General features: G+C 41.7%; 1 protein-coding gene across 2 annotated transcripts; it reads right to left on the reverse strand.

Annotated features, from left to right (window-relative positions):
- Nucleotides 1-25470: 25470 nt before the first annotated feature.
- LOC112219711 (protein ERGIC-53) lies at nucleotides 25471-51473 on the reverse strand. Of its 2 annotated transcripts, none has more exons than XM_024381222.2 (13): nucleotides 51245-51473; nucleotides 49403-49557; nucleotides 47994-48101; nucleotides 47643-47704; nucleotides 47015-47114; nucleotides 46659-46785; nucleotides 45942-46000; nucleotides 45592-45724; nucleotides 43320-43504; nucleotides 36643-36713; nucleotides 26282-26441; nucleotides 26045-26172; nucleotides 25471-25932 (listed from the first exon to the last, which is right to left on the reverse strand). In XM_024381222.2, exons 1-13 carry the CDS (start codon nucleotides 51450-51452, stop codon nucleotides 25896-25898), a joined length of 1533 nt encoding a protein of 510 aa, XP_024236990.1. In that variant the 5' UTR covers nucleotides 51453-51473; the 3' UTR covers nucleotides 25471-25895. The 2 variants fall into 2 exon arrangements, with proteins under 2 accessions (XP_024236990.1, XP_024236991.1); XM_024381223.2 differs by having other exon boundaries at nucleotides 46662-46785; nucleotides 51245-51472.
- Between the last annotated feature and the right edge of the window lie 20616 nt (nucleotides 51474-72089).

Genomic DNA, 72089 nt, shown 5'->3' on the forward strand with positions numbered 1-72089 from the left:
AGCAAGCCAGCAAAGCATGGCATCAAGATATGGGTGGCATGTGACGCACAATCCAGCTACGCTTGGAAGATGCAAGTCTACACAGGTGTCATGATGCTAGCCCTTTCAGTGAATTGGCTAGAAGAGATGTGAACAACTTTCCCCCTTCCTGTTAGGAGGTGAGAGGGGGGTTAGTTTTACAACTTTACAACCACGTCGTAAATTCCTTGCGGAGACTCTTGTCTCCCTGACTATGCAGTATGGGAGAGAGAGGGTCACAGTAGAACAAAGGAACTCTTCCGTCAAATTCTACTATATCCCAGAATTAGAGAATTGAACAATATTCCTATTCTGGAGAATGTGGAAACAGTCGGTGGAGAAGCCAGCTAAGACCTGGTCCGTTTTATTTCATGTTTGTGACATGACAGGGAAATTGCAAGATTATGTTATAATGCTTGTATTCATTATAATGGTTGTTTTATTCAACAACATAGAGCATTCTGTTAACTATTGTGTGTGTGTTCTACTGAGGATGGGCCTCTATGAGATAACACTGACAGAGGATGTATTTGGGTGATAAAACCTAAAGAGACATTCCAGAGAACATGAGTTAAAGATGTAGTTTAAGTATAACTCTGACTTGTGTGATAAGTTTGTCTCTCCTAATATGATAATAAGAAATAAACCACCACAGACCTCATGAAAGACAATACAGCCACATTACCATAACTCTGTTTATACAGGTTCCTCAGTTATGAGGCTTGCATCTAATTCTTGTATAAAATGAATGATTAAAGATGAAACTACAAGAAAAATGATGTAATGTGATATTTAGTCTTCTAAATGAGAGAATTGTTTTCATAAGTAAATTGATCATGCCCAAGTGAATAGACATTGGTTGGAAATGATGAACCAACCCCTTTTCTACATTTCTATGAAAGCCCCGATGACGAAAAGTCACCTCAGTCCCAAATAAAGGGATGGAATGGTCCTCCATGTTGAAAAGGGCTTTAGGTCAAGAAATGAGAGAGCTTGCTCCACACATGAAATGATATGAACTCTGATCTATTGATCAACCAAAGAAGAAGTGCATACTAAAAGAGCATATATCAGACTGCAGCTGAACAAATGTGTAGATCTAGTACGAGAACACTGACTGACGTGGACGGATCTCCAGAGTGAGATGAACCTTTCAGACCACGTGAACCTCTCACATCACAACCCGGAAGATTCCACAACGGACGATGGGGACATTGACTGGGCAAACCAGAGCCTCACATCACCAGCTCAACTATTGAAGCCAGCTTCATGTAAATACAATAGTAAAGGCTGGGTTCGTGCAGATAGCCAAGAATTTTATGACGTTTAGAAAAAGAGCTGATGAGGTAATAGTTCATTAATAGAAGACTGTATTCGATAAGACAGGAACATTTCCTTCAAGTCGATTCGGGAAAAAGACTCTATAAACATTTTCCCGTGTTGCCCCGACTTCCTAGTTAATTAAAGTTGACATGATTAGTTTAATCACGCAATAATAATTACATATTGTTGTAACCTGGTATATTTATGTTTACCAATAGATGGCAGTATTGACTCAAGATAGGGGTTTGCTTTCCGCTATCTGTAGCCATTTCCTATGTCTGCCTATATAACCATGATTTAAGAAAGCTTCAGGTAGCTTAACTTCTTGATGACAGGGGTATTGAGTAGCTTGGATGAATAATTATTATTAGCAGTATTGGGTAGAAAACACTCTGAAGTTTCTAAAACTGTTTGAATGATGTATGTGAGTATAACATAACTCATATGGCTGGTGAAAACCTGAGACAAATCCAACCAGGAAGTGGGAAATCTGAGGTTTGTAGTTTCATGTAAGTGATTGCCTATTCAATATGCTGTGTCTATGGGGCCAGATTGCACTTCCCAAGGCTTCCAGCAGATGTCAACAGTCTTTAGAAACTTGTTTGAGGTTTCTATTGTGGAAGAGGGTCGAATAAGAGCTATTTCAACAAGTGGACCAGGCTGTGGCCAATCAGTTGTTTACTGCGCGGTCACGCGGGCGCGCCGTGCCTTCTTTTTCCTCTGTAATGAATACGCTATTGTCCGGTTGGAATATTATTGAAGATTTATTATAAAAAGACCCTAAGGATTTATTGTAAACATCGTTTGACATGTTTCTACAAACTGTAATAGAACTCTTGACTTTGTCTGGATTTTGCGCTCGCGTATTGTGTCTTTAGAATTGTGAACTAAACACGCAAACAAAACAAAAAAGAGGTATTTGGACATAAATATGGACGTAATCGAACAAAACAAACATTTCTTGTGTAAGGGAACACCCCCCTGAAATGTACAAAAAGGAATGGGAAGTCATTGGCACTGGACAAACCATATACATGGTGTCCAATACCACTCAATTCGGCGTCGTTTCATTCAAAGTTGATTGCAAATGCCAAGTGTAACACTTTAAAATTCCAACAGATGGCGAGTGCGCTCCACCGTGGTTTTTCATATTGCAACTGTAACAGTCAAGTCAACATCCAAAAGTAAAATTTTGAAAAACTGAACATTTAAAAAAAAACTTATCACCCCCTTAAAAAAGCTCCTGTTGTCTCTAGAGAGTTGAAAACAGCAGGTCTGGGACAGATAGCACATCCGGTGAACAGGTCAGGGTTCCATAGCCACAGGCAGAACAGTTGAAACTGGATCAGCAGTACGGCCAGGTGGGCTGGGGACAGCAAGGAGTCATCAGGCCAGGTAGTCCTGAGGCATGGTCCTAGGGCTCAGGTCCTGGGCGAGAGCAAGCGAGAGAGAGAGAAGAGAGAGGAGAGAGAGAGCATACTTCACACAGGACACAGGATAACACAGGAGAAATACCCCAGATTTATCTTCTTGGTGACAGGGGCGCAGTATTGTATTTGGACATAAATATGGGCGTAATCGAACAAAACAAACATTTCTTGTGGAAGTGGAATACCTGGGAGTGCATTCTGATGAAGATCAGCAAAGGTAAGTGAAGATTTATAATGCTATTTATGACTTTTGTTGACTCCACAATTTGGCAGGTAACTATATGGCTTGCTTTTGTGGCTGAACGCTGTTCTCAGATGATTGAATATTGTGCTTTTGCCGTAAAGCTTTTTTGAAATCTGCGAAAATCTGGTGAAACTGCAGAGCGCTAACATTCTAAATACACCATTTGTTATAGTAAACATTCTTGTAAATACATGTATCTTACATCATTTAAAAGATGTCTTATTTATCCAGCCGCTATGTCAGATTTCAAAAAGGCTTTACTGCGAAAGCAAACCATGTGATTTTCTGAGGACAGCTCCCCGCAATAAATAAAATAAAAATATAAAAAATAAATCGCTTACCTTTGAAGATCTTCCTCTGGTGGCAATGCCAAGTGTCCTGACTACACAGTGAATGTTCGTTATGTTTGATAACATCCATTTTTATAGCCTAACACGAAACATTTGTAAACCGCTTGCGTCGGGATTTCCGTCTCATTCGACTTTGGATGAAGCGTTCGTGGTAATTACACACACTAAACAAATGTTTATCCAGTCATGGTTGGTTTCATTGCAATCCTCTGGTTGTTACTAACACAACCATACATCATGGTTCTTTTCCCGGGACCGATTGACCGAAACAAACCGATTTGAAGACACCAATCAATGACCTCATTGTGCACCAATGGTAGTACCGGTCTATTGTTGATTGACTGTATTTTGGCCCAATGACCACTGATTATCTTGACGTCTAGCTTGGAAGATAGCGAATGAGCTGAAGTAAACGGCAATATGTAATGGCTATACATTTGAAGACCAGTCTTTGTCATAAACTCTGGTGTAAAAGAGGTTCATTCGCCATTGCAAATCCTACTTGACAGAGGCACAAGTGTTACGCATAGCAGTACATAGTCAATAGCATTTTCAGCAAGTTTATATATTTAAATTATGGCGAATAAATCAGGAAAAGGTAAAACAAAGTCTAGGTATACAGATTTAACCCAAATTATAGAGGAAATAGATGGAGAAAGCGAGACCGAGTAAATAGTTACCCTTGTTATTTAAAAAAAAAAATTATATATATTTTTTTGGTGTGTGTTACAATAGCATTTATGTATTTTGTATGTAGTTCTTTCCTTCAAAATGTATCACTGTACCAATTCGGCCACTTGGGTATATTTGGTTACATTGGTGTGGGACACGTGGGTGACTTCATGCTCGCTCATTTTTGAAGTTATCTGTCTAAAACTTTGCTCACCTATTGTTGCCATCTTATGTTCTTCATTAAAATCATCCCCAGCATCCTATCTGTATGTTTGTCTGTTCTTGGTCATTTGAAAGATGATGCAGCAACAATAAGAAAACAGAAAACATATGTTTATTTCCTTGTATTTTCTTCTACCAGATCTATTATGTTATATTCTCCTACATTCAATTCACATTTCCACAAAATACCGATGATACCAAGAATATGCATACCCTTGCTTCTGGGCCTGAGCAACAGGCAGTTAGATTAGGGTATGTCTTTAGCCGGAAATTGAGAAGAAGGGGGGGTACCCCAAAGAAGTTAAGAACAAGTTTATCTTTAATACTATGTAAAACATGTTTATTTCCTCAAAGTTTATGATGAGTATTTCTGTTATTTGATGTGGCTCTCTGCAATTTCTCTGGATGTTTTGGAGGCATTTCTAAACATGACGCCAATGTAAACTGAGGTTTTTGGATATAAATATGAACTTGATCGAACAAAACATACATGTATTGTGTAAAATTGAGTCCTGGGAGTGTCATCTGATGAAGTTCGTCAAAGGTAAGTGATTAATTTTATCTATATTTCTGCTTTTTGTGGCACCTCTCTTTGGTTGGAAAATGCCTGAATACTTTCTGTGACTAGTTGTTGACCTAAAATAATGATATGTTCTGCTTTTGCCGAAAAGCCTTTTTAAAATCGGACACTTCGGTTGGATTAACGAGAAGTGTATCTTTAAAATGTTGTAAAATGCTTGTATGGTTGATGAATTTTAATTATGAGATTTCTGTTGTTTTGATTTTGGCGCCCTGCACTGTCACTGGTTGTTTTCGAGGTGGGATGCTAGCGTCCCGAACGATCCCCGAGAGGTTAAGCCAAGTGCATTAGAGAATGTTGTTCTAAGTTACAATTAAATACAAAACCGTACTTACATGTCATGAGTCATCAATCTAAGAAGCCTCTAAAGATACCACACATATAGAGCATTAAATTGATAAAATAACAGTCTTCACAAATAATGAAAAGTCAGAGACATGACACAGGGAAGACGACCAGTGGAGGCCCGGAGAAGAACCTTGTGCTTGATGTGACAGATGGACTGAGGGGGCACAGTGTCATGTGTAACAATTTCTTCACCTCTTATGAACTCAGCCAGCAGCTCCTGAAGAGGAAGATCACCATGGTTGACACAGTTAGAAAGAACAAGCCTGAGCTCCCCCTGCACTCCTCGCAACAAGGGGGGAGAGGCCTTCTCATCAAAGTTTGCCTTCACCCCCACCACCACTCTAGTTTCTTACCTCCCAAAGAGGAACAAGAATGTGGTCCACCTGAGTACACTGCACAAAACGGCTGAGATCAGTGATCGTGAGGACAGGAAGCCAGCCATCATCCTGGACTACAACCACAACAAAGGAGGCGTGGACAGCCTGGACAAGGTGATTGGAACTTACAATTGCCGAAGAATGACTGCCCGCTGACTCCTGGTCATCTTTCATAACATTATTGATGTGTCCTCATACAATACCTTCATGATATGGAACAAGATCAATTCTACCTGGATGCCTGATAAGTGGAACCAGAGGAGGGTGTTCCTGGAGCAGCTGGGAAAGGCACTTGTAACCCCACACATTCAAGGAAGGGAGCACCTCCCCCACACAGCAGCCTCTGCAGCGCTTGTGAAAGCTGTACAGGGAACTGAATCTTGTCCTGATCCACCTGAGGCTGCAACTGTGGCAGGCAAGAGGAGGTGATGCCAGTTCTGCAAAGAAGGACTGTAAAACAAATACTAGAAATACATCTGCAAAGTCCATGCATACACACTTGCATACTGTCCTACATATGCTAATTAGAGTTGATTGATTTATGTTCTTCGCAATTTTGTTTTGTATCTATTATCTTATTTTATTCTTATTTATTGTTGTTGTTTATACACCTTGTGTAGTACACCTTGTGTAGTATTTTGTAGTTGAATTCCTCAATGTACAGAACATATGAATATATCACTATGTTGCCAAAAAAGACGGTTATTGTTTCGCTTCAATAAAATGCATTCATAACTACTTTCTGCACATTTCTGCTAATTTCTTAGGCTATACAACTGCTATCTCTTGCTAAAAAGACATGTTTACACCTATGCAGTACCTTTAGCAATAATAATAAACCTCTACTTTAGTAAAGAAAACAATGACAAGTGTGTTGTAATAAAAATGAGTGGTGTCCACTGATTAAATGCACTCTTTCTGCATTGTGAAGAGGGAAAACCAAGATTGTCACAAAGTTTGTGATGAATGACAGGTTGTTTCTTCGTATGAAATAAACTTGGGGTTTAACATTAAATTAAGCTGCTTTATTTTAGGGGTTTAGTGAAGGCGGGTCATGTTTTACCCTTAGGACAAGGGGAGTATACAGAATGTTAAAATTAAATTACACTAACACACCATAAGAGGCTAATATTTGAATTACATTGTAATGATGGGCGGTGAGTTGGAAGCAGGTGCAAGTGAAACGTTTTAATAAAACAACAAAACCAAGAACACAACACTAACATAAGGCAGTAAGCCAATACACAAGAACAATACCAACTGGTGAGTGAACTTGGAAGAGTGACATATAAAGGGGAGGAAATGATGAAGGTAATGGAGTCCAGGTGTGAATCATAATGATTCACAGGTGCGCGTAATGATTAGTGCCAGGTGTGCTTAATGATAAATCCCAGGACCGGTGGTTAGTAATTTTGTGACGTCGTAAGAGGGCAGTAGCAGACGTGACATACATTAACACACCATAACAGGCTGAATGAAGAAATGGGTCTACAGTTATACTGAACAGAAATACTGAACAAAAATAAAAATGTGACATGTAAAGTGTTGGTGCAAAGTTTTATGATCTGAAATAAAAGATCCCCGAAATGTTCCATATGCACAGAAAGTTTATTTCTCAAAAATGTGTTATGCACAAATGTGTTTACATCCCTGTTAGTGAGCATTTATCCTTTGCCAAGATAATCCATCCCCCTGACAGGTGTGGTATATGAAGAAGCTGATTAACTTCTCTGGAATATGTGGGATGGTAGCGTCCCACCTTGCCAACAGCCAGTGAAATTGCAGGGGGCCAAATTCAAAACAACAGAAATCCCATAATTAAAATTCCTCAAACATACAAGTATTTTACACCATTTTAAAGATGAACTTGTTGTAAATCCAGCCACAGTGTCCGAAAGCACAACAAAGGATTATGTTAGGTCAGAACCTAGTCACAGAAAAACACAGCCATTTTTCCAGCCAAAGAGAGGAGTAAAAAAAAGCAGAAATAGAGATCAAATTAATCACTAACCTTTGATGATCTTCATCAGATGACACTCATAGGATTTCATGTTACGCAACACATGTATGTTTTGTTCAATAAAGTTCATATTTATATCCAAAAATCTCAGTTTACATTGGCAAGTTATGTTCAGTAGTTCCAAAACATCCGGTGATTTTGCAGAGAGCCACATAAATTTACAAAAATACTCATAATAAACATTTCTAAAATATACAAGTATTATGCATAGAATTTTAGATCCACTTCTCCTTAAAACCTCTTGAGGATAGGGAGACGCTAGCGTCTCAACTGGCCAATTGCCAGGGGAAATGCAGAGCGCCAGATTCAAATAAAATGCTATAAAATTCAAACTTTCATTAAATCACACATGTAAGATACTCAATTAAAGCTACACTCGTTGTGAATCCAGCCAACATGTCAGATTTTAAAAATGCTTTTCGGCGAAAGCATAAGAAGCTATTATCTGATTGCATGCACCCATCTGAACCAGTAGTAAACAAAATAGCTAGCATAGCAGGCTCTACACAAAACGCTGAAATAAAATATAAAATATGCATTACCTTTGACGAGCTTCTTTTTTTGGCACTCCAATATGTCCCATAAACATCACAATTGGTCCTTTTGTACTATTAATTCCGTCCATATATATCGAAAATGTCCATTTATAAAGCCCGTTTGATCCATAAAAAACAGCTTAAAAAAACGCAAATTCACTACAAAATATTTCAAAAGTTGCCTATAAACTTTGCCAAAATATTTCAAACTACTTTTGTAATACAACGTTAGGTATTTTTAAACGTTAATAATCGATCAAATTGTAGACGGGGCAATCTGTATTCAATACATGAATGAAAAGAAAAAAACTCTGCTCTACACGTCTTGTGCAACTCACAAAAGGGTCCCCCGTTCCGAGTTGGCCTACTTCCTGCTAAGACAAAGAAATAACCTCAGCCATATTCCAAATACTGGCGACATTGTGTGGAAGATGTAGGAACTGAAAGTATATTTCTATTAAATTTCCAATGGCAAAGACAATTTAGGGAAGAGAGATGGGAAAAAAATAATAATTCTGAACAGTTAGTCCTCTGGGTTTTGCCTGCTACATACGTTCTGTCATACTCACAGATGTGATTCAAACAGTTTTAGAAACTTCAGAGTGCTTTCTATCCAAATCTATGAATAATAGCATATCTTATATTTCTTGGCATGAGTAGCAGGAAGTTATTTATCCAAAAGTAAAAATGTTGCCCCCTAGCTTGAAGAGGTTAAACCTGCAGGTTCAGATTAAAAATTATAAAGTCTTCAGACTAAGTTGTTTTTGGTTCTGGGAGTGGATTGCCCACAGGTGAACCTGTCATGGAAAATGCAAGTATAGAAAGGCTCCCTACTGGAGGAAGGTGAACTTTAAAGCAACACCCAAACAGTGACTTGAACCCTGGACCCCCTGATTTAAAGTCTGAGGCTCTACTGACTGAGCTATCCTAGCTCTGCATTTGCTTGTTTTCATACACCTAACCTGCCGGGCAGAGGCACGTGCTGACGAGTGGGCATTGTCAGATGGAATGTTTCCCCAGAGAACCAGGCCTCCATTCCAAATGATAGAGTCATCGAAATCTGAGCTAAGCATCCCCTCCAAAGATGCAAATTAAACAAGACCTCATGGCGCAATGGTAGCGCATCCTACTCCAGATCAGAAGGTTGTGTGTTCAAATCATGTCATGGTCAGTGTTTTTATGTGCGCAATGTCTGCCTTCTTTACACAGCGAAGTCAATGAATCAGCACAAGTACCAATGTGCCTTTAGAGTACCAAGCATGCACAAAAACGACCAAAACAATGCTGCTAAAGATGACAATTGTCTCTCACAAACGCCTGGCACACTGCAAATTTCTAAATCAGATGATTCTCTGTGATTGACAGACTTAAATCAGTCTTCGAACAGGGAGTTTAAACCTGGAGGTTCAGATCAAAAATCTTCAGACTAAGCTGTTTTGGCTCTGGGAGTGTATTGCCCACAGGTGAACATGTCATACAAAGTCATAGAAAATGCAAGTATAGAAAGGCTGCCTACTGAATCAAATCAAATCAAATCAAATGTATTTATATAGCCCTTCGTACATCAGCTGATATCTCAAAGTGCTGTACAGAAACTCAGCCTAAAACCCCAAACAGCAAGCAATGCAGGTTTAGAAGCACGGTGGCTAGGAAAAACTCCCTAGAAAGGCCAAAACCTAGGAAGAAACCTAGAGAGGAACCAGGCTATGTGGGGTGGCCAGTCCTCTTCTGGCTGTGCAGGGTGGAGATTATAACAGAACATGGCCAAGATGTTGAAATGTTCATAAATGACCAGCATGGTCAATAATAATAAGGCAGAACAGTTGAAACTGGAGCAGCAGCACGGCCAGGTGGACTGGGGACAGCAAGGAGTCATCATGTCAGGTAGTCCTGGGGCATGGTCCTAGGGCTCAGGTCCTCCGAGAGAGAGAAAGAAAGAGAGAATTAGAGAGAGCATATGTGGGGTGGCCAGTCCTCTTCTGGCTGTGCCAGGTGGAGATTTTAACAGAACATGGCCAAGATGTTCAAATGTTCATAAATGACCAGCATGGTCGAATAATAATAAGGCAGAACAGTTGAAACTGGAGCAGCAGCACGGCCAGGTGGACTGGGGACAGCAAGGAGTCATCATGTCAGGTAGTCCTGGGGCATGGTCCTAGGGCTCAGGTCCTCCGAGAGAGAGAAAGAAAGAGAGAAGGAGAGAATTAGAGAACGCACACTTAGATTCACACAGGACACCGAATAGGACAGGAGAAGTACTCCAGATATAACAAACTGACCCTAGCCCCCCGACGCATAAACTACTGCAGCATAAATACTGGAGGCTGAGACAGGAGGGGTCAGGAGACACTGTGGCCCCATCCGAGGACACCCCCGGACAGGGCCAAACAGGAAGGATATAAGGTGAACAGTAACGCAACACCCAAAAAGTGACTTGAACCCTGGAACCTCAGATTAAATGTCTGATGCTCTACTGACTGAGCTATCCTGGCTCTGTATTTGCTTATTTTCATACACCTAACCTGCCGGGCAGAGGCACGTGCTGACGAGGGGGCATTTTCAGATGGAACATTTTCCAGAGAACCAGGCCTCCATTCCAAATGATAGAGTCATCGAAATCTGAGCTAGGCATCCCCTCCAAAGTTGCAAATTTAACTAGACCTCATGGCGCAATGGTAGAGCGTCTGATGCCAGATCATAAGGTTGTGTGTTCAAATCACATCGTGGTAATGATATTTATGTGTGCAATCTCTGCCTTCTTCACACTGTCAATGAATCTGCACAAGTACTAATGCGGCTTTACACTACCAAAAAGGATCAAACCAATGCTGCTAAAGATGACAATTGTCTTTCACAAAAGCATGGCACACTGTAAGTTCCTAAATCAGATAATGCTGTGTGATTGACAGGACTTAAATCAATCTTAGAACAGGGAGTTTAACTTCTTATGACTTGGAGGCAGTATTTCGACGTCTGGATGAGAAGAGTCCCCTGTTACTCAGGCCCACAAGCTAGGATATGCATATAATTGGTAGATGTGGATATAGAACACTCTAAAGTTTCCAAAACTGTTGAAATCATGTCTGTGAGTATAACAGAACTGATACGGCAGGCGAAAACCTGAGGAAAATCAATCCAGGAAGTGTGATTTTTTATTTTTATGTGGGTAGTTTTCAATTGAATGCCTATTGAGTTTCTAATGGGTTAGGACCCATATTGCAATTCCCATGGATTCCACTAGATGTCAACAGTCTTTAGACAGTTACTTTAGACAGTCTTTAGACATTATTTCAGGCTTGTTTTCTGAAAAAATGAAGAAGAACGAGACCTTTCTGTCAGTGGACTGAGGAAGCATGCAGTGCTGGTTTCAAAGCGTGACCGAGTGTGCAACCTTCGTTGTTTTTCCTTTCAATTGAATACGCTATCGCCCGGTTGAAATAGTATCAATTATTAAGACAACTGACAACCTGAGGATTAACTATGAGGATTAACTATAAACATCATTTGACATTCTTCAACAAACTTTACCGGTACTATTAGGATGTATTCATCTGCATGTTTTGACTGCCTTTGAGCCAGTGGATTACTGAACACGTGCCAACAAAACTGATTTTTGGGATCTAAAAAGGGACTTTATCGAACAAGACAAACATTTATTGTGGAGCTGGGAATCTTGTGACTGCAACCAGATGAAGATCTTCAAAGGTAAGTGACTAATTTATCGCTATTTCTGACTTTCGTGACTCAACAGCTACTGGAGGTCATGTTTAACCATTGAGGTGTTCACCATGGAATAGGGTTGGTGTCAATTCCATTTAAATTCAGTCAAAATTTCAATTTACATACAATTTACATACAATTTAAGACAACATCATCTCAATCCCAATGCCTCTGCACCTGAGCATTTAACTGTCACTTGTTTGCTTTTTCACTTATTTCCTTTTCCTTGTTTTCAATGAGAATGACAGATCAATAACTCCCATTTTTTGGTGAATTTGATCAGGTTGTCCAAAAACAATTACATATTGCAGCTTTATGTCCAAGAGAATCCAACATCCTCCCCAGACCTTGCAATTTCCTAGCTTATGCTGCTCCAAGGTCTTGGATTTCTGAGACTCTACAGACTGACCAAGGAGGTATTTACATAAGGTTGTATGGCGGCAGGGAATAGGTTCTCACCTTTGGGAGCCTGTACTTGTCTCTTAGGCACACCCTCAGAGTTGCCCGCTCAGCCTTTTTGTGTAAGAAGTCTGCGTCTCTCTCCATCCTGAAAAACAGAGAAAATTAATGAATGACTGATTGATTGATTGATTGATTGATTAATTAATTGATATCTAGCATGATCAGGTCATGGATAACTGTATGTATGTACAGTATGCATGTATATACCACAGTTGAAGTCGGAAGTTAACATACACTTAGGTTGGAGGCATTAAAACTAGTTTTTCAACCACTCCGCAAAATAATTGTTAACAAACTATAGTTTTGGCAAGTCAGTTAGGAAATATACTTTGCGCATGACACAAGTAATTTTTCCAACAATTGTTTATGGACACATTTTTTCACTTATAATTCACGGTATGACAGTTCCAGTGGGTCAGAAGTTTACATACACTAAGTTGACTGTGTCTTTAAAGTGTTTGGAAAATTCCAGAAAATTATGTCATAGCCTTAGAAGCTTCTGATAGGTTAATTGACATCATTTGAGTCAATTGGAGGTGTACCTGTGGATGTATTTCAAGGCCTACCTTCAAACTCCGTGCCACTTTGCTTGACATCATGGGAAAATCAAAAGACATCAGCCAAGACATCAGAAAAAAAATTGTAGACCTCCACAAGTCTGGTTCATCCTTGGGAGCAATTTCGAAACACATGAAGGTACCACGTTCATCTGTACAAACAATAGTACGCAAGTATAAACACCATGGGACCATGCAGCCTTCATACCACTCAGGAAGGAGACGGGTTCTCTCTTAAAGATGAACGTACTTCAGTGTGAAAAGTGCAAATCAATCCCAGAACAACAGCAAAGGACCTTGTGAAGACGCTGGAGGAAACAGGTACAAAAGTATCTATATCCACAGTAAAACGAGTCATATATCATCACACTCTGAAAGGCCGCTCAGCAAGGAAGCAGCCACTGCTCCAAAACCTCCATAAAAATCCAGACTACGGTTTGCAACTGCACATGGGGACAAAGATCGTCCTCTGGTCTGATGAAACAAAAATAGAACTGTTTGGCCATAATAACCATAGTTATGTTTGGAGGAAAAAGGGGCGGGAATGCAAGCCGAAGGCCACCATCCCAACTGTGAAGCATGGGGGTGGCAGCATCACGTTGTGGGGGTGCTTTGCTGTAGGAGGGACTGGTGCACTTCACAAAATAGATGGCATCATGAGGTAGTTAAATTATGTGGATATATTGAAGCAACATCTCAAAACATCAGTCAGGAAGTTAAAGCTTGTTCACAAATGGCTCTTCCAAATGGACAATGATCCCAAGCATACTTCCAAAGTTGTGTAAAATGGCTTAAGGACAACAAAGTCAAGGTATTGGAGTGGCCATCACAAAGCCCTGACCTCAATCATATAGAAAATGTGTGGGCAGAACTGAAAAAGCGTGTGCGAACAAGGAAGCCTACAAACCTGACTCAGTTACACCAGCTCTGTTGGGGCGGTAAGCAAATTGGAGTGGGTCTAGGGTGTCAGGTAGGGTGGAGGTGATATGGTCCTTGAATTGTCTCTCAAAGCACTTCATGATGACGGAAGTGAGTGCTACGGGGCGGTAGTCATTTAGCTCAGTTACCTTAGCTTTCTTGGGAACAGGAACAATGGTGGCCCTCTTGAAGCATGTGGGAACAGCAGACTGGGATAAGGGTGATTGAATATGTCTGTAAACACACCAGCCAGCTGGTCTGCACATGCTCTGAGGACGCGGCTGGGGATGTCGTCTGGGCCTGCCGCCTTGTGAGGGTTGACACGTTTAAATGTTTTGCTCACGTTGGCTGCAGTGAAGGAGAGCCCGCAGGTTTTGGTAGCGGGCCGTGTCAGTGGCACTGTAGTGTCCTCAAAGCGAGCAAATAAGTTGTCTGTGATTGACTGTAGACCCTGCCACATACCTCTCATGTCTGAGCTGTCTCTATACTGATGCTTAGGTGTATGTAAACGTCTGACTTCAACTGTATGTTTGTTTACTGTGCATTCAAACACAATAATGGTTTGGATATTATATAGCACTCGATCAGGATGGTGGAACATGGCTAACATTCTATAGCTACCATGCAAATACATTGTAATCCCATACTGTAGAACAACACCTAAAGTTCTGAGGATGCAGGGCTTATGGATGTTGACCCTTACAACAGTGTAAATGGCTAAATTGTAATTACTTTGCCACTATTGGCCTATTTATCGCCTTACCTCCTTACTTCATTTTGCACACACTGTATACAGATTTCTCTATTGTGTTATTGACTGTACATTTGTTTATCCCATGTGTGTTGTTGTTTTTGTCTCACTGCTTTATTTGATTTTGGCCAGGTCGCCGTTTTAAATGAAAACTTGTTCTCAACTGTCCTGGTTAAATAAAGGTGAAATAAAAATAAAATAAAATGTTTCCTGACCTTTTGTGCCATGGGTTAACCATGAGATGGGTTTAGGTAAGAAGCTAATGAGGTGTCAGGCAACATAATCTCACCGTCAATCATATGCTGATTTCATCATTTGAAATGAGAACATGGAGGATGACTGGCTGCTATCATAGATTTGTGTATGATTACTGTGTTATAGTACGGTTACTGCTGCTATCATAGATTTGTGTAGGGTTACTGTGTTATAGTACGGTTACTGCTGCTATCATAGATTTGTGTAGGGTTACTGTGTTATAGTACGGTTACTGCTGCTATCATAGATTTGTGTAGGGTTACTGTGTTATAGTACGGTTACTGCTGCTATCATAGATTTGTGTAGGGTTACTGTGTTATAGTACGGTTACTGCTGCTATCATAGATTTGTGTAGGGTTACTGTGTTATAGTACGGTTACTGCTGCTATCATAGATTTGTGTAGGGTTACTTACTGTGTTTTTTGTGTAGGGTTACTGTGTTATAGTACGGTTACTGCTGCTATCATAGATTTGTGTAGGGTTACTGTGTTATAGTACGGTTACTGCTGCTATCATAGATTTGTGTAGGGTTACTGTGTTATAGTACGGTTACTGCTGCTATCATAGATTTGTGTAGGGTTACTGTGTTATAGTACGGTTACTGCTGCTATCATAGATTTGTGTAGGGTTACTGTGTTATAGTGTAACGCTCAATGAGTGAATAGGTGTGGAGTCAGGCGCAGAGAGCAAAAGGATGCGGGAAAACCGAACCCAAAATAGAACAAGAAGGGGAGTCACCTTATGATTTAGGGAACAATTCTGTTGCCATCTGGCAGAAAATGCCCACACACTGATCTCTCTTTTGAAGAACATATCAAGACTGTTTCAAGGACAGCTTTTTTCCATCTACGTAACATTGCAAAAATCAGAAACTTTCTGTCCAAAAATGATGCAGAAAAATTAATCCATGCTTTTGTCACTTCTAGATTAGACTACTGCAATGCTCTACTTTCCGTCTACCTGGATATAGCACTAAATAAACTTCAGTTAGTGCTAAATACGGCTGCTAGAATCCTGACTAGAACCCAAAAACTTGATCATATTACTCCAGTGCTAGCCTCCCTACACTGGCTTCCTGTCAAGGCAAGGGCTGATTTCAAGGTTTTACTGCTAACCTACAAAGCATTACATGGGCTTGCTCCTACCTATCTCTCTGATTTGGTCCTGCCGTACATACCTACACGTACGCTACGGTCACAAGACGCAGGCCTCCTAATTGTCCCTAGAATTTCTAAGCAAACAGCTGGAGGAAGGGCTTTCTCCTATAGAGCTCCATTTTTATGTAATGGTCTGCCTACCCATGTGAGAGACGCTAACTCGGTCTCTACCTTTAAGTCTTTACTGAAGACTCATCTCTTCAGTGGGTCATATGATTGAGTGTAGTCTGGCCCAGGAGTGTGAAGGTGAACGAAAAGGCTCTGGAGCAACGAACCGCCCTTGCTGTCTCTGCCTGGGATTCTTTGCCTCTAACCCTATTACAGGGGCTGAGTCACTGGCTCACTAGGGCTCTTTCATACCGTCCCTAGGAGGGGTGCGTCACTTGAGTGGGATGAGTCACTGATGTGATCTTCCTGTCTGGGTTGGCCCGCCCCCCCCCTTGGGTTGTGCCGTGGCGGAGAACTTTGTGGGCTATACTCGGCCCTGTCTCAGGATGGTAAGTTGGTGGTTGAAGATATCCCTCTAGTGGTGTGGGGGCTGTGCTTTGGCAAAGTGGATGGGGTTATATCCTTCCTGTTTGGCCCTGTCCGGGGGAGTCCTCGGATGGAGCCACAGTGTCTCCTGACCCCTCCTGTCTCAGCCTCCAGTATTTATGCTGCAGTAGTTTATGTGTCGGGGGGCTAGGGTCAGTTTGTTATATCTGGAGTACTTCTCATGTCCTATCCGGTGTCCTGTGTGAATTGAAGTATGCTCTCTCTAATTCTCTCTTTCTTTCTCTCTCTCGGAGGACCTGAGCCCTAGGACCATGCCTCAGGACTACCTGACATGATGACCCCTTGCTGTCCCCAGTCCACCTGGCCGTGCTGCTGCTCCAGTTTCAACTGTTCTGCCTGTGATTATTATTATTTGACCATGCTGGTCATTTATGAACATTTGAACATCTTGGCCATGTTCTGTTACAATCTCCACCCGGCACAGCCAGAAGAGGACTGGCCACTCCACATAGCCTGGTTCCTCTCTAGGTTTTGGCCTTTCTAGGGAGTTTTTCCTAGCCAACGTGCTTCTACACCTGCATTGCTTGCTGTTTGGGGTTTTAGGCTGGGTTTCTGAACAGCACTTTGAGATATCAGCTGATGTACGAAGGGCTATATAAATACATTTGATTTGATTTGATGTGTCTTTGAGCAAGGCACCTAATTGCTCCTGTAAATCTTTCTGGATAAGAGCGTCTGCTAAATGACTAAAATGTAAATGTGAATGAGAATTATTCCTGTCTGATACTGTGTTTATGGAGGAGTAAAGTTGACAGAGTCCTGAAATTATTTTAGATTGACCAAGCTTTAATAAGATGGCATTAGATCTATTCTTTTTCACTTCAACATCAAAGTGCCTCCTACACCATCGCAGTTAAATCATCATGGGCCAAATTTGGCAGCCATTTTGAAAATTCCACCTGTGGTCTTAGTAGTTCAGGAACTAAATAGGATAGTAGCCAAAGAAAATCTAATCTTAGACTATTTTGCAGATTTGTTTTACTTTATTTTAGTGCTGATCCATTTGAGTGTTAGACAGATTCAATGTTGGTTAGACAGTTGGGCGTCAACAACAATATTGTTGACAACACAGCAGAGGATCAATGATCAGAGATGAATTGTGTACTGGTGGTTGTGATTGAAAGGGACTGGGGTGACTTGGAACACAAGAAACAAGCATGTATTGTTACAGAAAGAATACGCTAAAAAAAACTCCAGTTTGAGTTTGGGTCTCCATTCTAACCTTGAATGACTAAACCATCAAGAAATAAGTCAAATGAACCAAAATAACAATAAACTGTAACAACGGGAATACATGTAGATACATTAGAAAACTAGAATATTCAACAACAGAATGAAATATATGGTACCGATCAAAAGGTTGGATACACATACTCATTCAAGGGTTTATCTTTATTTGTACTATTTTCGACATTGTAGCATAATAGTGAAGACATCAAATCTATTAAATAACACATATGGAATCATGTAGTAAACAAAAAAGTGTTTAGCAAAGCTGTTATCAAGGCAAAGGGTGGCTACATTGAAGAATCTCAGATATATTTTGATTTGTCACTTTTTTGGTTACTACATGAATCCATATGTGTTATTTCACAGTTTTGATGTCGTCACTATTATTCTACGATGTCAGAAAATCGTTTAAAAAAAATAAAGTAAAAAACATGGAATGAGTAGGTGTGTCCAAACTTTTGACTGGTATGTAAAAAAATAGGAAGGTGCAGAATTCCTGCATGGTGCTAGTCAAGGTCAGATGGAATAGTGGTGGTGATGGTGTCATTATGTAGGATTATCCAGCCATTTTCTCTGCTTTCCATGATCCAACAACAACAGCAAAACAAAATCGAGTTTCGGCGACAGGGCAGTTTACTTACTTATCCTCCACCAACTGTTTTTGGTTCTCCTCATACTCTTCGCTTCGCGTGTCATCCCTGCTGCTTTGGCTGGGTCGGCAGGTGCCGCCTCCACATCCTCCTCTCCTCCACCCATAGGATTCAAACCAGCCAGTGGGTTAGGCATCATTGTCTTGATTAGGAACATCTTGCTGCCCTTGACTTGGAGATATACAGTGGGGCAAAAAAGTATTTAGTCAGCAACCAATTGTGCAAGTTCTCCCACTTAAAAAGATGAGAGAGGCCTGTAATTTTCATCATAGGTACACTTCAACTATGACAGACAAAAGGAGAAAACAAATCCAGAAAATCACATTGTAGGATTTTTAATGAATTTATTTGCAAATTATGGTGGAAAATAAGTATTTGGTCATTAACAAAAGTTTATCTCAATACTTTGTTATATACCCTTTGTTGGCAATGACAGAGGTCAAACAGAAGTCAGAAGTCTTCACAAGGTTTTCACACACTGTTGCTGGTATTTTGGCCCATTCCTCCATGCAGATGCAGATCTCCTCTAGAGCAGTGATGTTTTGGGGATGTTGCTGGGCAACACAGACGTTCAACTCCATCCAAAGATTTTCTACGGGGTTGAGATCTGGAGACTGGCTAGGCCACTCCAGGACCTTGAAATGCTACTTACGAAGCCACTCCTTTGTTGCCCGGGCGGTGTGTTTGGGATCATTGTCATGCTGAAAGACCCAGCCACGTTTCATCTTCAATGCCCTTGCTGATGGAAGGAGGTGTTCACTCAAAATCTCACGATACATGGCCCCATTCATTCTTTCCTTTACACGAATCAGTCGTCCTGGTCCCTTTGCAGAAAAACAGCCCCAAAGCATGATGTTTCCACCCCCATGCTTCACAGTAGGTATGGTGTTCTTTGGATGCAACTCAGCATTCTTTGTCCTCCAAACACGACGAGTTGAGTTTTTACCAAAAAGTTATATTTTGGTTTCATCTGACCATATGACATTCTCCCAATCTTCTTCTGGATCATCCAAATGCTCTCTAGCAAACTTCAGAAGGGCCTGGACATGTACTGGCTTAAGCAGGGGGACACCTCTGGCACTGCAGGATTTGAGTCCCTGGCAGCACAGTGTGTTACTGATGGTAGGCTTTGTTACTTTGGTCCCAGCTCTCTGCAGGTCATTCACTAGGTCCCCCCGTATGGTTCTGGGATTTTTGCTCACCGTTCTTGTGATCATTTTGACCCCATTATCAGTGGTCTTGTATGTCTTCCATTTCCTAATAATTGCTCCCACAGTTGATTTCTTCAAACTAAGCTGCTTACCTATTGCAGATTCAGTCTTCCCAGCCTGGTGCAGGTCTACAATTTTGTTTCTGGTGTCCTTTGACAGCTCTTTGGTCTTGGCCATAGTGGAGTTTGGAGTGTGACTGTTTGAGGTTGTGGACAGGTGTCTTTTATACTGATAACAAGTTCAAACAGGTGCCATTAATACAGGTAACGAGTGGAGGACAGAGGAGCCTCTTAAAGAAAAAGTTACAGGTCTGTGAGAGCCAGAAATCTTGCTTGTTTGTAGGTGACCAAATATTTTCCACCATAATTTGCAAATAAATTCATAAAAAATCCTACAATGTGATTTTCTGGATTTTTTTTCCTAATTTTGTCTGTCATAGTTGAAGTGTACCTATGATGACAATTACAGGCCTCTCTCATCTTTTTAAGTGGGAGAACTTGCACAATTGGTGGCTGACTAAATACTTTTTTGCCCCACTGTAGATATTATATTATTGTAAATAATACTAGTTTCTTCCCTATGGTCACTACTGATGGGTTGGGATTCTTAGCGGTTGGTTAATTCCAAAAGGATCCTGTATGTGTAGCTAACCTGTCCTGCTCCTTGGATTTGTAGTGAAGGACGCAATCACGGCTAGGGAGCAGACACCAACATTTTGTTTTTTACGCTCGGTCGTAATCTGGATTAAACCTCACTACAGCCCCACCATGCTAAGAGGCAGGTGGGTCTGGTTGTCCGCATTCTATTTTTTATAACACACAGCTTTATGGATTCATATTGATTATGAGACATGTTCAATCAATGGCAGTATTGGTGTACAGCACCATGCAAAGGTCACAGTAACATTTTGGGATTTCAAGATCCCAAAACATTCTTGTTCTTCTGTCAGTTGGTTGGTGCAGACGTCACATACTGGATGTTGCTTCCACCTGCCCATTGCTAGTAATCCCATTACTTAAGAAAGGTTGGCCCCTCCCATGTGGCATATCTACTAGAGAGTTACATTTATACCCTGCCTGAGCTGAGGGCTGATGGCTGGAGGGGGACAAGGATGATCAGCTTGTTTATCTACCAGACCTGGGACTCAAGTAGTATTTAAAGAAAATGCAATACTCAGCTGTGCTTGATTGAGAAAGCCTGGCACGATGGAACCCAATTGAATAGTCCCAAAAGTGCAAACCCCGCTCATCTAGCACTACAGACATGCTCATTCAAACACTCAAATTATTTGAAAGGCCGATTTGAAAGGCACCACATTCCTCAAGTCTTCTGCCCTAAGTGTGCACTTGTATACTTCCCATTCCTCAACCCTTCTGCCTTAAGTGTGCACTTGTATACTTCCCATTCCTCAACCCTTCTGCCTTAAGTGTGCACTTGTTCACTTCCCTTTATCTATTTAAAGGAAGTGAACTGGTGTAAAACCAATGCTGGAGACTATTACTTATTACATGCTTCTTAGATTGCCATTGGAGTGGCTGGAAAGAGATGATATGCAAACAGAAAAGAAAACATCCTTTATATGCAAACATGAAAAACACTTTAGAGAACAGAAAATACTGCATACAGATCATTAACAAATGATGATATTTATAATTGGTAGGTAATTCTATAGGGATAAAGATAATTGTATAACATTTGCCTTTTTCTATAGCTCCGCTGTTGTGTTGGCCATTGATTGTACTGTGGCAGGGGAGCCAGGGGAGGCAGCTAACTTAGCTTTCCTGGGTGTGAAAAAATGTAATTGTCTTTTTTATGACGTGACAATATGGTCTGATGAGAGATCATTAGCTGTCCCAAATGGCAGTGCACTATACATGGAATAGGGTGCCATTTGAGACACAAAGGAATTCATTGTGCTTTCACAATCCACATTTTCTGCCATTATTGTGGGTACGCAGAGGTGGCATTAAGAACTAAAGAATGGACATGAACAAGTGTGGAAGGCCATAGCGCAGTACATTCTGTTAACAAGCGTCATGCTATTTCTTGTGTCCTCAACGGCATCCCAAATAAAAATAGTATACTGTCGTTCACAATTAAGTTGGAGGTTGCATGTTACAAAAGTGTATAGGCTCCAATATGGTCAAAATGTTATTCTGGAAAGAAGTGATTGTATAACACTAACCTAGAGTAAAATGAATTAGATATCCTTAATGCTGTACTGAACTGATTTCTGGACTGTTTGTTTGTTTAATTTTAGTTTAAAAAAAGGTTAACCAGTGTACTTGAGTCAAAGGCTTTTATTGACAATTACATGAAGTTGATGCAAAGTCTGATGGCCTTGAGATAGAGGCTGTTTCTCAATCTCTCGGTCCCGGTTTTGATGCACCTGTACTAACCTCGCCTTCTGGATGATAGCGGTGGCTCAGGGGGCTGTTGTCATTGATGATCTTTTTGGCCTTTTTGTAACATCGGTTGCTGTACGTGTCATGGAGGGCAGGTAGTTTGCCCCCGGTGATGCGTTGTGCAGACCACACCACCCTCTGGAGAGCCTTGCGGTTCAGGGCGGAGCAGTTGCCGTACCAGGCAGTGATACAGCCCAACAGGATGCTCTTGATTGTGCATCTGTAAAAGTTTATCAGGGTTTTGGGAGACAAGCCAAATCTCTTCAGCCTCCTGAGGTTGAAGAGGCGCTGTTGCGCCTTCTTCACCACACAGTCTGTGTGGGTGGACCATTTAAGTTTGTCTGTGATGTGTACACCCAGGAACTTAAAACTTTCCACCTTCTCCACTGCTATCCCTTCATTGTGGATAGGGGGGTGCTCCCTCTGCTGTTTCCTGAAGTCCACAATCATCTCCTTTGTTATGTTGACGTTGAGTGAGAGGTTGTTTTCCTGACACCACACTCCGAGTACCCTCACCTCCTCCCTATAGGCTGTCTTGTTGTTGTTGGTGATCAAGCCCACTACTGTTGTGTAGTCTGCAAACTTGATGATTGAGTTGGAGGCGTGCATGGCCACGCAGTCGTTGGTGAACAGGGAGTACAGGAGGGCTAAGCACACACCCTTGTGGGGCCCCAGTGTTGAGGGTCAATGAAGTGGAGATGTTGTTTCCTACCTTCACCATCTGGGGGCGGCCCGTCAGAAAGTCCAGGACCCAGCTGCACAGGAAGGGGCTGAGACCCAGGGCCTCCAGCTTGATGATGAACTTGGAGGGTACTGTATGGTTGAATGCTGAGCTGTAATCAATGAACAGCATTCTTACATATTAATTTTGTCCAGGTGGGAAAGGGCAGTGTGGAGCGCAATAGAGATTGCATCATCTGTGAATCTGTTTGGGCGGTATGCAAATTGGAATGGGTCTAGGGTTTCTGGGATAATGGTGTTGATGTGAGCGATTACCAACCTTTAAAAGCACTTCCTGGCTACGGACGTGAGTGCTACAGGCCTGTAGTCATTTAGGCAGGTTGCCTCTGTGTACTTGGGCACAGGGACTATGGTGGTCTGCTTGAAACATGTTGGTATTACAGACTCAATCAGGAACATGTTGAAAATGTCAGTGAAGACACCTGCCAGTTGGCCAGCACATGCCCGGAGCACACGTCCTGGTAATCCATCTGACCCTGCTGCCTTGTGTATGTTGACCTGTTTAAAGGTCTTACTCACGTCCGCTATGGAGAGCGTGATCACACAGTCGTCCGGAACTCTCATGCATGCCTCAGTGTTGCTTGCCTCGAAGCAAGCATAGTAGTGATTTAGCTCGTCTGGTAGGCTCGTGTCACCGGGCAGGCAAGCCCTGCCACATAAGACAAGCGTCGGAGCCGGTGTAGTATGATTCAGACTTAGCCATGTATTGACGCTTTGCCTGTTTGATGGTTCGTCCCAGGGCATAGCAGGAATTCTTGTAAGCTTCTGGGTTAGAGTCCCTCACCTTGAAAGCGGCAGTTCTACCCTTCAGCTCAGTGCAAATGTTGCCTGTAATCCATGGCTTCTGGTTGGAGTATGTACGTACAGTCACTATTGATAAAGCCAGTGACTGATGTGGGGTACTCCTCAATGCCATCGGAAGAATCCCGGAACATGTTCCAGTCTGTGATAGCAACACAGTCCTGCACTTTTTTTTTAGACCGAGTCACTGGTGGTTCCTGCTTTAATTTTTGCTTGTAAGCAGGAATCAGGAGGATAGTTGTGGTCGGATTTACCAAATGGAGGGCGAGGGAGAGATTTGTACGCATCTCTGTGTGTGGAGTACAGATGATCTAGAATTTCTTCCCTCTGGTTGCATATTTAACATGTTGACAGAAATTTGGTAGAACTGATTTAAGTTTCCCTGCATTAAAGTCTCTGGCCACAAAGAGCGCCGCCTCTGGGTGAGTGGTTTCCTGTTTGCTTATTTCCTTATACAGCTGACTGAGTGCGGTCTTAGTGCCAGAATCGGTCTGTGGTGGTAAATAAACAGCCACGAAAAGTATAGCTGAACTCTCTAGGCAAGTAGTGTGGCCTGAATTGTATCACAATATACTCTGCTTCAGGCGAGCAAAATCTAGAGACTTCCTTAGATTTCGTGCACCCCCCCACCCCTGGGTCCTGACCAGGCATCCGGCTCTTTGTCCTCTGTACCTGCGTCGCTTCCTCTTGCAAATAATTGGGATGTCGGTCCTGTGGGGTGTTTGGAGAATGTCTTGTGCGTAGACTTTGTTGTAGAAAAAAATCTGTCTAATCCAAGGTAAGTGATCGCTGTTCTGATATCCAGAAGCTCTTTTTTGTAAGATAGGGTTGCAGAAACATTCCGTACAAAATAAGTTACAAATAACACAAAAAAACACATAGCACAATTGGTTGGGCGCCCGTAAAACTGCTACCATTTCTTTCGGCACCATTTTAACTGGTATGGTTAGGGGTTTAGTGAAGGCAGGTCATTTTTTACCCTTAGGACAAGGGGAGTATACAGAATGTTAAGACTACACAAGGGTGATTGGTTGAAATATGCTTACTGCTGTTATGACTGATATGCAATAATCTGTATGCCTACCGATCAGTGTTGACTCAAATACAATGTTGCCAATTATTTACATAAAGGGACATCACTATCCAATCTATGTTGATGCATTGCCAAGTGGTATTGTTACAGCTGAAGGACGATATTTGCTTTCAGGAGTGCATTACAACAGTAATTAGAGATATTGGTCATCGAGTCAATTATACCATGTCAATTTAAAGTAATTTTTTTTTTGAATAAGTTAGCGAGTGGAATCATGGACCCTGCTTCGTGAAAACCCCCTGGTCTCAGATCCAAGCGAAAATCAATGACATTTCCAAGTCTCCCTTGTAAAAGACATGCCTTGTATTCTGACATCAATTGGACTTCATGGATAAAGGTTAAAAAAAAGTTTCAAGGATGTACTGGATATGGACTCCAATATCTAGGCGACATACACGTGTTCTCTTATAACTAAGGTTGAGCATGTGTCCAGCATGTTTTCTGTCCTGTCAGACTATGATAGCTAGACACCAGCCTACCGTGCCTCACACTGTAGTCCCTTTCTCAGACCAATCCTTGACCAGACTAAGCACTAAGTCAAGCATTTAGCTAATGTCTCAAAGAGATCCTGATCAAAAAAGCCAGGATGATAGCATGGTCCCAGATGAGTTACAAGGCGCAAGATGGCACAAACACAATGTCACATTTCGCGAGTGACAAGATCTCTGATCTTGCTACCAATACTAAACTTTCAGGTAAAAATTGTACTATTCAGCTACTTTTTAATAGAAGAGCACCAATATGTAAACAAGATAACATTCAGGAACAAGAAAGAGGAAAACAAAAAATAAACTGTCATTTTGCAGCTTATGTAAATTGCTCGAGAAGAAAGACAAAGTCAGACTTTTGGCATGTTACAACCACTCAAGAAGACACCCACTGGGTTTAATTCAACATAGTTCAGCATTAATACAAAATTGCGCATTTATTAAATTCACAGTTTTCCAAACTATGTGAATTGGCAGACAGTGGTTTGTTTGTCTTCTGGGGGTGGGCACTTGTCAAAAAAAATAAAATAAATCAAATATCATCCAATGACTTGTAATATATTCTGTACAGTATTTTGCCATATTTGGAATCTTAACATTTCCCACTCCCGCATTCATTCACATAACACATTAAAAATATCAGATCAAATTAAAACTAAGACATTTAAAAAAAAGAAACTTCTCAAACAAAATCTCATTTAAGTACAATAATTTACAAATTCAAAAACATAAAACAGCAAAATTAACAGTCCCTCATTTACATATCGATGAGAATGTTTCCTCAAAAGAATTTCTTTGCTGCTGCTTCTTGTTGACTTCTGTAGGGGGAGAAGAAACCAGAAAATAGAGAGTGAATTGTGAGAAACAAAAATTTAACTACAATTTTGAATTACCAACGCTAATAAAGTGAAAACAAGATCTCATTCTTACTTGTACACGATGTAGCTGAAGAACAGGACTGATTGGATGACCACAAAGACCAAGAAGTGAATAGTACCCAGACAGGAAGGCATTTTAGGAGGGTCAGGGCATTTCTCTCCCTGATTTTCACTGGGGCTCTACATGCATTACAAAACAAAGAGTAAAAACACAAATCCAATGCTCTTTCCAAATTAATTTGCTGAGACTTGTTGATGTGGTTTACTGTTAGATAAGTTATTAACAGACCCCATTGCGTGTGATAAGGTGTTCGATGTTCCTCTTGACCACGTGTAGATGTTCCTGGATTTCGCTGAAGTGTTGCACCGTCTCATATGTCCCCATGCTCACTGGGTTGGCTTGGTGCTGAGTGGCACCGATCTGCTTCAGAGACTCATGGAAAGAGTTTCTGAGGAGAAAAAAAACAGCGTCAGGTATATCTGTTGAACACAGCTGATGCTGCAGTAGAAGAATGCATAGAATAGAACAAAAAAAAGATTTAGCCATTTTCTACATCTCATCTCACATCAGCACACCAGAAAGGGTAGTGAAGAAATCCATAGCCCATGGTAAATAACATCTGAAGTATGTGACAACATTAAACCAGAAATGGAATCGATAGGATTTCAGTTTGATACAGAATGAAGGTCATTGAATATTTTTATATCTTTGTATACGTAAATTATTCCAAATGAAGTATGTGAATTTGGAGTAAAAAGAAAAATTCTGCCATGATTAAATGAAAGCTTGGAAATGATTCAATCTTTCCAATAAGGTAAGAAATGTTTGGCTTTTCCCTACATTATGATAGTGTGTGAAGACGTGAATGTGTGACCCAGACATACAGGCAGGTTTATCCATGATGACACTAAAGATATTGGACCGTTGTCTGTGAACAATGCCCAGACCACTTATCTGGATTAAAAATAGGAAGATGAGGCAGAGACGCTGGGCCAACACAGGTGACAACACACATTCCCGATTATTGTACAGCACACACAGAACTCTTTCATACATCCTTGCTCACTCACAAATGAGACATCTGTACAGATTTAACAAACTATTTTGGACAGCGAGAGGGTGACAGGAAAGTTGGTAGGAGAGATAGAAGGGCAAGAGGTCTGGATTCTAACCATCGCCAATACTGGCATATGAGCTCTGAAGGCAGTGGCACAAATTGGTGTCACACTAGGCAAACCGCAAACTACTTTAAATGATAGTGTGGGCTTCCTGCAGTTTGTTTTATTAAGTCCAGCCAAAAGTCCCCTCCAGAGATAAGAAATTACTGCAAATGTACTGTAAATGAACAATTTATAATCTTAATATTACAGTGAATTGTCCAAATTCATCTTTCAGATCTTCTATTTAGCTAACAAAAGGCAATTTATCCTTAAAGTTGATACAAAATCTAATCATCCAATAAAAAAGGACATGATTGCTAAATTAATCCCATGGAGTGATTCCATACAAAACCAGGACAAAAAAAGACTGATTTGGGAGATTCACAAAATTGAATATGTAGAATGGTCCTTTTGAAGAATTGTAACATCTGAGAAAAATACCCAAAGACACTGAAGCAGCAAACTGAAAATGAATGTGCGTCACTCAAAACTTTTGGCCACGACTGTATATAAAAAAAAATTGATTAGGCAAATGTTTGCATATATTGTTGAACATAATATATTCTATGGGCATGTCACAGTTCGAGAGTGGGATCTCTGCTAGTTTAAAGTTAAGGACCATTTTATACAGAGAAATTGGCATAGAAGGCAAATGTAACAAACTTACAGCCCTCATTTTACTTGTATCATTGCACATCCTGCAAATCACCAGCAGATTGAGCATTTTGAATCCATATTGGATCATAATTCTTAAACTAACAGATTCCACTCTGGAACTTTTATATGCTTGTACAGTATATTATGTTCAACAATATATAGTCGTGGCCAAAACTTTTGAGAATGACAAATATTAATTTTCAAAGTTTGCTGCCTCAGTGTCTTTAGATAATTGTCAGATGTTAATATGGAATACTGAAGTAAAATTACAAGTATTCCATAAGTCTCAAAGGCTTTTATTGACAATTACATTAAGTTGATGCAAAGACTCAATATTTGCAGTGTTGACCCTTCTTTTTCAAGACCTCTGCAATACGCCCTGGCATGCAGTCAATTCACTTCTGGGCTACATCCTGACTGATGGCAGCCCATTCTTGCATAATCAATGCTTGGAGTTTGTCAGAATTTGTGGATTTTTGTTTGTCCACCTGCCTCTTGAGGATTGACCACAAGTTCTCAATTGGATTAAGGTCTGGGGAGTTTCCTGGCCATGGACCAAAAATATGGATGTTTTGTTCCCCGAACCACTTAGTTATCACTTTTGCCTTTGTCATGCTGGGAAGGCATTGTTCATCACCAAACTGTTCCTGGATGGTTGGAAGAAGTTGTGCTCCGAGGATGTATTGGTACTATTCTTTATTCATGGCTGTGTTCTTAGGGAAAATTGTGAGTGAGCCCACTCCCTTGGCTGAGAAGCAACTCCACACATGACTGGTCTCAGGATGCTTTACTGTTGGCATGACACAGGACTGATGGTAGCGCTCACCTTATCTTCTCCGGACGCCCCAAACGATCGGAAAGGGGATTCAGAGGAAGTGACTTTACCCCAGTCTTCAGCAGTCCAATCCCTGTCCCTTCTGCAGAATATCAGTCTGTCCCTGATGTTTTTCCTGGAGCGAAGTGGCTTCTTTGCTGCCCTTCTTGACACCAGACCATCCTCCAAAAGTCTTCGCCTCACTGTGCGTGCAGATGCACTCACACCTGCCTGCTGCCATTCCCGAGCAGGCTCTGTACTGGTGGTTCCCCGATCCCGCAGCTGAAATCAACTTTAGGAGACGATCCTGGCGCTTGGTGGACTTTCTTGGGCACCCTGAAGCCTTCTTCACAACAATTGAACTGCTCTTGAAGTTCTTGATGATCCGATAAATCGTTGATTTAGGTGCAATCTTTCTGGCAGCAAAATCCTTGCCTGTGAAGCCCTTTTTTTGCAAAGCAATGATGATGGCATGCGTTTCCTTGCAGGTAACCATGATTGACATAGGAAGAACAATGATTCCAAGCACCACCCTCCTTTTGAAGCTTCCAATCTGTTATTCAAACTCAAATCAGCATGGCAGAGTGATCTCCAGCCTTGTCCTCATCAACACTCACAACTGTGTTAATGAGAGAATCACTGACATTTCAGCTGGTCCTTTTGTGGCAGGGCTGAAATGCAGTGGAAATGTTTTTTTGGAGATTCAGTTAATATGCATGGCAGAGGGACTTTGCAATTAATTGCAATTCATCTGAACACTCTTCATAACATTCTGGAGTGTATGCAAATTGCCATCATACTGAGGCAGCAGACTCTGTGAAAATGTATATTTGTGTCATTCTCACAACTTTTGGCCACGACTGTACAGAACAATTGACCACATCCAAAATGGTGTTTTTTCAAATATTCATGTTGATTTGTCATTATTCAAAAGTAAAAATGTTTCTCTTGAAATCAAAATACTCATATTACAGTACAAGCGGTAAAGGGTCATGACAATAATTGCTGCTTTGTAGCACCTACAGATTAAACATTATGGAGTATAAAAATGAGTAAGAAAAATGTCATATGCAAAGTAAAAAAATAAAAAATGTTTTACATCTTAATTATGCTTTTAGATACAAATGTCAAACACACAAAAGTATGGAGACACCCCTTCAAATTAGTGGATTTGGCTATTTCAGCTGCTGACAGGTGTATAAAACCAAGCACACAGCCATGCAATCTCTATGGAACAAACAATGACAGTGCCTGACCTCACTAATGCTTGCGGCTGAATGGAAGCAAGACCCAACAGCAATGTTCCAACATGTAGTGGAAAGCCTTCCCAGAAGAGTGGAGGCTGTTATAGCAGAAAAGGGGGGACCAACTCCATATTAATGCCCATTTGGTCATGTAGTGTGTGCATGTACACAACCGGTTCAAAAGTTTGGGGTCACTTAGAAAATGTCCTCGTTTTTGAAAGAAAAGCCATTTTTTGTCCATTGAAATACAGCTACAATAGTAAATGAACAACATTGACAATGTCTACACTGTATATCCAATCAATTTGATGTTATTTAAAATGGACAGTGTCAAAAACAAGGACACCAAAATTGTGAACGGTAGTGTATGCATGTACAGTTGAAGTCAGAAGTTTACATACACCTTAGCCAAATACATTTAAACTCAGGTTCACAATTCCTGACATTTAATCCTAGTAACAATTCCCTGTCTTAGGTCAGCTAAAATAAAGTGGTGATCCTCAGAATGTGAATCGTCAGAATAATAGTACAGAAAATGATTTCCGCTTTAATTTCTTTCATCACATTCCCAGTGGGTCAGAAGTTTACATGCACCCAATTAGTATTTGGTAGCATTGCATTTAAATTGTTTAACTTGGGTCAAACTTTCCAGGTAGCCTTTCCCAATAAATTGGGTGAATTTTGGCCCATTCCTCATGACAGAGCTTGTGTAACTGAGTTAGGTTTGTAGGCCTCCCTACTCGCACAAGCTTTTTGAGTTCTGCTCACACATTTTCAATAGGATTGAGGTTAGGGCTTTGTGATGGCCACTCCAATACCTTGAATTTGTCCTTAAGCCATTTTGCCACAACTTTGGAAGTATACTTGGGGTCATTGTTCATTTGGAAGACCCATTTTCGACCAAGCTTTAACCTCCTGACTGATGTCTTGATGTTGCTTCAATATATCCACATCATTTTCCTTCCATTGATACCATCTATTTTGAAGTGCACCAGTCCCTCCTGCAGCAAAGCACCCCCACAACATGAAGCTGCCACCCTCATGCTTCACAGTTGGGAAGTTGTTCTTGGGCTTGAAAGCCTCCCCCCTTTTCCTCCTAACATAACGATGGTCATTATGGCCAAACAGTTCCATTTTTGTTTCATCAGACCAGAAAACATTTCTCCAAAAAGTACGATCTTTGTCCCCATGTGCAGTTGCAAACCATAGTCTGGCTTTTTTAATGGTGGTTTTGGAGCAGTGGCTTCTTGCTGAGCGGCCTTTCAGGTTATGTTGATATATGACTCTGTGGATATAGATACTTTTGTACCCGTTTTCTCCAGCGTCTTCACAAGGTCCTTTGCTGTTGTTCTTAGATTGATTTGCACTTCTCGCACCAAAGTACGTTCATCTCTAGGAGACGGAAAGTGTCTCCTTCCTGAGCGGAATGACGGCTGCGTGGTCCCATGGTGTTTGTACAGATGAACGTGGTACCTTCAGGCGTTTGGAAATTGCTCCCAAGGATGAACCAGACTTGTCGAGGTCTACAATTAATTCTGATTACTTTTGATTTTCCCATGATGTCAAGCAAAGATACACCGGGTTTGAAGGTAGGCTTTGAAATACATCCTCAGGTACACCTCCAATTGACTCAACCGATTTCAATTTGCCTATCAGAAGCTTCTAAGGCTATGACATAATTTTCGGGAATTTTCCAAGCTGTTTAAAAGGCAGTCAACTTAGCGTATGTAAACTTCTGACCCAGTGGAATTGTGATACAGTGAATTATAAGTGAAATAATCTGTAAACAATTGTTTCGAAAAATGACTTGTGTCATGCACAAAGTAGATGTCCTAAATGTCCTAATGCAACCTAGAAAGGTTGAAAACAGAAAACATTTCTGTAAACCATTTATAAATAATACCACGACTATACATTTTTGCCCAGGGCAAGTTTGACTTGGAATCTCTCAAATGGGATTTGTCAGTTTGCTAGTTAGGAGATAAACTTGTTTAAGATTAACACATAATTTGGCATTGTCTATTGAAACCATAATAGTTGTAATTAGTCTGTGGCATCATCAATCATCAATCATTTTCCATACTGAGAAAACGATTGTTTTACCCTACACACTTCGGAACTCTGCGGTCCTGTTCTATGAGCTTGTTTGGCCTACCACTTTGTGGCTGAGCTGAGCCGTTGTGGCTCCTAGACAGTACCACTTCACAATAATAGCCCTTAGTTGACCGGGGCATGTCTCACAGGGAAGAAATAGCTGGATCCACGTATTTTTAAAGGGTGTCCAGATATATTTATTTTAGGCAAAACTATCTGTCTTATTAACTATAATGTAGTAATACATAAATGTGACAATAATTGCTTGATTGAATCAGGGGATATAGGATTATTACTGATCAATGTATGGGCTCATTGTGATAATTTGATTGACATAATAAATGTTTACAAATACAGTATAGATGCAGATCTGGCCTATAACCTCTTATGTATCCCTTAAGCGTGAATCCCGCTCGAATCCCGATAACAGGATTGATTTGACAACATCCAGTGAAATTGTAGCGCGCCAAATTCAAACTAGAAAAATATCAATATTCAACCTTCAAAAATACGGAATACATCAAAATAAAGCTTAACTTCTTGTTAATCCAGCCGCTGCGTCAGATTTTAACAAGGCTTTACGGCGAAAGCAAACCATGCAATTATCTGAGGACAGCGCCCCGCATACAAACACATGAGAAACATATTTCAACCAGGCAGGTGCGACACAAAAGTCAGAAATAGCCATATTTTAAATGCCTTACCTTTGAAGGTCTTCTTTTTGCAATCTTAAAATGTCTCAATGACACAATGAATGGTTGTTTTGTTCGATAAATTAATTCTTTATATCCCCAAAATGTGCATTTATTTGGGGCGTTTGATTCAGAAAATACACCGGTTCCAAAATGACTACAAAGTATCTAATAAATTACCTGTAAACTTGGTCCAAACATTTCAAACAACGTTCCTAATCCAACCTCCGGTATCCTAAAATGTAAATAAACAATCAAATATAAAGACAGAATACTGTTTCTAATACCGGATGTGAAGTGCGCTCCAGTTCACGCGCAACTAAAGCCCTTCAGAGGCTTTTCTCAAAAGAAAAATATCAAACAATTTCTAAAGACTTGACATCTAGTGGAAGCCATAGGAACTGCAATATGGGCCCTAATAAATCAGGTCTCCCATAGAAAACCATTGGAAAACAGTGACCTCTATTTTTTTCCCCTGGATGGATTGTGCTCGGGGTTTCGCCTGCCAATTTCGCCTGCCAAATCAGTTCTGCTATACTCACAGACATTATTCTAACAGTTGTAGAAACTTCAGAGTGTTTCTATCCAAATCTACTATTTACATGCATATCCTAGCTTCTGGGCCTGAGTAGCAGACAGTTTACTTTGAGCATGCTTTTCATCCGGATGTGAAAATACTTGTAAGGACTCATGATAGTTTCTGTAGCATAATTTAATTTACATAAATGTTTACAAATATAGTATAGATGCACATCTGGCCTATAATCTATAATGCAGTAACAGGTGATTGAGCTGTATTAGATTATATTCAGGTAGATTATGACCTCTTTAAATTCGTAACCCCTTTCTATAGACAATAATTAAGATATGTCTTTATCTTACTGTAGTCTCTGTTAAATTATGTTCTCTGATCTGAGAAGGGCTTTTTCATAAATTGGTCACTTGGATGAGATAAAGATTATATGCATGGTTTAATAAAATGTTCACTTACTTTCAAGGGAGATTTTTTGTAATTTGAAAAACAAATGAGATTTTGTTTATACAAACGTCTTATACTGTATGACTGTCCCTCAGCTCTGTGTGCTCTGTGCCATGTGGCCCTGGGATGGCTGCAAGAAAAGGCCACATTTTAGCACCATTTGTCCTCAGAGTATTAGACATCAGTCTTTAAAATAAATCCTTCATACACAGATACAAAACACAGGCTCCTTCTGATTGCTTTCTTGATGTTGCAGTTCCCTCGAGAGCTTGATACTTATAGCCTTCCAATTGCTTTCATTTGACAGTCTTTTTGGCTTTGTAATCGTCTTAAATTGCATCTAGACAACATTAAAAGGAAAGGACGTACCCCTCCTGCTAGTAATACATAAGAAATGTAATTTAATCAGAAACAAGATCTTGTCAAATAACAGAGGTAGCTAAAGAATAGGGACAGTTTCAAGTAAGCAGTAACACTCCCAAATGTAGAGTATGGAGCTAAGTGTTCACTGATCTACAAAAAATACCCCATAATGTCAAAGTAAAAAAATATATATTTTTTTTTGGGGGGGGGGTGTTTTAATTAATAAAAAATATTGAGTCAATACATATTCAAACCCTTTTATGGCAAGCCTAAATAAGTTCAGGAGTAGAAATTTGCTTAGCAGATCACATAAATTGTATGGACTCACTGTGTGCAATATTAGTGGTTAACATGATTTTTGAATGACTACTGTAGGATTGTACCAAACACATTCAGATAATTGTAAGGTCCCTCAGTCAAGTAGTGAGTATCTAGCACAGATTTTTTTTTAAAACAAGTTTCCCAATGCTTTGACAAGAAGGGCACCGATTGGTAAATGGGTGAAAATAATTAAAAGCAGACAATGAATATCTGTTTGAGCATGTTAAAGTTATTAATTAGGCTTTGGATGGTGTACCAACACACTCAGTCACTACAAAGATTGTCAACTGACCGAGGAAGGGAACCACTCAGGGATTTCACCATGAGGACAACAGTGAATTTAGAACACAGCTACAACATTTAATGACTGTGATATGAGAAAACTATGCATGGATCAACAACATTGTAGTTACTCAACAATACTAACCTAAATGAGTAAAAAAGGAAACCTTTACAGAATAAAACATTCAAAAACATTCATCCTGTTTGCAACAACAATAAAGGAGCACTGCACAAAATGTGACAAAGAAATGTACTTTTTGTCCTGAATACAAAGTGTTATGTTTGGGGCAACTCCAACAACACATGGCCGAGTACCACTTCTTATTTTCAAGCCTGGTGGTGGCTGCATCATATGGGTATGCTCGTTATCAGCAAGGACTGTATAGAGTTTAAACTGAAAACCTGATTCAGCTTTTCAACAGACAGTGGGAGATGAATGTACCTTTCAGCAGGACAATAACCTAAAACACAAGGCCAAATCTACACTGGAGTTGCTTATCAAGACAAAATGTAATGTTCCTAAATGGTCTAGATATAGTTAATTCAGACTCAAATCTGCTTGTAAATCTATGGCAAGACTTGAAAATGGCTGTCTAGCAATGATCAACCACCAACTCGATACAGCTCAAATAATTTTTTAAAGAATAATAGGCAAATATTGCACAATCCAGGTGTTCAAAGCTCTTAGACTTACAGAAAAAGACTCACAGCTGTAAATGCGGCCAAAGGTGTTAACATGCATTTACTCAGGGGGGGTGAATACTAGGGTTTAAAGTGGGAACAGGATTACTGAGATTGTCTGGCCAAACCAACTCCGGTTTCCCAGGATAATAACTGAGAAACCAGTACATTTATTTATATGACATGAAATGGAACTTAATTTTTATGCAATGTCTAAATCTGGTTTCGCATGGCCTTCTCTACTCTAACTACCTGCATGATCAACGATCCAACGCTCAGTGTGGCTGCGCACTGTTGGGCTATTACAACGTATTTACTATATTGTTTGTGCTGAAACTGTACACATGACCTTGAAATGCAGTTAGTAGGTCTATGGGAATAAAATTGGCACCAGCGTTTGAGCTACCGGTTAAGTAGGCCTACCTACTTTTATTAATTCAAAAAATGTTGACTGTGTAGTAGAGCTTCACTAAAAGTAATGCCACAAGGCAGAATGCTAAATTTGCAAGCGTAAAATACAATTGAGCCTACAGGCGGTTTGACAAGTTGATTGATCCAACATGCAGGCTGGCCTACACTCCAAACACTTGGGAGGTAAGTACAGAGAAGGGGCTTCAGCAAGAGCACGGGGGTTCTTACTAGCAAAACGTCTTAGAACAATGCAGTCTTACCTGAAGCTGACAAGAAATTCAAGCAGAAATGGCTGCAAGTGATGGATTCTTCTGCCATGCCAATGGCAAACAGCATTGTGCTACACACAACATCTACCATATCTGCCAGACATTCCAGTGTACTGCAGTCCAATTTCATCTGGAGTTATTTACCAAAATCTTCCTTTACATAGCCTACCCCTGTAGCTTGTCATCACGTACCCCTGACTTGCGAAAGTGACTCGCAATCTTTCTCACTTTCTCCACTGTGCTGCGCAGCTCCCCTCTCAACGACTACTGGTTGTCTGTTTCTTCGCACTCCCCATCAACACCAAGTTTGTGTAGCCAGATGGCTCACTTTATTTACATAAGTATTCAGTAAGTATTCAGACCCATTGTTATAAGACTCGAAATTGAGCTCAGCCGCATCCTGTTTCCATTGATGATCCTTGATGTTTATACAACTTGATTGGAGTCTGTGGTAAATTGAATGGATTGGACATGATTTGGAGAGGCACACACCAGTCTATATAAGGTCCCACATTTGACAGTGCACTACAGAGCAAAAACTAAGCAACGAGGTCAAAGTAATTGTCCTAGCGTTCCGAGAATGTGTTGAGGCACAGATCTGGGGAAAGGTACCAAAACATTTCTGCAGCATTGAAGGTGATAAACAAATACAGACAAAGAAAACAGTGGTCATTGCACTTACCTCAACTCGTTCAGGTTTCTCAGTATCTCCTGTTGTGTTGCGACCACTGCACCCATTTCTTGACTAGGAGCCTAAAGACGATAAACAACTAAATTAATAAATGTTTTATACCTAAGGATAGATTACTGAAAGATGTTTGAGTAAAGGCATCTTTCCTTTTTAGTAATAAAACTGGCATACATACAGTGCCTTCAGAAAGTATTCATACCCCTTGACTTTTCACATTTTGTTTTAAAATGTATTAAATTATCAATTAATTCAATCGAGTTGTGTAGGCCAGTGACAAAAACACACCCACCACCCCATAATGTCAAAGTAGAATTATGTTTTTACAAATGAATAAAAAAGGAAATGCTAAAATGTGGAAGAAGCATATGATTGAAAATGAGATTGTAGTCTGAACCTCGTTAAGCTTCTTACCAAAACCCATGGCAAAAAAGTTCAGGAAACATTTTATTTCACCTTTATTTAACCAGGTATGCCAGTTGAGAACAAGTTCTCATTTACAACTGCGACCTGGCCAAGATAAAGCAAAGCCTTGCAACAAAAACCGAATTACATATGGGATAATACCACAATAGAAAAGTATAAATACCGTGTGTGCAAATGTAGTAAGATTAGGGAGGTAAGGCAATAAATATGCTATAGTGGCAAAATAATTTCAATTTAGCAACTAAACACTGGAGTGATAGATGTGCAGAAGATGAATGTGCAAGTAGAGATACTGGGGTGCAAAGGAGCAAAAATAATAATATGGGGATGAGGTAGTTTGGTGGGCTAAAATGAGATTAAGATGTATGCGAAAAAGACTGGCTATTTACACAGGAAAAGACCAAAGACAAAGACCGATACAAGACGGCGCTGAAGTAGAACATGTGTAAAACAACCCTATTTCGACCCTAAGCCTAAATAAGTTCAGGAGTAAAAATGTGCTTAACCTCTCTTGGGTAGGGGGCAGTATTTTCACGTCCGGATGAAAAGCGTGCCCAAAGTAAACTGCCTGTTACTCAGGCCCAGAAGCTAGGATATGCATATAATTGGTAGATTTGGAATGAAAACACTAAAGTTTCTAAACTGTTAAAAGTATGTCAGAGTATAACAGAACTGATATGGCAGGCGAAACCCCGAGAACAAACCGTTCCCCCCAAAAAACAGCCTACCACTGTTTACAATGGCTGTCACTTTTATTTTAAGGTGAAATCCTCCCAGATTGCAGTTCCTAGGGCTTCCACTAGATGTCAACAGTCTTTAGAAAGAGTTATGCTGGTTTTTGGAAAAATGAGCCAGAAATTTTAGGTTTAGGTGGCTCCCGTTTTGGCTGTAGTGTTTCCAAGCACGTGAAAGAGAGAGGGTTCTTTGGTATTTCTCATCGGTAAAGACAAATGATTCTCCATCTTAAATAAACAATACAATTTAAGTATTAGGGTACCTAAGGTTTGATTATAAATGTTGTTTGACTTGTTTGGAAAAGTTTATTAGTAACGTTTGGGAATAATTTTGTATGCATTAATAATGGAGGGAAACTGGGTGGATTATTGCCTGAAGCGCGCCAGCTAAACTGAGTTTTTATGGATATGAAGGACATTATCGAACAAAAGGACCATTTATGATGTTCTGGGAACTTTTAGTGCCAACAGAAGATCAAATGTAAGGCATTTATTATATCGCTATTTCTGACTTTCGTGGCGCACCTGCCTGGTTGAAATATATGTTTTATGCTTTTGTATGCGGGGCGCTGTCCTCAGATAATCGCATGATGTGCTTTCGCCGTAAAGCCTTTTTGAAATCTGACACAGTGGCTGGATTAACAAGTTAAGATTTATTTTGATGTATTACACTTGTGATTTTATTTAAGTTAAATATTTATAATTCTGTAGTTTGAATTTCACGCTCTGCAATTTCACAGTATGTTGGCCAGGTGGGATAAATAAATTGCGGTTTTCCAATGCCTTGGAAAGAAGGGTACCTGCTGGTAGACTTATAAAAATATTTCCCTTTGGGCATGGTGAAGAAGTTAATCACACTTTGGATGTCGTATCAATACACCCAGTCACTACAAAGTCTAGGTCCAAGAGGCTCCTAAACAGCTTCTACCCCCAAGCAATAAGACTCCTCTTCAAATGGCTACCCAGATTATTTGCATTGCCCACCCCCCCTCCCTTTTACACTGCTGCTACTCTTTTATCTATGCAGTCACTTTAATAACTCAATTACCTGGACTAACTAGTGCCCCTGCACACCGACTCTGTACCTCCGGTATATTTTTTATTTCACCTTTATTTAACCAGGTAGGCAAGTTGAGAACAAGTTCTCATATACAATTGCGACCTGGCCAAGATAAAGCAAAGCAGTTCGACAGATACAACGCCACAGAGTTACACCTGGAGTAAAACAAACATACAGTCAATAATACAGTAGGAAAATAAGTCTATATACAATGTGAGCAAGTGAGGTGAGATAAGGGAGGTAAAGGCAAAAAAAGGCCATGGTGGCGAAGTAAATACAATATAGCAAGTAAAACATTGGAATGGTTGATTTGCAGTGGAAGAATGTGCAAAGTAGAGAGAAAAAAATGGGGTGCAAAGGAGCTAAATAAACAAACAAATAAATAAATACAGTAGGGAAAGAGGTAGTTGTTTGGGCTAAATTATAGATGGGATATGTACAGGCGCAGTAATCTGTAAGCTGCTCTGGCAGCTGGTGCTTAAAGCTAGTGAGGGAGATAAGTGTTTCCAGTTTCAGAGATTTTTGTAGTTTGTTGCAGTCATTGGCAGCAGAGAACTGGAAGGAGAGGTGGCCAAAGGAAGAATTGGTTTCGGGGGTGACCAGAGATAAACCCGCTGGAGCACGTGCTACAGGTGGGTGCTGCTATGGTGACCAGCGAGCTGAGATAAGGGGGGACTTTACCTAGCAGGGTCTTGTAGATGACATGGAGCCAGTGGATTTGGCGACGAGTATGAAGGGAGGGCCAGCCAACGAGAGCGTACAGGTCGCAGTGGGTAGTATATGGGGCTATGGTGACAAAACTGATGGCACTCTGATAGACTGCATCCAATTTGTTGAGTAGGGTATTGGAGGCTATTTTGTAAATGACATCGCCGAAGTCGAGGATTGGTAGGATGGTCAGTTTTACAAGGGTAGATTTGACAGTATGAGTGAAGGATGCTTTGTTGCAAAATAGGAAGCTGATTTAGATTTAGATTTGGATTGGAGATGTTTGATGTGAGTCTGGAAGGAGAGTTTACAGTTTAACCAGACACCTAGGTATTTGTAGTTGTCCACATATTCTAAGTCAGAGCCATCCAGAGTAGTGATGTTGGACAGGCGGGCAGGTGCAGGCAGCGATCGGTTGAAGAGCATGCATTTAGTTTAAAAAAAAATTCAGACCAATTGGAGGCCACGGAAGGAGAGTTGTATGGCATTGAAGCTCGCCTGGAGGGTTGTTAACACAGTGTCCAAAGAAGGGCCAGAAGTATACAGAATGGTGTCATCTGCATAGAGGTGGATCAGAGACTCACCAGCAGCAAGAGAGACATCATTGATGTATACAGAGAAGAGAATCGGTCCCAGAATTAAACCCTGTGGCACCCCCATAGAGACTGCCAGAGGCCCGGACAACAGACCCTCCGATTTGACACACTGAACTCTATCAGAGAAGTAGTTGGTGAACCAGGCGAGGCAATCATTTGAGAAACCAAGGCTATCGAGTCTGCCGAAGAGGATGTGGTGATTGACAGAGTAAAAAGCCTTGGCTAGGTCAATGAATATGGCTGCACAGTATTGTTTCTTATCGATGGCGGTTAAGATATCGTTTAGGACCTTGCGCGTAGCTGAGGTGCACCCATGACCAGCTCTGACACCAGATTGCATAGAAGGTATGGTGGGATTCGAAATGGTCGGTAATCCGTTTGTTGACTTGGCTTTCAAAGACATTAGAAAGGCAGGGTAGGATAGATTTCGGTCTGTAGCAGTTTGGGTCAAGAGTGTCCCCCAGAGTGACCCCTGTTTGAAGAGGGGGATGACCGCAGCTGCTTTCCAATCTTTGGGAATCTCAGACGACATAAAGGCGAGATTGTACAGGCTAGTAATAGGGGTGGCAACAATTTCGGCAGATAATTTTTAGAAAGAAAGGGTCCAGATTGTCTTGCCCGGCTGATTTGTAGGGCTCCAGATTTTTCAGCTCTTTCAGAACATCAGCGGACTGGATTTGGGAGAAGGAGAAATGGGGAAAGCTTGGGCAAGTTGCTGTGGGGGGTGCAGTGCTGTTGACCGGGGTAGGGGTAGCCAGGTGGAAAGCATGGCCAGCTGTAGAAAAATGCTTATAGAAATTCTCAATTATAGTGGATTTATCGGTGGTGACAGGGTTTCCTATCTTCAGTGCAGTGGGAGGTGGTGTTCTTATTCTCCGTGGCCTTTACAGTGTCCCAGAACTTTGAGTTTGTGTTGCAGGAAGCAAATTTCTGCTTGAAAAAGCTAGCCGCGGCTTTTCTAACTGCCTGTGTATATTGGTTTCTAGCTTCCCTGAAAAGTTGCATATCACGGGTGCTGTTCGATGCTAATGCAGAACGCCATAGGATGTTTTTGTGTTGGTTAAGGGAAGTCAGGTCTGGAGAGAACCAAGGCCTATATCTGCTCCTGATTCTACATTTCTTGAATAGGGCATGCTTAATTAAGATGGTGAGGAAGGCATTTAAATTTTAAAAAACATGCATCCTCTACTGACAGGATGTAATGTAATGACCTGACTAAATCATAAAGGACCAATTGTCCAGACTGAGGCTTGAGTTTACAAATTGACGGTTTATTAACCCAACTTTACACAGGCTACTGCTTGGCCGTAGCCCACGCCAAATAAACGAAAGATACCCCACAAGCCAACCGTGACCTTATCCTGTGAAGCCCAGACGTAAGAGTTATATAGTCTCGCTACGGTTATTTTACTGCTGCTCTTTAATTATTTGTTACTTTTATTTCATTTTTTTTTTTAAATACTAAAAAAATAAAAAACTGCATTGTTGGTTAAGGACTTGTAAGTAAACATTTCACTGTAAGGTCTACACCTAATGTATTCGGCGCATGTGACAAATACGATTTGATACAGGCGTGCTTCCTAACTCAGTTGCCGGAGAGGAAGGAAACCACCCAGGGATGTCACCATGGTGACTTTAAAAGAGTTGGGAGTTTAATGGCTGTGGAAGTTCCCTCCTAAGGATGTATCAACAACATTGTAGATATCCACAATACTAACCTAATTGACAGAGTGAAAAGGAAGCCTGTACATAATAAAAATATCCCAAAACATGCATACTGTTTGCAACAAGGCATTAAAGTAATACTGCAAAATAATGCAGCAAATGAGTTGCACTTTTCCTGAATACAAAGTGCTTTCTTTGGGGCACATCCAATACAACACATTACTGAGTATCACTCTCCATATTTCCAAGCTTAGTAGTGGATGCATCATGACCTAAAGCACAGGTAAAATCTTAGAGGAAAACCTTGTCCAGTCTGCTTTGCTTTCCAAGAATACAGTGCATGTTCCTGAATTAGTTTTGACTTAAATCTACTTGAAAATCTACAAGACCTGAACATGGTTGCAATGATCAACAACTAATTTGACAGAGCTTGAAGAATTTTAAAAATAATTAAAATGGGAAAATGTTGTACAATCCAGGTGTGTAAAGCTCTTAGATACTTACCCAGAAAGAGTCACATATGTAATCACTGCCGAAGGTGATTCTAACATGTATTGACTCAAGGGGTTCAATACTTATATAATCATATGTAATCACTGCCGAAGGTGATTCTAACATGTATTGACTCAAGGGGTTCAATACTTATATAATCATATGTAATCACTGCCGAAGGTGATTCTAACATGTATTGAGTCAAGGGGTTCAATACTTATATAATCATATGTAATCACTGCCGAAGGTGATTCTAACATGTATTGACTCAAGGGGTTCAATACTTATATAATCATATGTAATCACTGCCGAAGGTGATTCTAACATGTATTGACTCAAGGGGTTCAATACTTATATAATCATATGTAATCACTGCCGAAGGTGATTCTAACATGTATTGACTCAAGGGGTTCAATACTTATATAATCAAAATACGTATATTAGTGTTTTATTTTTCATGCATTTTTTTTTTTGAAATGCTAGAATTTTTCCTCCGCTTTTACATTAGAGTATTTTGTGCAGATTGTTAACAAAAAAATCATTTTTAACCCCACTTTGTAACAAAATGTGGAAAAAGTCTAGGGTTGTGAATAGATTCTGAAGGCACTATGTCCATGGCCCGTGCTCGACTTGGGCATGAGGTAACTGGAGCAGAGTACCAACACCTCAAGATTTTCTGCTCAAGTTACTGCACCTTTTATAGAATATTAGCACAAAAGTATTTCCTGCAGAGTAACTGCACCTAAATATAAACAGGACTGGCACACAACGTTATTACCAGCACCTATTTCAGTTCAAGTCTAGGAAAGTTAATGGCTATATTGAGGTGAACAAAACAGAGTAAACGTCTGAGGTTCGTGGTATAGTCTGCAGTGGTACTAATGAATGAAACCTTCCCTCCTTGATGCTAGGCCTCTGTCAGAGCAGTAGGTAGTTGTAATTGTGTGCATAATGTAAATGTTTGTGTGCATGAGTGTACAAACTTCCTACCTGTCCCACCAACTCCACTTGGCGTTTGGATATCTCGTCTGTAACCACAGAAACATAGCGGTTCTGTTCGTCGAGGATCATGGCCAGCTGACGGTGAAGCTGTTTGATCTCCAGGTGGATCTGGTTCTGACCCTCAAATACCTGGCGGATCTCCCTGTCGTTGACACTCTCGTACATGTCCTCGACTTAACAAAGAACAGGACACACCGGTTGCATCAAGTTTTAGCATCTAGACAACCTAGCATCAATTGGTAGCATCTAGTATGTACAAAGTAACCAATAACCTGCATTAGACTTAATTTGTTTTGTTATTTATATTTAAGTTGAGCTGACCAACTGTGTAAACTGTAGGCTATAAAGAGTCACACAAGCGCAGTCGAAGTCAGAAGTTTACATACACCTAGGACGGAATCATTAACACTTAGGGTGGAGTCATCAACTTGTTTTCAACCACTCCACAAATTTCTTGTTAACAAACTGAAGTTCTGGCAAGTAGGTTAGGATATCTACTTTGTGCATGACACAAGTAATTTTTCCAACAATTGTTTACAGACAGATTATTTCATTTATAAATCATGGTGTCACAAAACCAGTGGGTCAGAAGTTTACATACACTAAGTTGACCGTGCCTTTAAACAGCTGGGAAAATTCCAGAAATAGATGTCATGGCTTTAGAAGCTTCGGATGGGCTAATTGACAACATTTGAGTCAATTGGAGGTGTACCTGTATTTCAAGGTCTATCTTCAAAACTCAGTGCCACTTTGCTTGACATCATGTGAAAATCAAAATAAATCAGCCAAGACATCAGTAAAATAATTGTAGACCTCCACAAGTCTGGTTCATCCTTGGGAGCAATTTCCAAACGCCTGAAGGTACCACGTTCATCTGTACAAACAATAGTATGCAAGTACAAACACCATGGGACCACGCAGCCATCATTCTGCTCAGGAAGGAGACACGTTCGGTGTCCTAGAGATGAACGTACTTTGGTGCGAAAAGTGCAAATCAATCCCAGAACAACAGCAAAGGACCTTGTGAAGATGCTGGAGGAAACCGGTAGAAACGTATCTATATCCACAGTAAAACGAGTCCTATATTGACAAAACCTGAAAGGCAGCTCAGCAAGGAAGAAGCCACTGCTCCAAAACAGCCATAAAAAAGCCAGGCTACGGTTTGCAACTGCACATGGGGACAAAGATAGTCTGGTCTGATGAAACAAAAAATAGAACTGTTTGGCCATAATGACCATTATTAGGTTTAGAGAAAAAGGGGGAGGCTTGCAAGCCGAAGAACACCATCCCAACCGTGAAGCACAGGGGGTGGCAACATCATGTTGTGGGGGTGCTTTGCTGCAGGATGGACCGGTGCACTTCACAAAATAGATGGCGTCATGAGGTAGGAAAACTATGTTTATATATTGACGCCACATCAAGAAATCAGCCAGGAAGTTAAAGCTTGGTCGCAAATGGGTCTTCCAAATGGACAATAACCCAAGCATACTTCCAAAGTTGGCTTAAGGACAACAAAGTCAAGGTATTGGAGTGGCCATCACAAAGCCTTGACTTCAATCCTATAGACAATTTATGGGCAGAATTAATTGAAAAAGCGTGTGCAAGCAAGGAGGCCTACAAACCTGACTCAGTTACACCAGCTCTGTCAGGAGGAATGGGCCAAAATTCACTCAACTTATTGTGGGAAGCTTGTGGAAGGCTACCCGAAACATTTGACCCAAATTAAACAATTTAAAGGCAACGCTACCAAATATTAATTGAGTATGTAAACTTCTGACCCACTGGGAATGCGATTAAAAAAACTACAGCTGAAATAAATCACTCGGTACTATTGACATTTCACATTCTTAAAATAAAGTGGTGATCCTAACTGACCTAAGACAGGGAATTTGTACTCTGATTAAATGTCAGGAATTGTGAAACTGAGTTTAAATGCATTTAGCTAAGGTGTATGTAAACTTCTGACTTCAAATCTCTCTCTGTGTATGAAATATATATATATATATATGCCCCCAGTAATTTATTGGGTGAACCACATTTCAGCTTCAGTGCGTTCTTCATCCTGAGGAAGGCACTGATGCCGAAAATGTGGTGTTATAACCAATAAATTACGGAGAGCTCATATAGCGTTGCATCACTCTTTAGTTACATTTAATTGCCCAAACTATTGAATAATAACATCGATATTAAATAAGTATATTAGTCTCAATATAAAAGCATAGCAAAAAAAGTATAACACATTTTATTGAGTGAAACTAACTGGGTTCTCTCTGGACTTCCGGATGCTCCTTCTGGTAGTCCTCTTTCTTTTTGTCCAGCTCCTGCTGAAAGTTCTCAAATTCCTCCTGGTACTTGTCCTGCTCCTCCTTGGGCATCTCTGCTTCAGGTGCAGGCTTCAATGGGACAGAAAACAACCACTCTGAACCCGTAGAGACCGAGGCCCCTTACTTACATCACACTATCATACCCCTATTGAAATACTCACACAATTTCACTCAGATCTTCTTCCAATTAAATATTACTGGAGATTGGTATAACTAAGGACTGGGAGTGGTAGAAAATAAAATGAGTTACCAGCTATGAGAGGTATAACTAAGAAAATCTAGTTACCAGTTCTTGGCCAGGTTCTGTTAGTCTGAACGTCAAGAAGGACAGGACATCATGGTCATCTGGAAGACGGAAAAAAATGCATTAAACATGAAGTATCATGATGCAACGTTAAGCAAGGGCATCAATTGGGTATGGCAGTCGCAATATCCAAGTTCAACACCAACAATTTAAAATAGGCTATGAAAATCATTCCAATTAAAAAGCTAATACAGTGTAGCGGTATTAGCGGGCTGGCTTTAGGACAATGCGGTTAGCCCTGAGCAGGGGGAATGTTTTCCCGGCTGGCTGGCTTGAGGACTATGAAAAGCACATCGACACAGCTCTGCAGTGAACAGCAAAACTTCTCTCAAAAGATGGCTGTAGATGCTGTTTGACTTGACATGAAACTATACAAGCCAAGATGATAAAGGCTGGAGTCAATGTATGCTTTTGTTTTGCTGTTCTTTAAATTACATGACATGTTTTAAATTGAGGAAATGCAGTAAATGAACTTTATAAAAATTCCTTGTCACTTTTCCATAACCTGGGTTTAGCTGAAATTTAGCCTGACAATAATAATCCTAATGTGACATTAAGCTGTTAAATCAATGTTTACAGAAGAGTCAAATCTAATTAGAAAGGAATGACAGACAAACTTGCTTTTGGCAAGTTTAATAATGCATTACAACCACATAATGCATTACACCTGCAGGCCTTAAGTAAATTGTTACCAAGTACCACCTGCTAGACCACCCGTGGCAGCTGAGATGCCAAAGTAGCCCTCCTGAGGAATGATCATTTTGTCCACCTTGGTACAGAACTCATAGTCATCCTTATCTGGCGTGAAACCATTGTTGATCAGCACCTGAGGTGACAGACAACAGCACATCAATTAAGGCAATCAATTGAAATAAATGCCCAATATAAAAAGATGAGGCTATTTTTTTGTGCATAATGCAAAACTGTTCAGTATCCATGTGTCTGTTGATGTGGAGAAAAACAGAGTAAAAGGCAGAGATCAGAGTATAGACAGCGGTATCGATGAGAACAAGGGAGAGAGATTTTTTGAGAACGTTGATTGAATATTGTCCTACCGTTAGTGTCTTCTTGTAGTATGTTATTTTGGCTCTGACAGGATAGGGTTTGTTACGAAAGTCTCTTAAGCATGTTCCCAGGGCTTGAGTCGTGCCATCGCTGCAAAAAAACATCCTGTTTTAACACTAAAACTGAACACCATATTATTATAGTAGTACTTAATACAGTATATTTCAAGATTAATTAATTGATCCCCACAAGCATCAACAATAATACAAAAGAACAAAGGCCAACGTCGATCCAAATAAAGTATGAAATACGCGTGCATATGATAGCAGCACGAAAAGCAAGTGCTAAAATGCTCCATATACAGTGTGATCAAACAAATAACATTTCCAAAAGTAAATGGTTTGGAGATTTGAGAAATTAAGGAAAACATTTCAAATGTAATTTACTCCTATTATTGTAAACGGCATTTTCAGCAGTGACAAAACAGAACACTAAGACATAGGCCTAGATCAACTGGCACAGAGAAGTGATTTAAAGCTTTCCCTGTCAAGGGAGATTAGGAAGAGACAGGACTATAATCTCCAACCACAAATGTACTGTGTAATATTTTCTAATCTTCTTTAAATTGTTTACATTTTCCTTTTGTGATGTCAGTGAGGCAAGGAAATGTTGACTTACTTTGGGTGATCATAAACAAGTTTGCCATTGTTTCCCACCACCAGCACAGCAGGGTTATTTTTCTAAAACAAAAGGTCAAACATTAATATACCTAATCTATGTTATGAAGGTCATTTGGGTTTATTTTATCCAATCCCAGCATCCCCACGTCCTCATCAGATCTAGGCATACCACTTGAAAGTATGAAAAGTTTGTATAGTGTGTATAGTATCAATCTATTATTCCTATAATTCACATTGTAGTAATTTAATATTAAAGGTATATTATATACACTTGACTTTACCTATGATTAAGTAAATGAATGCATTATATTTTGTATTTTATGAATATATAATTAATATGGCCACCAACCTTCCCATCGTTGTCAAAGGAATCAAAGAAGATGCCGATGCCGTTCCAGTTGTCAGCAGCTCCATAGACAGGACCATCTAGGCCTTGTGCAGTGGTGAACCATATCGCCTATTAGAGGGACAGACAGAAATTAAGACATGGAGACACTGAAGGTCCAAAAATACTTGTTTAACTGTCTAAATAACTATCTTGTGATTGTGACTTTTCCATTGTAATTGTTTGTAAGCTTGTGTAGTCAAATGAATTTATGATCGTATGCTATCCATTGTTTGTATGCTGTTCTTTATATGCCATTTTAATATTTGAGAATTAACCAATGATATTAGGCCACTCTTGGCCATGATTACAGACACCTGTGTCTTTTGACACTACATAAACGAGTCATCCCGCAGTGTTTGTGATTATACCCTGATGAAGACAGCTTGGCTGTCGAAACGTTGGTAATTACATTTTTGCATCTGAGCTCCTAGAGTGTGCGCCTCTTTTATTTTCAAGTTTTCTACTCCGCTAGCCAGCACCTCTAGCCAGCACCTCTAGCCAGCACCTCTAGCCAGCACCGCCAGCACCTCTAGCCAGCACCTCCAGCCAGCACCTCCAGCCAGCACCTCCAGCCAGCACCGCCAGCCAGCACCTCCAGCCAGCACCGCCAGCCAGCACCTCCAGCCAGCACCTCCAGCCAGCACCGCCAGCCAGCACCTCCAGCCAGCACCTCTAGCCAGCACCGCCAGCCAGCACCGCCAGCCAGCACCGCCAGCCAGCACCGCCAGCCAGCACCTCCAGCCAGCACCTCCAGCCAGCACCTGCCAGCCAGCACCTCCAGCCAGCACCGCCAGCCAGCACCTCCCAGCACCTCCAGCCAGCACCTCTAGCCAGCACCTCTAGCCAGCACCTCTAGCCAGCACCTCTAGCCAGCACCTCTAAGCGTGATCGAACTACCGACCGGTGTGGGGCCCATTGATCATCAGTTACCATGTTAAAAACTGCAAACATGTGCCTCCACCCTATGGAAAAATGTGTAGAATTGCAGGAAATCATCTGTAAAACTGCAAAATCTTCTCTCCACCCCATGGCAAAGTGTAGGTTTGCTGGAAATAAAAAAAATCCAAACACTTTCTCAAGTGCTTCTCTCTTCGCTGTCACGAGGGGGGCCGCTAAATGTTTTGCTCGCAAGGTTGGGTTTGAATGTGGGTAAGCAGACCCCTGGGCCACTGTGGCCTCTCATGAGTTTTGTTTTTTGTGGTCCCCGACCACCATCAGTTGCCCATCCCTGGTCTAGAGTCAAAGTGAATAGAAGCCATAGGAAGGAGGTTCCAGCAACTATGGTAGAGTTGTAACCAGCCGAGTACAGCTCAGCAGTGAAAAAGTCAGTGTATGGAAACCATAGAAAGGAGGTGTTATTCAGTTCTTACGAGGCCGTCGGCTCCCATCCTCCCCCGTCCAGACACACGAAAGGTCACCTCAGCCTCCCAGTGGTCAAAGTTGACCGTGTTTTTGGTCCAGACTGAGCCCTTCTGACTCCTGAGAGAGGGGGTGATACGGACCTGGTCGGCACTGGGGATGGCATCTGGAATACAAGGTTGGGAGGGGTACATTCTAGTTAATGTTCAATGAATTCATACTGGCAAATCCTAACTGACAAAAAAAAATGTAGCTTCTCATGCATTCAAAAAGTTCCTGAATTTAAACTGTACAGAAACTGTGAAAACTCACTCTGTGAAGGTCCAGAAATACTTGTTTAACTCTATAGTGTAACTACATATGGAGAAAACAGTAGCTTATTGGCTCAGGGCAAACAATTGACCAGGAGGTTAATTTTCTTACAAAGCCCAAGGTTAGGAACATAAATGTGTGTTCAGCCCATGTACACCTTAATAGGTGTGCTCCTGGGATTATGTCCAAGGCTCTCTGTCAGTAACATTAATGTATCTGAAAGCCTCCTATGTAAAGGACAGAGAGACATTATAATAGGCCTAGTATTGTTAACATTGCAATGTTACGCCATGCTTGTCAGGCTTATGGCTAGAAACAAGATCATCCTATATCCAAATTACCTCGCTCGTGTTAGGCTTTATTGTCTAGCCAAGACAGATATGGCATTGGAAAGTAGTGGAATAGTAGAAACAGCAACTAGCCTAGTGCAACCAGGCTTTGGCATATGGACCTTTGCCTACACTTATTTGGTGTGACCAAATTCTAAATGACAATTGTACATGTGTAGAGCCACATGCCATCTCACTACAGCCTATACTGATAAGACAAAGGCACCATGGTAAAATGGACTCAAATCTGGGTGCTTCATCAGCTGGACCTTTGCACGGTTTTTAGAGACACTGATTTGTTAACCCTTTACGTTACACAAAACCATGCCAGACTAGGGGACAAGCAGGCCACTTCAATAGAAAATAAATACTCGTCAACTTCAAATGCGCTCTCAAATATTAGGTATTGTGAAACCTGCCTGCTGTAGCGTGTGGGTGGTTGTGTGTTGCAAGGATAAATGCAAAACTTGGACTAACAAGAGGAATGTTAGCATTCCAGATTGTGTGCAAGTAATCCATGTCTCTTTGTTTGCAAGACTCGGTATTGCTGAAAGGAACCAACTGAACTATTAAGTGTCAGCTAAAAAGAAATGTAGGCTGGCAGGTATACAGATGGTATACTTTGCGGTTGGGTGATTTAGCCAGCTGGCAGGCAAGCGCCTGAAACCCTACCTCTTCAAAGAGTATTTAAAAATACCCCTCTCCCTTTCTAGCTCTGACTTTACTGAGAACTAGTTTATGGAGGGAAAGTGTAGTTACTAAACCTGTGATGTGGTTGTCCCAACTAGCTATCTATCTTAAGATGAATTCACTAACTGTAAGTCACTCTGGAAAAGAGTCGCATATTGCCTGACGGTGCATTTCCTGTTTCTCTACAGTATTCTAAAACTGCTGGCTATTTAACGACCATGACATGTTGAAGCAAGTTTGATATCAGGCCACTGTTTAGAAACTGTAGCAAGCCAGGTCTGCACAGTTGAGAACTTCTCTACACAACAATGAACTGGTCCCCCTACAGAAGTTCTCTACAGCAGGCAGTAGCCGGATAGCTACAACAAACGTGTCAAATGTCTCCCCAACATGCAAAATAGTTACAATCGCTGGCTAGAGTGGCAAAATAGCTATCGCAGCTGATTTTCCACTACACCTATTTATAGGTTATGATAATTGACAACAGTAAGCAACTGCCTAGCCAATCTAACTGAAACTTACTTCCACTGTGTACCCAAAAAGGAATATTCCCGTCGGTTTGAGACAGGTGCGGTCCCTTGAAACTGTACTTGTATTCAAATCGACGGTGTGGAGCTTCTTCAGTCGATGCACCGGCAACGATATTATCGGAATTACTGTGGTGAAATGTTAAAGTTAATATTAATAAACAAGCATCAGCAGCCAGACACCTTCCTATGGACACCGCCATCTTTTGGTATCACTGCTTACGTAGCATTGAAACAGAGAGGATGACGTGAATGCCTGTTGAGCCAACAGGGCGCTCTCTTATTGGTTGAATCTTAGACACCGCCGAGTTGCGGCTACTGAGGTCTAATATGAACGGTTGCAGCTTGCTTGTACATCACAGAACGCAACTGAATTACATTGTATCCTTAGATAAATCATACATTGTAGCCTGGTATGTGTCTGCATTTATTTCACAATGTTAACAACGATTCTGTTTCTCGATGTTTTTACAATGTAACCAGTGCCTTATTTAGAGGATCAGGTTTCATCCAGTGTGATGTTTATTTTGTATTTATTTTGTATTTATTTACATTTTATTTTATTAGTGAATCATACATTACAGAAAATACACACATCAAAATATAAATACAAAATGCAAGCAGAAAGAAAAACCAGGTCATAAAAACCAAACGCATGCATCAGGAATAAAGGTCCTCAATCAGCTTTCTGTATTGGCCTAGAGCAGTGGTTCCCAAACATTTTATAGTCCATACACCTTCAAACATTCAACCTCCAGCTGCATACCCCCTCTAGCACCAGGGTCAGCGCATGTTTTTTTTTTTTTTTTTTTTTTGCCATCATTGTGAACCTGCGATAGATTTATTAAACACAATAATGAGTGTGAGTTTTTGTCACAACCTGGCTCGTGGGAAGTGACAAAGAGCTCTTATAGGACCAGGGTGCAAATAATAATATAATAATAATCAATCATTTTGCTCTTTATTTAGCCATCTTACATATAAAACCTTATTTGTTCATCAAAAATTGTGAATAACTCACCACAGGTTCATGAGAATGGTGTGCTTGAAGGGATGCACATAACTCTGCAATGTTGGGTTGTATTGGTGAGAGTCTCAGTCTTAAATAATTTTCCACACACAGTCTGTGCCTGTATTTAGTTCATGCCAGTGAGGGCCGAGAATCCACTCTCACATAGGTACATAGTTGCAAAGGGCATCAGGTTCTCTACAGCACTATTTACCAAGAAACTGAGAACGCAGCCCTATCCACATTTTCCCTATCCAGAATTCTGGCAGTGGCTTTTGATTAAATTAAACTTTCACAGAACTTCTTGTTGCAATTTCAATGAGGCTCTCTTGTTCAGATATTGGTAAGTGGACTGGAGGCAGGGCAAGAAATGGATAAAGAATCCAGTTGTTTGTGTCGTCCATTTTAGGACAGTACCTGCGTCGATGCGCACCCAGCTCACTCAGGTGCGTCGCTATATCACATTTGACATTGTCCGTAAGCTTGAGTTCATTTGCACACAAAAAAAATAATATAATGATGGAAAGACCTGTGTGTTGTCCTTCTTAATGCAGACAGATGAGAGCTCCAATTTCTTATTCATAGCCTCAATTTTGTCCTGCACATTGAATATAGTTGCGGAGAGTCCCTGTAATCCTAGATTCAGATCATTCAGGGGAGAAAAAATATCACCCAGACAGGCCAGTGGTGTGAGAAACTCGTCTTCATGCAAGTGGACAAACAAGTGAAAAATATGGTCAGTAAACAAAACTTTAAGCTCGTCTCTCAATTAAAAGAAACGTGTCAATACTTTGCCCCTTGATAACCAGCACACTTGTGTATGTTGTAAAAGTGTTACATGGTTGCTGCCCATATCATTGCATAATGCAGAAAATACACCAGAGTTCAGGGGCCTTGTTGTTAACAAAGTTAACCATGTTTAGTGTACCCAAGTGGCGTCGGGAGCAACTGCTTGTACGTGCATTGCCACTCCACTATGTCTCCCTGTCATGGCTTTTGCGGGGAGGCAGGTTAGCCTAGTGGTTAGAGCATTGGACTAGTAACCGGAAGGTTGCAAGTTCAAACCCCTGAGCTGACATGGTACAAATCTGTCGTTCTGCCCTTGAACAGGCAGTTAACCCACTGTTCTTAGGCTGTCATTGAAAATAAGAATTTGTTCTTAACTGACTTGCCTAGTTAAATAAAGGTAACATTTAAAAAAAAAATGTTTTTAAAATCAGTGCATATACCAACACATCTTGACCACCAAAGTCCATTTGATATCACAAAGTTATCCAGTAGTTTATTAACAATATCCTCTCATGTTGTCCTGGTTTGCAGAAGAGGATGTCTTCCTTAATTGACCCCCCATACACATAACGGACATATACCAGGAGTTGTGCCAGGCCCGCCACGTCTGTTGACTCATCAAGCTGTAACGCATTTAATTCACTGGCTTGTATGCGAAGCAGTAATTGTTTCAAAACATCTCCTGCCATGTCACTGATGCGTCGTGAAACAGTGTTGTTTGATGAAGACGTCTGCATATTTTTGGGGGCCTTTTCCCCCAGAATTGTCCCAGCCATAGGGTAGCTCACCCTATAAGATGCTTCTAGCCCCTTCTTATTAATGGTATCTGTTGCTTTTATACGTCTTACTACTCGAAAGTTGTTTATTCTCGCTCAAAACTCCCGTGGCTTATTTTTCAAATTGTCATGTTTTGTTTCTAAATGTCTGCTCAAGAGTGAAGGTTTTTCCCATGAGAGAGTAACGGTTAATGTGATTGGATGTTAATTATTCGACTAGACTACCTGTATTTGACATTGTGTTGGTTTAATTTGATTTTTGACAGGTAAACGAAGCTACTCAGGCAAGAAAAAAAACTCACCCAAATGTATAGCCACATTGCAAAATAAAAATGTACTGTTTGAAAACGTGAAGAATTTTTTGTTTTGTTTTTCAATATATTTTTTTATGTGAATCACATTGTTATTGCGTGTACCCCTGGGGGTATGCATAACCCAGTTTGAGAATACCTGCCCTAGAGGCACCAGAACATCAAATTTAAGAGCATTTTTAAGATATTTGAGTAACTAAGGTGCAAGAAAACTAAAAGCTGATTTACCTAACTCAGGTGTCAAAGGAATTTCCAGAGTTAGCCATCTCTAAGACCAGGTGTGGTAACTCATATGTCCAAAGTTCAGTAAAGATGTTAGATACAGTGGGACTTTTTGTAAAAGGGCTTTATAAATGAAAACATGGCAACGTACCAACATACATGACATCAAAGAGGGCCAACCAACTTTCTGGTAGAGAATGCAGTGATGAGTTCTATAATTGTTGCCCTTAATAAAAGCGCTGTGATAAACTGCATCTAATGGCTTTAATGAAGTGGCACCTGCATTCATATAGATGATGTCGCCATAGTCTAGGACCGATAGGAACCTCAACTGAATAATCTGCTTTCCATTTATTTAGCAAGAGGCAGGACCTATTTCTATGGAAGAAGCCCAGTTTCATTCTCAGTTTCTTAACTAACTCACCAATATGCTTTTTAACAGACAGCATTTCATCTATCCAGATGCCCAGATATTTGTAAGTAGGGACACGATAAATATGGTCACCATCCAAAGTACATATGCTTAAATCAGACTTATTTTTATGTGCTTTAGAGAACAATTGAACAGCCATGACATTCTGATACTCAATATTTGCAAAGGGTTAATCTGTTGTTCTGCCCTTGAACAAGGCAGTTAACCCAGTGTTCCCCGGTAGGCCATCATTGTAAATAAGAATTTGTTCTTAACTGACTTGCCTAGTTAAATAAAGGTTAAATAAAAAAATACAAATTTAAAACAACATACAGTGCATTCGGAAGGTATTCAGGCCCCTTGACTTTTTCCATATTGTGTAATGTTACAGCCTTATTCTAAAATGTATTAAATACATGTTTTTCATCATCATTCTACACACAAAGCAAATTTATAAAAAATGTAATACAGATATACCTTATTTATATAAGCATTCAGACCCTTTGCTATGAAACTCGAAATTGAGCTCAGGTACATCCTGTTCCATTGATCATCCTTGAGATGTTCCTACAACCTGATTGGAGTCCACCTGTGGTAAATTCAATTGATTGGACATGATATGGAAAGGTACACTCTTGTCTATATAGGCACCCACAGTTGACAATGCATGTCAGAGCAAAAACCAAGCCACGAGGTTGAAGGAAATGTCTGTAGACTCCCGAGACAGGATTGCATTGAGGCACAGAACTGGGGAAGGGTAGCAAACACTTTCTGCAGCATTGAAGGTCACAGTGGCATCCATCATTCTTAAAACTTCTTAGAGATAGGGCGCAGCATTTCTACTTTTTGATAAATAGCATGCACAATTTCAACTTCCTGCTACTCATGCCAGGAATATATTATCTGCATATGATTCGTAGGTGTGGATAGAAAACACTCTGAAGTTTCTAAAACTGTTTCAATCATGTCTGTGACTATAACAGAACTTATGTAGCAGGCAAAACCCCAAGGAAAAACTGTTCAGAATAAAAAAAATGTTCTCCCTCTGACAGTTCCCTGACAGTTCCCTCAGTTGTCTTAGATAGCGCCCATTTTACAGTTCCTACGACTTCCACAAGATGTCACGAGTCTTTGGAATTGGGTTGAAGTTAATCATTGGTGAAACGAAGAAGAGGCACTTCCTGGAACAACGTTACATTTTTGATAGTTACGCAAGAGGGAAAAAGGAGCATGTTTTGTTTACTTTCTCTATCGAATACAGTTTGCCCCGTCTACAATTTGATTGATTATTAACGTTTAAAAATACCGAAAGTTGTATTACAAAAGTAGTTTGAAATATTTTGGCAAAGTTTATAGGCAACTTTTGAAATGTTTTGGAGTGAAGTTGTGTTTTGGAAAGCTGTTTTTTTCCGGATCAAACCTGCTTTATAAATGGACATTTTGGGTATACATGGACGGAATTCATCGAAAAAAAGGACCAATTGTGATGTTTATGGGACATATTGGAGTGCCAACAAAGAAGCTTGTCAAAGGTAATGCATGTTTTATATTTTATTTCAGCGTTTTGTGTAGCGCCGGCTACGCTAATTATTTTGTTTACAACTCGTTTAGGTGGTTCAGGGGGGGTGCATGCTATCAGATAATAGCTTCTCATGCTTTCGCCGAAAAGCATTTTTAAAATCTGACATGTTGGCTGGATTCACAACGAGTGTAGCTTTAATTGAGTACCCTGCATGTGTGATTTAAGTTTGAGTTTTATCGCGTTTTATTTGAATTTGGCGCTATGCATTTCCCGAGGCTATTGGCCACTTGAGACGCTAGCGTCTCACTATCCCTAAGAGTTAAATGGAAGAAGTTTGGAACCACCAAGACTCTTCCTAGAGCTGGCCGCCACGGCCAAACTGAGCAATCGGAGGAGAAAGGTCTTGTCTTGGTCAGGGAGGTGATCAATCACTGATAGAGCTCCAGAGTTCCTTTGTGGAGTTGGGAGAACCTTCCAGAAGGACAACAATTGCTGCAGCACTACACCAATCAGGCCTTTATGGTACAGTGGCCATACGGAATCCACTCCTCAGTAAAAGACACATGACAGCGCGCTTAGAGTTTGCCTAAATGGCCCTAAAGGACACTTAGGCAATGAGAAACAAACTTCTCCGGTCTGATGAAACCAAGATTGAACTCTTTGGCCTGAATGAGAAGCGTCACATCTGGACGAAACCTGGCACCATCCCTACGGTGAAACATGGTGGTGGCAGCATCATGCTTTGGGGATGTTTTTCAGCGGCAGGCACTGGGAGAGTAGTCAGGATCAAGGGAAAGATGAACAGAGCAAAGTACAGAGAGATCCGCTCAGGGTCTTCCAACGGGAAAACGACCCGAAGCACACAGCCAAGACAATGCATAAGTGGATTACCTTTGAAGATCCTTGAGTGGCCCAGCCAGAGCCCGGACTTGAACCCATTCGAACATCTCTGGAGAGACCTGGAAATAGCTGTGCAGTGACGCTCCCAATCCAACCTGACAGCGCTTGAGAGGATTTGCGGAGAAGAATGGGAGAAACTCCCCAAATTCAGGTGTGCCAGGCTTGTCGCGTCTTTCCCAAGAAGACTTGGGGCTGTAATTGCTGCCAAAGGTGCTTTAACAAAGTACTGAGTAATGGGTCTGAATACTTATGGAAATGTGATATTTCAGTTGTTTTTAAAAAATAAATTTGTCCACATTTTTTTGCTTTGTCATCATGGGGTACTGTGTGTAGATTGATGCTGAAAAAAATACAATTTAATACATTTTAGAATAAGGCGGTAATGTAACAAAATGTGGGAAAAGTCAAAGGGTCTGAATATTGTATACATAGTTTTACCTGCATTCAGTACTAATTTCAGGTCAATCATTTTTTTCTGGAATATAATGAAGGCAGACTGTAGTTCAGATAAAGCCTGGTCAACCGTTGGGGCAATAGCGTACACAACAGTATCATCGGCATACAAGTGCAGGTTACAAACAGTAAAAAGTACAGGATCCAGAATCGACCCCTTGCAACACCATCAGTATATATACATTGAGTTCTATCTCTCAAGTCATTTATAAGCAATTACATGCAGCCTGGTCTAGGTCAATTGAGGAAAGCCTCTGAATTAGCAGTGAGTGATCAACAGTATCGAAAGCCTTTGACAGGTCAATGAAGAGGGCAGCAGAGATTGTGCTATGACCTGGTATAAAACCCGACTCATGTACAGTACCAGACAAAAGTTTGGACACACATACTCATTCCAGGGTTGTTCTTTATTTGTACTATTTTCTACATTGTAGAATAATAGTGAACACATCAAAACGATGAAAAGCGATGGAATCATGTAGTAACCAAAAATACAAATATCTTATATTTGAGATTCTTCAAAGTAGCCACATTTCCTTGTAGACAGCTTTGCACCCTCTTGGCATTCTCTCAACCAGCTTCACCTACAATGCTTTTCCAACAGTCTTGCAGGAGTTCCCACATATGCTGAGCACTTGTTGGCTGCTTTTCCTTCACTCTGCGTTCCAACTCATCCCAAACCATCTCAATTAGGTTTAGGTCAGGAGATTGTGGCGGCCAGGTCATCTAATGCAGCACTCCATCACTCTCCTTCTTGGTCAAATAGCCCTTACACAGCCTGGAGGTGTGTTGGGTCATTGTCCTGTTGAAAACAAATGATAGTGGGACTAAGGGCAAACAAGATGGCGTATTGCTGCAGAATGCTGTGGTAGCCATGCTGGTTAAGTGTACCATAAATTCTAAATAAATAACTGACATTGTCACCAGCAAAGCACCACCACATCATCACACCTACTTCTACGCGCTTCATGATGGGAACCACACATGCGGGGATCATCCGTTCACCTACTCTGAATCTTACAAAGACTAAGGCTGTGCAAATCATAAGCCCCAATTCAATTGTTGTACAAAATGGGCATGTAAATAGCCTACTAATATTGAGTTAATTTTCTTTCTTTCCTTTCCTTTAGTTAAGCTGACACCCTGTGCCGTGGAGAAACAGCAGTTCCTGGGTCTTGCACCAGCAGCAAAAACAGCAGACAGGCCAAGCAAACGCCCCAGAACTGACATGAACCAAGCTCATATTGATGTTTTGGAGCTGTAGAGAGAGAAAAATCTACTGCAGATTGCTGTCCTGAATTTACAAAAAGAGGTACTGTAAATTCAGAAACTCCTTCAGGGAATCAAAATGACCACTGTGTAAAGAATGCTGATCTTTTTATTTATTAAAACAATCCTTTCCCAAGCAATTAGTGTCCTCCAGTCTTGTCCCCACTCTTGTGTTCTGGTGCTTCCAGTTCCACCCTGTTTTCATTTGAGAATAACAATGTCTTAATAATACAGATAGCCTAATTAGGAATTGTACGTGTCTATCAAAATATAATATTACTTTTTACATGTTACTAATGTTACATTGTACAGAATTTAGGCTATAAAATGGTTCTCAATCAAGGGTCTCCTCACAGCGTTCCCATTTGCATTGGTAACATGTTGCAGCTGGCCGTCTTCTGCATTTTCCTCAGGTAGGTCCTCCTCAGTCTCTGGACAAAGTTATGCAGAACAGCCACTGCAATAATGATTGTCAGTGTAGTGTCCATCTATGTGCGGAGGCCCTGTAGGCACAAGAAGCTTTTTTTCCATACTCCAAAAGACATCTTGCCAGCATATGAGAGGGGTTGCATTCTCTCTCTTCAGGTGTCTGGGGGTTTTAAAGGGGAGTGCTAAGGTACCAACGACAGGCATATCCATTGTCACCTAGTAGGTGTCATCACAGACAGCCTGCACATTGATGGAGCAGTAACCTTCGAGATTACAGAATAGTTCTCCATTATCGCCACCAGGGTTGGGAATAGGAATGTGTGTACAGTCTATTGCCCCTAGTACACCTGGAAATCAAGCTCTCCTGTAAAATCTATAGGGTTGAACATTATGTACTGATTCTTTAGGCCGGCAATAGCACTGGACACTGACTACAATCTTGCAGACGGTTGACTTGTGGAATCCAAAAAGGTCCCCATTGTCACGACTTCTACCGAAGTCGTTGCCTCTCCTTGTTCGGGCGGTGCTCGGCGTTCGACGTCACCGGTCTTCTAGCCATCATTGATCCTTTTTTCATTTTCCATTGGTTTTGTCTTGTCTTCCCACACACCTGTTTTCAATCCCATGTATTACCTGTTGCGTATTTAACCCTCTGTTTCCCCTCATGTCATCCAGAGCCCTCTGCTGCACTAATGTTTGTCTTTGTCTCTTTTCCTGATTTTTCACTGCATTCCCAGTATAAGGCGCTAGTAGATTTGGGTGCGGCTGGGAATTTCATTAATAAAAGTCTAGCTCATAGTTTAGGGATCCCTATTGTTCCTGTGGATATGCCTTTCCCTATTCATGCCTTAGATAGTCAACCATTAGGATCAGGGAGGTAACCGCACCTTTGTGTATGATAACGCAGGAGGGTCACAAGGAGAAGATTAGTCTTTTCCTTATTGATTCTCCTGCATATTCTGTGGTGCTAGGCCTACCCTGGTTAGTTTGTCATAACCCCACTGTTTCTTGGCCACAGAGGGCTCTCACGGGGTGGTCGCGAGAATGCTCAGGTAGGTGTTTAGGGGTTTCCGTTGGTGCTACTACGGTGGAAAGTCCAGACCAGGTCTCCACCGTGCGCATTCCCCCCGAATATGCCGATTTGGCTCTCGCCTTCTGTAAAAACAAGGCGACTCAATTACCACCCCATCGACGGGGGGATTGTGCGATAGATCTCCTGGTAGATGCTGCATATCCCAAGAGTCACGTGTATCCCCTGTCGCAAGCGGAGACGGAGGCTATGGAGACATATGTCTCTGAATCTCTGCATCAGGGGTTCATTCAGCCATCCATTTCACCCGTCTCTTCGAGTTTCTTTTTTGTGAAAAAAAAGGATGGCGGTTTACGCCCGTGCGTTGATTATCGAGGTCTTAATAAAATCACAGTGAAATATAGTTACCCGCTACCTCTGATCAAACACCCTTTTCTCATCTGGACTGACCACCGCAATCTGGAGTATATCCGGCAGGCGAAGAGATTGAATCCTCGCCAGGCAAGGTGGGCCATGTTTTTCACTCGTTTTGTGTTTACTCTTTCTTACAGACCAGGCTCCCAGAACGTTAAGGCAGACTCATTGTCTCGGCTGTATGACACAGAGGAGCAGTCCATGGATCCCACTCCCATACTCCCAGCTTCGTGTTTGGTGGCGCCAGTAGTGTGGGAGCTGGACGCGGACATTGAGCGGGCGTCACGTGCAGAGCCTTCTCCCTCTGAGTGTCCAGCTGGTGGTTGTACGTTCCGTCTGCTGTCCGCGACCGATTGATATATTGGGCTCACACGTCACCCTCCTCTGGTCATCCTGGGATAGGTCGGACGATGCGCTGTCTTGACGGGAGATACTGGTGGCCCACTTTAGCTAAGGAAGTGAGGATTTATGTTTCTTCCTGCTCGGTGTGCGCCCAGTGCAAGGCTCCTAGACACCTGCCCAGAGGTAAGCTACAACCTCTACCCGTTCCTCAACGGCCGTGGTCGCACCTGTCGGTGGATTTTTTGACTGATCTTCCACCTTCACAGGGTTACACCACGATCCTGGTCGTTGTGGATCGGTTTTCTAAGTCCTGTCGTCTCCTCCCTTTGCCCGGTCTCCCTACGGCCTTACAAACTGCAGAGGCCCTGTTTACACACGTTTTCCGGCACTATGGGGTGGGGCGAATGGGGAGTGGGCGAAGTTCGTGCCCTGGGCAGAGATGGCTCAGAACTCGCTAGGTCACTCCTCCACTAACCTTACTCCCTTTCAATGTGTATTAGGGTATCAGCCGGTTCTGGCTCCTTGGCATCAGAGCCAGACCAAGGCCCCTGCGGTGGACAATTAGTTTCGGCACGCTGAGGAGACCTGGCAGGCAGCCCACGTCCACCTTCAGCGTGCCATAAGGCGCCAGAAAATTGGCGCAGACCGTCGGCGCAGTGAGGCCCCAGTGTTCGCACCAGGGGACAGGGTCTGGCTCTCGACCCGAAACCTGCCCCTTCGCCTGCTCTGCCGGAAGCTGGGTCCGCGGTTTGTGGGGCCGTTTAAAGTCCTGAGGAGAGTGAACGAGGTATGTTATAGGTTACAACTACCCACTCATTACCGTATTAACCCCTCGTTCCATGTGTCTCTCCTCAGGCCGATGGTGGCTGGCCTGCTCCAGGAGGCTGAAGTGCGTAATGTTCCTCCGCCTCCTCTAGACATCGAGGGGGTTCCGGCGTACTCTGTTCGATCCATTTTGGATTCGAGACGTCGGGCGAGGGGCCTTCAGTACCTCGTGGACTGGGAGGGGTACGGGCCGGAGGAGAGATGCTGGGTTCCGGTGGAGGACGTGTTAGATCCTTCCATGTTATCAGAATTCCACCGTCTCCATCCGGATCGCCCTGCACCTCGCCTTCCGGGTCGTCCCCGAGGCCGGTGTCGACGCGCAGCTGGAGCCGCGCGTCAGGGGGGAGGTACTGTCACGACTTCTGCCGAAGTCGTTGCCTCTCCTTGTTCGGGCGGTGCTCGGCGTTCGACGTCACCGGTCTTCTAGCCATCATTGATCCTTTTTTCATTTTCCATTGGTTTTGTCTTGTCTTCCCACACACCTGTTTTCAATTCCATGTATTACCTGTTGTGTATTTAACCCTCTGTTTCCCCTCATGTCTTTGTCAGAGATTGTTTTATTGTCAGTGTAGTGTGATTGTTGTACAGGTGCGCGTCGGGTCCTCATACCCATGTTTGTGTGTTTATGTACATTTAGTGTTATGGAGCATGCTCCGTGGACTTTATTAAAAGACTCCATTTTACACTCCATTTGACTCTCCTGCGCCTGACTTCCCTGCCACCTATTACACGTATGCATGACACCCATCCACCATCTGGAAACATCTAATTGCATAGAACCGTAGGGTCACCAGAAACTGAAGTAGCTGGAGTACAGCCTTGTTCCTATCACTCCCATGCTTAATGTTTGGTCTAACCTTTCTTTCCAGTTGCAATACAGAGTCCTTGGAGAAGAGGCATCTCCTTTAACTCATCATTATCAAAACATTTGGCAGGATTTAACCTATAATTATTCTCTGAGGAACTCTGTTGTTTTGGTCTCTTCACAGTAGATATCCTGACATTTTATCAGTTAAACCACAAGTGGCAGTTTAGAATTCATCTCCAATCTAAATATATATATTGTTTTTATTGAGCAACAGGTTTAAAATTGATCTAGGTTTAAAGTGAAAACTAAACTTAGATTAGAGGAAGGATTTAGTTTAACTAGGATTAATTTAAAACTAGATTTAAAATGTTGTGCAACAAGATTAATAGATTAACCTTGATTTAACCCAGTTTAAGTGTTAATCCATGTTAGTGAAACCAACCCTTAGAGTAGTATGCACATGGATACAATTTATGTTGGTTACCTTGGCGTTGGGACAGGACGGCACCCATGCCCACTTCTGAGGCATCCACCTCCATAACAAAGGGCAGCATACATGCTGAACAGACCGGACACGTTGCGTGCTCGAGGATTGCAAAGTAAATGTAGAAATCCATGTTATTCAATTATTTCACCCACACTGCTCGTGCGTGCCAACGAGCTTCTGCGTTGCCAAGGGCTAAAATAGAAGTCATTCCTATTTCTGACGCAGATCGCCCTGCAAGTCCTGCCTCTCCCATCTCCCCATTGGTTTATAGAAGCAGGTACCCACGTGCCATCTCCTCATTGGTTATACCCACGTGGGTGATTGAAAGATGAACTGTTTTGTCGGTCGTCGTGGTAATACTATGAAAGTTTAGATGCAAATCACCATATAAGTTCAAAGATGAAAAAGCCTGTAAGGAGGAGAGATGACTACAAACGATTCGGTTGACCGTTGTTATGTATGGATTAATTGTCAGAGTAGAGGACCTTGTGAATTTCAGGTAAAATAACAACCTAATGTTTATATCCCAGGGCAAATTAGCTAGCAACAGCAAGCTAGCTAAATAGGACAAATTAGCTAGCCTGTGCAAGCTAGCTAGCTAAATTGCCATACATGTTTAAGGCTTATCTACCTGTCCCCAAATTAATGTAATTGGTTCAGAGTTTGTTTTTGATATTTTAATCTGCGTGTTGTGATCGCGTTTGGTGTGATTGGACAAAATACATTTTTGCACGATGGCGCACGTGCAGCCGGTTTGGGTTCTGTGTAGGATCTGGGTGTTTCAGCTACGGGGTGGAGGTGAAACGCCCCTTCAGTAGTCAGAAGGCCTCATTGGCTGCAGGACTCCACACCAATTTACGGGGACCGTCCTTGAGGTGAGAGGAGAGGAGATAGAGCTGAAGTTTTGTATGAAGCTGCAGTAGAAGTTGGCAAACCTCAAACTTTTGTAGTCCCTTTATGGTGGATGGTACTGGCCATGACCTAACCACCCCAAACTTCCTCTCATCCATCACCACTCCCTGCGGGATGATCCAGTATCCCAGGAAAGAGATAGAACTGGCACTTCTCTGCTTTGACATATAGGTGGTTCTCCGGGAGGAGTCCCAGGACTACCCGGACGTGGGCGACGTAATCCTCGAAAGTGGCCGAGTAATCCAGGATATTGTCGATATACACAACCACCTGGCGCCTGAGCTTGTCTCAGAACACCTGGCTAATCCATAAGGAATCACCAAGTGCTCGTAGTGCCCAGACATTGTGCTGAAGGCTGTTTTCAATTCAACCCCCTCCCAGATGTGGATCAGTTTATAGACACTCCGCAGGTCCAGTTTAGTAAAAAGAAACAGGCCCCGCAGAGCTGTTCGATGGCAGCCGGCACAAACAGGAGAGGGTAGGGGTAGTTGGTGGTGATGGAATTGAGGCCTCTGTAATCGATGCACGGATGTAGACCTCCGTCCATATTGGCCACGAAGAAGAAGCCTGCCATTGCAGGGGAGGTGGATGAGTGGATGAAACCCTGTTGGAGAGCTTCATGAATGTACTCCTCCATGGCCTCGGTTTCAGCCACAGAGGGTAGACATGGCTAAGTGGAGGGTGCAGAATCTGCAAGCAGGCCGATGGCACAGTCCCAGGGGAAATGAGGAGGGAGACAGGTGGCTCTGGTATTGGAGAAAACCTCCCAGAGATCCTGGTTAACCTCTGGGATGTCAGGCTGGAGGGCAACCACAGGACTCTCAACCAATGTGGAACCACAGGGTAAGGGAAAGCAGGTCTTCCGACATCCGGGTGGCCAGGCGATGATTTTCATCCTCAACCAGGAGATGGTGGGTGCCATGGTGGGAGCCACGGGAGGCAAAGGATGACTTTGTGTACGGTGCATTGAAAATGAGGAAGACTTTCTTGGTGCAGGGGTCCCACGGTGAGGGTGAGTGGTGCTGTAATGTGTGAGATTATCCAAGGCTTGGACAGGAAAAGGAGAGGACAGCGGGTACGAGAGGATGTTCAGGAAGGAGACGAGGGTCTGGTCATTGAAATTCCCCATGGCACCGGAGTCCACTAGAGCTGTAGAGACAACACATGAGGGACAGCCAGCCAGGGAAATGGAAACCAGGAAGGGTTTGGCGGAAAGCAATGATGATGGAATACTCAAGCCTACCCCGGGAGACAGATGATCACGGGGCTGCCCCTCTGTCCCTGTGGAACCTGGGTTGGGACGCAACGGACACCGCTGAAGCTGATGCCCCCCCTGGCCACAATAGGAACAGAGCCCCAGCTGTGTGAACAGAGCCAAGAATCTCTCGTTGGAACGCAGCTCCTCTACCCCTCTCCCAGATGGCCGTATCCCACTCTAACACCCTTGAACCTCTCATGGTGTGAGCTCCCGTCTGATGGGTGAAATAGATGGAGCACTGAAGTAAGAAGCCACGGCATTGGGATGGAGTCCCATCATACTTGTCCAGGTGGGACAGTCAGGCATCGCTGACCTGGGTGGACTGCTGGGTAGGCTGAGGGGGCTGGCTCACTGGGATGACTTGTTGTAGGAGGCCAACAGCTAATTTGAGGTGAATCCTCTTGGGTGGTATCGAGGCAATGGAGGACGCGGAGGACCCCTTCAACAGCCACACCCAGATGCGCTAGCTGATTGTGGTGTTTGTGGAGTAGGTGTCCCTGTTCGTCGACAATCTAGGAGATGTCTTCCTCTTCTGCTGCTTCCATAATATGTGAGGCAGTATTCTGTAATGTATACACTGGGAGTCAGGAAGCAGGTGCAGAAGGTAAGTTTAAGAAAAGGCAGATAAACAACAGGAGAAGCACACTGAGCGTGAACAAAACCAATACTGCCATATGACTGAGGCTACTGAGGGCTAAAGAATTGGAGAGTAATCAATGTGATGAAGAGGTCCAGGTTTGTGTAACGATGGGGAGCAGGTGTACATAATGATGATTGCCAGGACCGGTGGTTAGGAGACCGGTGACATTGTGCGCAGGAGCAGGGGAGCGGGAGTGGGCATAGCACCGGAGCAAGTTCTGTTTGACTCTAAAAACATAACCGAGAAGAATGGGATAAGTGATTAATTTAATAATAATTTTATCTCGGCAAGCTTTTTATTTGATAGAAACTTTGGTGTGGGTGACCCTGGTTAGTCAATCGACGTCAATCCGTAACTTTTCAAAAACATTGAATCTTCAAGTGCAGTCACAAAAACCATCAAGCGCTATGATGAAACTGGTTCTCATGAGGACCACCACAGGCAAGGAAGACCCAGAGTTACCTCTGCTGCAGATTACAAGTTCATTAGAGTTACCAGCCTCTGAAACTACTGCCCAAATAAATGCTTCACAGAGTTCAAGAAACAGACACATCTCAACATCAACTCTTCAGAGGAGACTTTGTGAATCTGGCCTTCATGGTTGAATTGCTGTAAAGAAACAAACTACTACAGTACACTAATAATAAGAAGAGACTTGCTTGGGCCAAGAAACATGAGCAATAGACATTAGGCCAGTGGAAATCTGTCTTTTGGTTCCAATGATGTTACGCAACATGCTGTAACGTGACTGATAACAGTAACATTGTAGTGAAATAGCATTGACGTTAGTTGTAACGTGCATTAAAGTCCGAGATATTTACCGGTTGTTTAAGCTTACTAAAAATTGGTGGGTCGAGTTGTCTTTGGTCATCATAGGGGTGAAGGACAGGGGTGAACTGCTGGGGAATCATTTCACATATCTTCTGGGAGAGAGTATCAATTCCCTTGGATGGAGGCCCCCCTCCGGTCTGAAATAGCTCCCGCCTCTCCTCTGCTGCATCCTTTTTTGGATTTGCGTTTAAGTTTTTCAAGCACGCCTTCATCTGCTTCTTTAATCTGTGTCGCTCTATTAAATCTGTTGCATAAAATGGCCCATCTGTCTTCCTTCTTTTTGACAGTCATGTTGTATGCCTTTTTCTCCCCCAGTACATTACTAAATTCTTCATTCAGATTTTTTCATAAGCAGAGAAATTTGAACGTCTTTGACATGACATGATCAGGTGGCTAGCAGACAAATAATACATGCATAAATAACGTTAAGTAATGACAATGATACGTTATATTTAATGCTGGCTAGCTTGATTTATAGGCTAGCTAATGTTAGCTAACAAATTAGTTTTCTGTCTGGTACTGGCAAATAACAGATTTGATTTCAAACCAGCCAACCTATGAGAACCTTTCACGATGGAGTTGTAGTGGTTCTACACTGTTATTATTTGATCAAGGAACATCAACTTGGTGGCCTCATTTGTCAAGTAGGCTACTTTGTTTCAACTCACAAAATACCTCATATATTGGTGTAACATGTCACTAATCATAGATTTACTGATTCAGACTAATAATTATCTTCTTGTGACTCTCAAACCCGGGTCCGGGAGCGTAATCACCGCCTGACACTAATTAGCATAACGCAATGGACATAAATCACGAGTGAAATATATTGGAACACAGCTTAGCCTTTTGTTAATCACCCTGTCATCTCAGATTTTCAAAATATGCTTCACAGCCAAAGCTAGACAAGCATTTGTGTAAGTTTATCATAGACTAGCATAGCATTATGCCTTGCTTGCAGCAGGCAACCTTGTCACGAAAATCAGAAAAGCAATCAAATTAAATCGTTTACCTTTGATGAACTTCAGATGTTTTCACTCACGAGACTCCCAGGTAGATAGCCAAAGTCCATTTTTTCCCAAAATATTATTTTTGTAGGCGAAAGAGCTCCATTTGTTCTTCACCTTTGGCTGAGAAATCACCTGGAAATTGCAGTCACGAAAACAGCGAAAAATATTCAAAATTAGCTCCATAATATCGACAGAAACATGGCAAAAGTTGTTTATAATCAATCCTCAAGGTGTTTTTCTAATATCAATTTGATAATATATCCGTCGGGACAATTAGTTTTTCGGTAGGACTGATTGGAGTAATGGCTACCTCTGTATTTTACGCGAGAGTCACCCTGGGAGCCATCATGTGACCACTTATGCAATGTGCAATGTAGCCGCCTATGGCTATTCTTCAATATAAATGCGTAAAACTACGTCACAATGCTATAGACACCTTGGGAAATACGTAGAAAGCATAAACTCGTTGATAGAACATTCACAGCTCAATAGGGACTCATTGGAACGCAGCGCTTTCAAAATATGGGGCACTTCCGGATTGGATTTTTCTCAGGCTTTCGCCTGCAACATCAGTTCTGTTACACTCACAGACAATATCTTTACAGTTTTGGAAACGTTAGAGTGTTTTCTATCCAAAGCTGTCAATTATGTGCATATTCTAGCATCTTGTCCTGACAAAATATCCCGTTTAAAACGGGAACATTTTTTTTCCAAAAATGAAAATACTGCCCCCTACTACCAACAGGTTTTAAAATTAAATAGTGAAATACCTCTGCTTAATTATAAACAAAGATTTACCAAACCTATATTAGCTCTAATCCTAGATTAATTTAAACCAAGTTGGTGCAACCCACTGTAAGAAACTGTCTTCTGCAGAGAAGAACTATGATGTCGACAACCGGGAGCTACTGGCGGTGAAGTTGCTATTAGAGGACTTGAGACACTGGCTGGAGGGCGCCATGGACACATTTCTCATGACCATCGGAACCTGAGTACATACGGACATCGAGGCGGCTGAAGCTGCGCCAAGCAAGGTCAGCCCTTTTCTTCACTAGATTCAACTTCACCCTGTCATATCGCCCAGGTTCAACGAACATCAAAGCCGATGCCCTGTCCCATCTCCACAATTCGGGAGAGGTTCCTGTCCTCAGTGCGCCAATCATTCCACCCTCCCGAATCATTGCACTCATGCTTTGGGATGTAGACGTGGACATCCGCCAGGCTCTGGAGAAGGAACCCGCACCTGCATCCTGCCCTCCAGAGCACACCTACATCCCCAGAGGTAAGGGATCAGCTGTTGAACTGGGCGCACACATCCCTAGCCACTGGACACCCATGTAATACCCGCACCATTCAATCTATCTCCGCAAAGTACTGGTGGTCCATCTTGGCGCAGGATGTCACCCTCTACATCAATTCCTGCTCCGTATGTGCCCAAACCAAATCCCCCGGCTTGCTCCAGCAGGGAAACTCCTTCCCCTTTCCGTGCCTCAGCGACCTTGGTCCCATCTGTCCATAGATTTTGTTACTGATCTTCCCCCATCTAATGGTTTCAGATTCGCCAACTCCCGACATTTTATGGCTCCCAATTCACATCACTGGTATGGAGAAGCTAGGGGCCACGGCCTGCCTCATATCCGGGTACCGGACTCAGTCCAACGAGCAGCTGGAGAGGACCAACCAGGAGCTGGGGAGGTTCCTTAGGAGTCGCTGCTAGGACTGGCAAGGGAAGTTTGCCTGGTTCCTTCCCTGAGTTTGCCCAGAACTCACTTCGTCACTCCTCCACCGGGGTGTCTCCCTTCCAGTGCGTCCTGGGATACCAGCCGGCCCTGGACCCATGGACCCCGTGCCAGACCGAAGCCCCTGCGGTGGACGAGTAGTTCCGGTACAAAGAACGCTGCCCAGGTGAGGCTCCAACGTGCGGTCCACTTCCAGAAGGAGCAGGCAGACCACCACCGCATTGAGGCTCCCGTGTTCCATGCTGGTGATCGTGTCTGTCTTTCCACCAATAACCTCTCTCTCCACCCGTTCACGTTCAGTATCCGTCTTCTGTTTTGTTAATCTGCCTCTTCTTATCATTAAATGTATATTTGGCACATACTTCCGGACTCCCAGCATATACGTTATATCAGGCAGGGAAGAAGAGGAATTTGTACGCTTCAGTGCATTTACTGTTTTCCAAAATTTAGAAGGATCACCAGCAGAGTCAGATATAGAGCTTGAAAAGGAGCTTGATTTAGCTTTCTTAACTGAGATGGTACATATGTTTCTCAATTGTCTGAAAGATTGCCAGTCCACTACAGAGTCAGTGTTCCTTGCGTTGGCCCAGGCCTGATTTCTCATCTGAATGAGGTCAGATAACTCTGAAGTTAACAAAGGGTCTGATCTTTGACTCTGAAAGGTTTAAAAGCAGTGTGTTTATTTGCCATAGGAATAATATGGAGGATACTTTTTCTATAGCCAACTAAGGGTCAGGAATACAGGAGACAGTGGCTAAATCAGAGTAGAACATGTCATGTAATGTGTAAATCTGTTGCCTTTTGTGACCAGTGGCGTGTATTCATGGATGCCAAAGGGAGCCAGGGTCATGACGTTGGCCTGTTGGGGGAGGTTTATGACCCCCAAAAACCATATTTCGGTAATCCAACCAGTTGAGAATATGCGTTGGTACTTTTGTTGTCTGAGACATTACTACTAATGACAGGATGACAAACTGTATCTTGGAAAGTCGACACATTCTAGTTATCAGATTCACATGGAATTGTTGTGCAATTTAAATGTTTAAATATGAAACTATTTGTGAAAAGATTAAATGTAATTTTAGCTTCTTAAATGAGAGAACGGTTTGTCATAGAGAAACTCTGCTCACTCAGAGGCCCCGCCCAAGTGAACAGACATTGGTTGTAAACTATGAAACATTCCCTTCTCTTCACCCCGATATAAGCCCGTTGACGAAAGTCCAACTTTGTGTTCCGAGGACGTGAGGACGACGGTCCTACGTTAAAAGGGCTCAGATAATAACCTAACAAAATTAGCATTGTGTTCAATGAGAAGGTGACGATCGACACGTTGAAAGGATGAATTTCGACTATACCAGCCAGAATATAGCACGAGCTTCAAAGTATGGCAAATTTGAATGAACTTTGAACTCTTATTCACTCCAGAAGTGATACCTCCTAGCCTTTGAATTAGCAGCAGCCGCTGTAAACGTGGGCTAGGAAAGGACGGACGACGTATCCAGTCTAACACACAACAATACTACAACGTAACCAGTTTACCACCAGAGACATTCTTCAGAGGACAAGAGATTCCAGCTGGGCAACCCCGCCTTGCATCTACAACCAACCTATTGAAGAGCAGCTCAGAGTAAATATTCCTTGCATTGTCCTTTTCCAAATGGGTGGTTATTTAGAATGCATAGGATTCTGTATTTACGATAGCCTTTGTTCTTCAGTCTTTTCGCTCTTTCATTCAAAATCTAACCCCCTTACTATGTGTAACCAGCCGTCATATCTGTTCCGTCCATTAGGGACGTTTTCCTTTATGACATAATTTGTCATCAATGCATGATCCATTCTGTGTAGATATAATTCTGTGTAATTTTTAGGTATTTAGTAAATAAATAATTAAACCAAATTTTGTATTGCTGATTCAACTTGTTAGCCAGGGTATGTGAAGATAACCAAAAATGTACAACTTTCAGATGAGACTGAATAAGGTGACTGCTATTGAGGTAAAAGATTACCAGGTCTTTAAGAGTTTATTCGGAAGATAACAGCTCTATAAACATTATTTCGTGGTGTCCCAACTTTCTAGTTAATTATTTTACTTGATTAGCTTAATCAGGTAATATTAATTATGGATAAATTATTTTATGGAATAGCATGTCATGTCACATAATCCGGCATAGCCAAAAACACGACACCAGGCTTCCCCCAAAAATATACTAGGAAAAATAAAAGAAAGTGTCTTTCGTCTCTCTGTGCTTCATAATTTTCATTAAATTCGCAATTGTTGCAAATTGTTGTGTTGTTGTCCTCAGGTGGCTAGATAGCTAGCTAAAAGGGCCCCTTTCCTAAATTTGCCATGGATGGAGATAGGGATTTGGACTTGTGGTTATACTTAATGGCCTTTTTTCACTTTTACATCATAATATAAACAACGTGTTGCTCTCTGGGCTCAATAGGGGGG

This window comes from Oncorhynchus tshawytscha, linkage group LG20, assembly GCF_018296145.1.
Source record: "Oncorhynchus tshawytscha isolate Ot180627B linkage group LG20, Otsh_v2.0, whole genome shotgun sequence".
Lineage (NCBI taxonomy): Eukaryota > Metazoa > Chordata > Actinopteri > Salmoniformes > Salmonidae > Oncorhynchus > Oncorhynchus tshawytscha.

Coding starts and splice junctions, on each gene's coding strand:
- LOC112219711 (XM_024381222.2), bottom strand. CDS start 51,452: ATGGCGGTGTCCATAGGAAGGTGTCTGGCTGCTGATGCTTGTTTATTA. Junction 48,102..49,402: donor GGATGGGAGCCGACGGCCTC/GTAAGAACTGAA, acceptor TCCCTCTAATAG/GCGATATGGTTCACCACTGC. Junction 45,725..45,941: donor CAGAACCTGGCCAAGAACTG/GTAACTAGATTT, acceptor GTCCCATTGAAG/CCTGCACCTGAAGCAGAGAT.